This window comes from Tenrec ecaudatus, chromosome 17, assembly GCF_050624435.1.
Source record: "Tenrec ecaudatus isolate mTenEca1 chromosome 17, mTenEca1.hap1, whole genome shotgun sequence".
Taxonomy (NCBI): Eukaryota; Metazoa; Chordata; class Mammalia; order Afrosoricida; family Tenrecidae; genus Tenrec; species Tenrec ecaudatus.
The window spans coordinates 14,184,526-14,256,614 of record NC_134546.1 but is presented as its reverse complement, the minus strand read 5'-3'; the positions used below and the strand labels follow the sequence as shown (position 1 = coordinate 14,256,614).

The window sequence follows — 72,089 nt, the reverse complement described above, 5'->3', positions numbered from 1 at the left end:
CATCAAGTTCATTCTGACTCATTTTTTTGAGGTCAGGGCCAACCTCAAATTTGTAACAAATCGCAAATGGATATTTTCCTGAACCACTGAAGCTTTGCAACACGTTTATGGAAAGGCTGCCTCACAGAATGTAACAATGTTAGATAGGTCAATCATTTTAAGGGAATACGAAATGGAAAACTGTCTATTTCAACAAAACCGTGCCAGAAGTCTAGAAACTGGTGGAAGAAGACCATAGACTCACCGCTGTCGCAACAGCCAGCGAAGTGGAGATGGTACACGCTCAGCAGTTTCTCTTGTAAGTGAACATGGTGGCCTCAGCAAGCTTTCCGCATGATGGTGGCCAAAGCCGTACACAGAGTCCACCTGGCTCAAAGTTGAATTGTAAACAAAATTAAAGCTACGAGAGATGATCTGGGGGGGGGGGGGGGATAAATTGTAACTGCGGAGGGGTCTTTGCTTTACTAATATGGTTCAGAGAGCAGGGTCCAATCAAAATAGCGACTTCCCAGAGAATCAACTACTTCCTTTAGGGCCAGTTAAATTCAGTGCAGATGCTCATTTAAAAGGTTATGACAACTATTTTCTTGTAGGATCTCAAAAGGGTAATCTTGGTAGGTTTTCTCAAAAGATAGGATGAGCATGGAGGCTTATTATAAGAAAACTGAAAACAGTATTGGTAAGAAAAAAACTCAAAAAGTTGCACCAAGGAATCTTTTCCTACCACGGCACCATATCCGTTCATTTGTCAAGGGCAGAAAATACTGCTTTGTGAAAATTTCATTGGCTAGTCTTACTACTCCCAGCCCACAGTCCAGTTTCTAACCCTGCAGTTATTTTGTTGCCAAAACTTAAAAAAAATTTTAAGGGAATATAATTCGAGTCCTTTGACGATTGCTAGCACTGCGATTTTGACCTGGTAAACTGAAGAGCACTTAATTCATCATACCCCAGAGAAATGGCAACAGATGAACAGGATCTGAATTTTCTGAGATTTCAGAAAAAGAATCCAAAAGAATGATGATTGGGTACTTTCATAATATGAAAAAAAGAAAGTGTCTGAGAAAACAATAAAAAACAAAACAAAATGGGGATCTTACAATAAAAACTCCAAGCAGAAACCCAAAAGACAAATACCGAGAGAAGAAAATTGCACAGCACTATAAATTAACACGTGATGGAACTGAAGAAAGAGAAAGCCAAATTATGAGACTGAAGACACATCTTTTCACCCTAATGGATAAGCAGCCCAATCTACAAAGAGAGCAAAAGACTGAAGACTAAGAATTATGAGGGATACTATCAAAAGGAACAACCTGTGCCTCATTTTGATTCCACAACTGGGAAGAACAACAACAAAACTCACAAAGAAAATAGCACAGGTCATCCTGGGAGAAAGCTTTCCTCTCAGCACAAAACAGGAAGTGGAGAGAACCCCAAATAGGAGAGATGCCTCCCCAAAGAAAAACCACAAACACATTGTCAAATTCTCTAAGATCAAATCAAGGAGAGAATTGTAAGACCAGCCAGGAAAAATGAAAAGTCATATACGAAAGAAAACCGAGAAAATAAGCTTGGATTTCCAGTAGAACACAGGCAAGAAGACATTGGAGTGACATATATAAAATCCTGAAAGAAAAAAAAAACTGTCAATGAAAAATATTATTTCCAGCAAAATTATCACTTGAATATGAAAGAGACAAAGGACTATATTTCCACACAATATTAAACTTAAGAAATTTATTAAAATGAGATCACCATTATAAAAAAATACTAAACAGGACACTATGGACAAATAATGAACAACATCAGCAGACAAAACTGAGATGAACATACAAGATAACAGCATAAAATGAATACATGAAATCAATAACAGAATAGGACAGGAATATCAAAAAGAACAAAGAAAATAGGAACACCACAAAAATATATATACCAGATATACCTGTGTATAAGCCAAGTTTTTCAGCACATTTTAAAAAATCAATTCTTATCATAATCCATGCATACATCCATTGTGTCATGAACATATGTACATTTGTTGCCATCATCATTCTCAAAACAGTTGCCTTTGACTTAAGCCCTTAATACCTGCTGCTCATTTTCCCTCTCCCTCCACTCCCCCTACCTCATGAACACTTCATCATTTATAAATTATTATTTTGTCATATGTTATACTATCTGATGCCTCCCCCGCCTTCTTCTCTGCTGTTCATCCCCCAGGGAGGAGGCTATTATGTAGATTCTTTTAACCAGTTCCCCCTTTCTACCCCACATTCTATCCACCCTCCAGGCATCGCCACTCTCACCACTGGTCCTGAAGGAGTTATCTGTCCTGGAGTCCCTGTGTTTCCAGTTGCTCTCTGTACCAGTGTACATCCTCTAGTCTAGCCAGATTTGTAAGGTAGAATTGGGATCATGAGAGTTGGGGGGAGGACGCATTTAAGAACTAGAGGAAAGTTATATGTTTCATCATTGCTACCCTGCACCCTGACTGGCTCACCTCCTCCCCACAACCCTTCAGTAAGGGGGTGTCCAGTTGGCTACCAATGGGTTTTGAGTCTCCACTCTGCACTCACCCACATTTACAATGATGTGATTTTTTTGTTCCTTGATGCTTGATACCTGATCCCTTTCAGTCAGGTCCAATGGTACCATACTTTGTCCCCAGAGTCTGTCCTTTGTACTCCCTTGGGGGCTCCCTGCTCTGCTCCCATGGTTGCTCTGCCGCATGCTTTTAGTGGTTTACTTCGGTGTCACGGGGTCAGTCTGGGTCAGTCCAGACCCTGAGTCTCCAGTGTTGTCACCCTTAGGGCCCTGGGCCATCAAGGGGCAGCGTGTCTCGTAGTGGGATCAGCCATATTGTCCACTCTGTCCATTGGCTGTTCAGAGCAGGGATATCGTCTTCCAGGTCAGATGGGGCAGGATGTGCTCCACTCTTTCTTCCTCCCCCTTCTTTGCTCCCATTTTCTCTGATCAAACGTGCCCCTCTCCCCTAGCGGCAGCTTCAGTGCCATCCTCTCAAGTAAATTCTTCTGGGGTGGGGGGCAGTTGTCCACATAGCTGGTATGGAGGCCGAACCCTCAGGCCCCTCCATTGACTCCCCACTCCTTGCCGGAACACTGCATTCATCTGGCACTGGCTTTATATCTGGTCCCTCTTTCCCTGTGGCAACACAAACAATACCCTCCCCTTGGGTGGCTCATTCAGCACATTTTTAGTGCAGTTTTTATGATAAAATTAGGTGCCCCAGCTGATATTTGGGTTGGCTTATACTCAAATATAAGTCTATAATAATTAAAATGAGAACAAAACAACAACAAAAAATAAAATAAAAATAAAACCAGTGATTCCCAGCATGATACAATGCATAATGAAAATAAACAATCAATCTACCAAGTAAACAAACTAGCAAAACAATAAATAAAATGACAGCAGCAAACACACATATCAAAATTGTTCCTGAATAGTAATGGAGTAAATACACCAGTCAAGAAAGAGTAGCAGACCAGATTAAAAAACAAAACAAAAAAACAAGACCTATACATATGTTCCTTATATGAAACACACCTTATACACAAAGACAAAGGTTTAGACTAGAAGGATGAGGAAAGTATATAAAGTGAATGGTAATAAATATCAGGAGTGGCAATATTAATTTCTAATAAAACACATTTCCAGGCAAAGTACATTCTCAGAGACGAAGAAAGACACTGCACAATGATTAAATGGACAATAGAATTGGAAGGCATACCATAATTAGCATGCATGAACCCAAAAAGATCCTTAAAATACATTAACTATATACGTGCAGAATTGAAGAGAGAAATAGACAATTTGACAATGATAAAGGATGATTTCAATACAGCATTTTCAAGGAGGACAGATCACTGGGGAAGAAACTTAGTAAAGACAGAAAAAGTAAAGAACACAAATAGCCAACTTGGTCTCCTTGATAAATAAAGAGTACTCCACCCAAGAACAAGTATATAAATTATTTCTCAGTGAACATGTAGCATTCTCTATAATAAATTATGTGTTAGGACACAAAGAAATCCTTCATACATTAGAAAATGTTGAGACTTTACAATCCATTTTCTGAGTCCACAATGATATAAAATTAGAAATCAACAATAGGAAAAATAATGACTCAAAAAAATCCAATACAACTAAACAATGAAACTAAACAACACAGTGCTTTAAACTTCAGGCTAGAATGACATTTTTAAAACTCCAGGAAATAAATGAGAAAGAAAACACAACATACCCAAATCTTTGGAACACAACAAAAGTAGTTATCATAAGGCAATTTATAGGAAATCAATGCACACATGAAAACAGAGGAATAAAAAAAATCAACACATTAACCCATCTTCAAACACTAGAACAAGAGTGACAAAATAAGCCTTCAACCACCAGAGAGAAGAGATCGTAAAGATGAGAGCCAAAATAAATGAACTACAAAACAGAAAAATCTGCAACACAAGACATTGGTTCTTTGAAGGGATTAACAAAATTGACAAACCACTGGCAACTTTCACAAAGGAAAAGAAAGAGACAGTGTAAATATTAATAATTAGAGATGAAAGGAGTGACATCATAGCAGAACCAAATGAAATAAAAAGCACAGTAATACATTAAAATGAAAGACTATATGCCAACAAATTTGAAAGCTAGATGAAATGGACACGTTTCTAGAAACACACCATCAATCCAAATTTACACAAAGTGGAGTGGAAAACTTCAATAGACCCATCATAAGAAAGAGATCATGTCATTAAAAAACCTCTGCCACCCCACCCCTCACCACCCCCCCCCCCCAAAAAAAAAAGTCTTGGACCAGATGGCTTCACTGGGAAATTCTACCAAGTATTCGGGGCAGATCTGGCAGCAAATCTACACAGACTCTTCCAGAATATAGAAAGGGACAGAAAAGTCCTGAGTTCATTTTATAAAGTGAATGCAGCCTTGATAGCAGAACCAGGCAATAACATCACAAAAAAAGGAACTACAAACCAGAGTTGCTTAACAGCACAGACACAAAAATGTGCAACAAATCCTCTGAAAATAACCAAGTGGGACTCATACCAATTGTGTAAGGATGGTTCGACAAACTGTCGATATAATCCACCGCATACACAAAACAATAAGTAAGATCATACTGACCTATGGAGAAAGTTGCTTGACACTGTTTTACTCTTTCCTCATAAAAACATTCAACAAAATAGAAAAGGAAGGGGAAGTTCTCAAGGCAATAAAAGCCATATATGAAAAACAATGGAGAAATCCTGAAAGTACTCTCCATGTGAATGGGAACCAGACAAGAATGTACCCCGTCATAGTTCTATTCTCCATCACGCTGGAAGCCTGGGACAACAGTAAGACATCAAAGGAATCCAGAAATGCACAGGAGAAGTGCAGCTCTCACTGCTTACAAGTGATTGATTTGTACACAGAAACCTCCAACAACAACATATTTAGGGGGAAGCAATAGACATATTTGGCAAGTGGCAGCAAAAACGACTAACACACAAAAAAATCTATCGTGCTCTTTTTTAAAACTTTCATTTTATTGGGGGCTCATACAACTCTATCACAATCCATAATACATCAATTGTGTAAAGCACATTTGTACATTCGCTACCCTCGTCATTCTCAAACATTTGCTCTCTGTCCACTTAAGCCCTTGGCATCAGCTCCTCATTTCCCCCCTCGCTCCCCGCTCCATCCTTTCATGAACCCTTGATAATTTATAAATTATTATATCATATCTTACACTGTCCGACATCTCCCTTCACCCACTTTTCTGTTGGCCATTCCCCCTCTCTACCTCCCCTCCCTGGACCTTCCCAGTATCACCACTCTCACCACTGGTCCTGAAGGGATCATCTGTCCTGGATTCCCTTGAGTTTCCAGTTGCTATCTGTACCAGTGAACATCCTCTGGTCTAGCCAGATTTTTAAGGTAGAATTGGGATCATGATAGTGGGGGAGGAGGAAGCATTTAGGAACTAGAGGAACGTTGTATGTTTCATAGTTGCTAAATGCACCCTGACTGGTTCATCTCTTCCCTCTAACCCTTCTGTAAGGATCTGTCCATTTGCCTACAGATGGGTCTTGGGTCCCCACTCTGCACTCCCCCCATTTACAATGATATGATTTTTTGTTCTTTGAAGCCTGATAACTGATCCTTTGACACCTCGTGATCACACAGTCTGGTGTGTTTCCTCCATGTGGGCTTTGTTGCTTCTGAACTAGATGGCCGCTTGCTTATCTTCAAGTCTTTAAGACCCCAGACGCTATATCTTTCGATAGCCGGGCACCGTCTGTCATGTTATTACACGCTCATAATGAGAGCTCTGGTGAGGATATTAAGATCTCAAAGGAAGGTTCTCAAAAAACAATAACAAGAAAATATGTGATTTATATTCTAATTTGCTTAAGTTTTAAAGTTTTAACTTAAACTGAAAATTTATGAAGTCAATACTACTCGAAGCAATCCAAAAATACAATGAAATTCCAATCCAGATACCAACTAACTGACCTCATAAACAATTCCACTGCCACAGTAGTCAAAAGTAGTCAAAAAGCATGGTAACAGACTAGAAAATCCAGACATAAATGCACCTACCTCCAACTGATCTTCAGCAAAGAGCCAAAAATAAACCCATTCAAAGAGATGCTGATAATTTTAGCTCTCCATCTGCAGAGGAATAAACAAGACCCATACCTCACCCCATGTACAAAAACAAACTCAAGGTGTATTAAAGAGTTCCATGTAAATCCCAGGACAATAAAGATCATCAAAGAGAAAACAGGAACAAACTTCAGGGCCTGATTGCAGCCATAGGCAAAGTATCAACATAACAAAGGACACACATATAGAAGACAAAATATATGATTAGGACCTACCAGCATTTGTCAGTTTCCAGTTCTTCATTTTTGTCAGTCTGTCTGGTATAGGAGTCCTCATGTTGTTGTCAGGTAAGCATTGAACCTCTAACCTCAGGGTCGGAGGTCTAAACCGGCCAGACACTCCATGGGAGAGATGAGACAGTAATGATGTCCTGTATCCATCTCTATTAGCATCCATTCAAGGCAGTGGGTTTGGTGTTTTTGGGGATATGTATAATGGATATACCACTGCTTTAAAATTCTCATTTCCTTAATAAGAATGAATTTAAGCAGCTTAATGTGCTTGTCAAGGAAACCTGGTAGCGCTGTGGCTAGGCATTGGAATGTTAACTGGATGGTCTCAGGCTGCACTGCGGGAGGAAGATCGGGCTGTTTGCTTTCCCAAGGATTTTGTCTCAGAAACCCTACATAGGGGTCAATTGGAGCCAGATTTGACTCGTGGTAATAGGCTTGGGGGTTTGTGTGTGTGTGTGTGTGTGTGTGTGTTGGGGGGAATCACGTGAGGGGTTGTAACTATGTTCCTTAGCCTTTAGGATTTTGTTGCCTATACATTTTTGTTATTATTCTTTGTTTATTTTTATGTTGCTTTTTTATGATTTTCTTGTTGATTTGTAGACTTTCCTTTTACTTTTACAGATAATAATCCATTGCAAGATTTAGACATTTCAAATGCCATTCCCCATTCTTCCAATTGTCAACTGTGTTTTTCCATGCTGCCTGTAGTTGAAATGCAATTCTTAGTTCATGTGTTAGTCTGGGTACTTTAGAGAAACAAATCCACAGAAACTCGTCCCAGTACTGCCCAAGTCCACAAGTCCAACATTAATCATTAACCCATATGTCCAAACCAATCCACAAAATCCTCCTCCATCTCACAAAACACACACTATGACGCCGACTGCAGAAGGAAAGTCGAATCAGTGAATGTGTAAATATCTCAGTGCTGACAGGGGTCTCCACATGGCTGCCCCAGCACCCAGGGCTGCATCAGGTAGGTTCATGCGGCTTTCTCCTCAGGGATGTCTTGCAGGAAGTGAGCCTGGCCAGCAGGGAACCGGCTAAGGCAGCTGCATCCTGGTCCGACCCTCAGAAAGCAAGAGACCCAAGAACAAGAAAGGCGAGGCTCACCGACCCATTGATCCCTCTGCCCTTCAATTAACCTCACATGTGTTTATCAGCCAGGTTGGCACAATAAACTAACTCAGTTCTGATGTGATCAAATGTACCAATTTTTTTGCACTATGGAAATTTTATCCAAGAAATGATTTCCTATTGTGAGGACACAAGTGTATTTTAATAAACTCCATTCTAAGAACTATAATCTTTGAGTGCTAAAATGTTCCTGTTTGAGAGATATGACTGCTGGTGGACTTGCTTTCTCTTTTTGTGTTTAATGAGCACCTACAATGTGCCAGGTACTGGGAGAAATGTTAATTTTATTCAATTCTCTCAATATTGCCTTTGAGGATGATACAGTTAGAAACGTCATGGTACAGAGATGGAAACTGAGCCTCAGAAAGCCCATGTAAATTTCATAAGGCCATATAGCTAATTGATGTGGTCTGACATTAGAACTTAATTCATAAACCATCATATTAAATTTGCTGTTCTCTATCCAGGTAACCACCATGTGGAAATGCTCACAATCACTAGCCATCTGATAGATGGGTTGACGAGATGTCCCTCACCCGAGCATGCATAGCAAAGTTCCAAAAAGCTGCAGAGGGTCTGGAGAGACTGAAGCCTAAATACACGGCTGATGGGGCGGTGAATTGGTACAACCACTGTGGAAAGTCACATGACACATCTTCAAACAATGGGGACTTGATGTATCATGGGACTCAGCAATAGTGCTACTTGGCAGACACCCTACAGGCATCAAGAACACAGGAATCATGGATCCATGCACAGCAATGTTCATCGCAGCATTATTCACAATAGCAGGAAAATGCCAACAGCCTAAATACCCACCGGTGGGATGCATATATAAATGTTGGTACATAGGCCCAAAGGGACACTGCATATCATGAAAGAATCATGATTAAACTGCAAAGCACTGCATGGCATGGATAGACTGGGAGAACTCTATGCTGAGTGAAGTTAACCAGACATAAGGACATTTACTATATAAAACCACTGCTATAAAAAAGAGAAAAAGAAAGAATTCAAGAAAAGGCTGTCACGAGGACAACCAAATAAATAGAATCAATGGTTATGGGAGTGCAGGGGTGGAACGGGAAGTAAGAAGCTAGAGAGTCGAGGCAAGTTCACTTCGGTGCAGGGAAGACCCTTTACTACACGGGGGAGATGGTCCACAGTGGGAGCCAGGAGGAGAGCAAGCAAACAAGCCACTGGGATGTTTGAGAAGTTGCTTAAGAAGGTGACTGCAAAAAAACGATAACCTGACAGGTAACCCCCCAACTAATTCACAAAATAAAATGACAATAAATTTTAAAGTGTTCTGTCCTTGTCTTTCTGTTTTCTCAATAGCCACACTCTTTACAGCCCCTTCAGCACCCTCATGGTTTCCATGCTGGCACACTCTGCTAAATCAACATGTGAACTGAATTGCCTTTGAATTGTTACTAACGAGTGAAGTGCTTGATAATATCCTTTCTTCTCTGACCTGCAGACTTCCTTCCCAGTCTTCATTCAAACCCACTTCAAATATCATTTAGGCTGAGAACTCCTCATTATGGGCCCGACCTCCCCAAGACCAAGGAGTGATTTTGCGCGGTGCCTTAGTTCTGGTTCCACAGCTACAGAGCTCCCTCTGTGGGAAGGGTATCAACATTATTTACTAAAATTTGATTTTCCGACATCTTGCATTAAAACAAACCTATAAAAATAAACAAATTATTGTTGAATCAGTTAAATGTTTGGTTTCCCAAAATTAGGAGCACTCCATACAAGACTCCGTGTCTGATGTCACTCTTCATGGACCTAGCACACAGTGAGTTCAATGGATTGACATCTGGGAATTGAGCAGCTACAAACAAGATGTGCCCTTGGAAAGCTGTCATTTGAAATACTCTGACTGCTTAGATGGCTATTGTTTGTGGTGAGTGTTTGAATCACTTTGACAAGCATCGATTGAACATTGTGCCAGATATTACAGTAGACACCGGGATGGAGCAATGAACGGGAATGGTGAGGTCCTTGTGCCTAGAACTTAGTGGAGAAGGACAACGACTTGCTAAATAGGATGAGGAAAGAGTGCTGCTGGAGTAAATGAATGTGGGGATCAAAAATATTTCAAGAATTCTGGAATCACACTCTTCCTTAAAAATAAAAACATGCCATTTTCCTCTAGTTCTTGGATGCTTCCTCCCTCCCACTAAGATGATCCAAATTCTACCTTACAAATCAGGCTAGATCAAAGGATGTACACTGGTACAGATAGGAACTGGAAGCACAGGGAGTCCAGGACAGATGAACCCCTCAGGACCAGTGGTGTGAGTGGTGATACCAGGAGGGTGGAGGGAAGGTGAGGGAGAAAGGGGTAATAGATTACAAGGATCTACATATAACCTCCTCCCTGGGGTATGGACAGCAGAGAAGTGGGTGAAGGGCGACGTTGGATGGTGTAAGATATGACAAAATAATAATTATTTATAAATTATCAAGGGTTCATGGGGGTGGAGGGAGCAGGGAGGGAGGGGAAAATGAGGAGCTGACACCAAGGGCTCAAGTAGAAAGCAAATGTTTTGAGAGTGATGAGGGAAACAAATGTACAGTGAATGTATATGGATTGTGATAAGAGTTGTACGAGCCCCCAATAAAATGATTTTTAAAAAAGAAAATAAAAAAGACTCTATGAGTTAAAATACTTAGGTTTATAAAAGCAACCAATTTGGAGTTCAGGGGATTAAATTGAGCAAGGACTCCCTGCAAAACTGCCATTTCAATTGATACCTGAGAGGTGTGTTGACCCCAGTCAGGCAGAGCTATTGATTGGGCAAGAACAGGTGAGGAAGCAAGAAGGGTGTGATGTTAGGGAGGGAAAATGCATTTACCAGCAGATACCAACAAGGCTGTCTATGTACAGAAATGAAAAATAGATGCAGTATAGGGCTTCTGTTGATTTCGCAAAAATTCCAGTTCTTGCTCAGTACTTCCCATTTCAGGGATTAGCTTCAGGAGGTCACTTTCTTAAGAAAGGGGACTGTAAAATAGGCCTTTCTTAGAACACTCCACTGTGGGCTTATTTAATTAAAATATGTGATTAGAACTTGAGTTATTACATATTTAATTAAATTATCTTATCAAATTCCAAATCAGAGAAACCAGGGGTTCTCTAATGTTCTTCAAAGATGCAAACTCACAGGCTGACATTCATGTACTCTCACATACATTGACAGATGCTAACACGCACTCCCTCATAGAGGTACTCGCACATGCACACACACAGACATGCACACACTTGCACACATTCATATGCAATAATAAGCTCACACTCATGCATACCCTCACATAAACTCATGCACTTTTGCACATACAGTCCAGTGGGTCTGCAGGAAGATACACTCCATCCCTAGAAACAGCTCATGGATTCATTCAGTATTTTAAGCTGTGCTCATGGGTAATCTGGAAGTGCAAAGTACTGAAGATGCCAAGGTAAAGAGAAGTCGCCTTGGCCTCATGACGCTGGCATTCCAGTGGGAGACTCAAAGAGTTAATGAGAAGACCGATGAAGCTTGTAATTCCAAACTGTGATGAACGCCATGGAGAAATAAACCAGATGATGAGGGAACCAGTTACGGGTGGCAGCCACCTGAGATAGGAGGTGTAGAGAAAGTTTCTGCAGATGGCACTGTTTGTGCTGTGCCAGCCAATCAGAGAAAGGGAGAGAGAAAGAACAGTGTTGGATCAGAGAAGAGCAGGTACCTAGAAAAGAGGCTTCATGCAGCCATGAAAAAGGCCTTATGCCAGAACAAAGAGGAAATTATTATGTGAACAAGAAGGAGAGAGGAACAACAAAGTGAAGAAGGGTGCCAGTCATGGTTGAAATAAACTTTTGCCCTACAGGACAAAAAAATGCCCTGCCTATGTGACACCCAAGGCCGAAAATCTTTACAGAAGCAGATTGGCATTTCTCTCCCCTAAAGATCAGATGGTGGGTCAAACCTCTAACCATTTGGTTAGCAGCTGAGTGCTTTCAATTAATGTGTCATCTGCCCACTGCCATCAAGTCAGTTCTGATTTATAGTAACCCTGTAGGACGGAGTAGCACTGGTCTTTAGGGTTTTCAAGTGTTGGCCTTTTGTTTTCCTTTTTGCTTTTATATCAATTTTAATTCATACTTTTATGGTTGGGTTCCAGGATAGAGGCACAATTCTTGTGTCATCAGGAAAAATGCATTGAATTCTAAGGGATTCCTTATTATGGGATGGAAGAGTTTGTCTTTATGTAAGCAGAAAACTGCATCGTTCTCCGGTGGAGCGGCTGGTGAATTTGGACGACTGGCCTTGATGTTAATCACCCAAAGCTTAGTCCTCTGTGCCAGTAGGAACTGCCGCCACCTTTTGTTATTGTTGCTACTGTCACCTTCGTGTTGTGGCTAGCTGCTAATGAGCAGTTCTGACTCATCGCGACTCCACATACAACCGAGAGTCCCACTTCCCAGTACGGCGGCATCCTTACAATGACCGTTTGAGCCCGTTGCTGCAGTCACTGTGTCAGTCTGTTTTAATGAGGGTCTTCCTCGTTTTCACTGGCTATCATAAAGATAATATCTACGCCTGCTAAATTAGACACTGCCAGTGTTTCTCCCTCTTTCGGTTTAAAGTGGACACCTCCTTGACTCATGACTCTTCTTTCTCCACACTTCCTGAGATCACCTGTTTCTGTGACTTCAGTTTTCACCACCAGACCAGCCTGATAACCCTCTGCCCTTGACCTCTCCCACAGTTCTGTGCTTCATTTATTTTCCACTTAGAACCATGCAGTAGACAGAGAACGGAAACTGCGCATTTGGGAGGCAGGTGAATAGATTGGTGAGAGATTAAGAAGAAGAAGAAGAAGAAAAGGAAGATTACAATCCACGAATAAAGGCAAGTCCTACTGAAACATGTAATTAAAGTGTGCACTATCATTGGGGTACAATGAACTGATGAAGCAATTGGAGCCCTTGCTATGCCAGGAAATTTGGAAGACAACTACTTGGTCAACTGACTTGAAGAGATCCATATTCATACCCATTTTAAAGAGAGTTGACCCAACAGAATGCTCAATTTATAGAACAACATAATTGATATCACATGCAAGTTCAATTTTACAGAAGATCATCCAACAATGGTTGCAACAGTACATTGACAGGAAGCTGTGTGAGGTTCAGACCTGATTCAGAAGAGGACATGCCTGAAATAAGGAATACCATTGCTGATGTCAGATGGATCTTGGCCCAAAGCAGAGAATACCTGAAAGATGTTTACTTATGCATTATTAACTATGTCAGGGCTTTCGAGTGTGTGCATCATAACAAACGATGGATAACCTTGAGAAGAATGGAACTTCCAAACCGTTCATGGTGCTCCTGTGAAACATAACCTGTACATGGACCAGAGGCAGTTGTGCAAATAGGACAAAGGGATACTGCATGGTCTAAAATCTGGAAAGATGTGAGTCAGAGTTGTATCCTACCACCATCTGACTCAATCTGTATGCTGAGCAAATCATCTGAGAAGCAGGATTACATGAAGAAGTCTGTGGCATTAGGTTTGGAGGAAGGCTCATTAACAACCTATGATATGCAGATGACACAACCTTGCTGGATGAAAATGAGGACTTGAAACACTTGCTGATGAAAATCAAAGAGTGTAGCCTCCAGTGTGGATTACAACTCACAATCCTCACAACTGGACAATAGACAACATCATGATCAATGGAAAAAAGGTTGGCGCTGCCAAGGATTTTGTCTTGCTTGGATCCACAGTCAAGGCTCATGGAAGCAGCATTCAAGTGATCAAAAGACCAGTTACATTAGGTAAGTCTGCTGCACAAGATCTCATTAGAGTACTGAAAAGCAAGGATGCTCCTTTGAGGATAAAAGTGTGCTTCATGCAAGCCAAGGTATTTTCAACTGCTGTACTTGTTCCATGACAGATTAGTTTGTACTTTTAGCAGTTCATTTCCAGGGTAGTAGAAAGCCTCACCTTTCTCCCAAGGATCATCTGGTGGTTTTGAAAAAACAAACAAAGAATTAAAAAAATTAAAAATACCCTTCAGAGATTAAAAGGAAATTATAGGAAAGTAAGTGTCCAGAAATAGGATATTGGTTAAACAAAATATGATATATGTACTAGATGGGATGCTGTGCGGTGAATAAAATTACATTTATAATGTTAAAAGAAAATGAAAAATATATATGCTATATTACTTGAAAAAATACTTGTTGAATAAATAAATTAATGAATCCTGAATTGTTGGGGCACAGGATATGATATTGTGCATTGGAAATACTTATAGTTATGAAATACCACCCAAATATCTATAATGAGGAATAAATGACAGAAGAAATGGAAAATGCAATGGTTCCTGCATCCTACTTGGTGGAATTGCAATGTACAATTTAAAACAACTGTTTCCACTTTTGTACATTCTTTACAGTATACTAGGAGATACCACCCAAAAAACAGAATTGTGCTGGGCGGGGTGGATAATATGCATTTTTGTAATATGCATTTTTCCTGCTAGGGAAGCATCAAGCAATTCACTCTGAGTTAGTGCACCCAGTGGCATCACCTGGGAAGGTTCTCTCTGGTCATAATCATTGTTTTCGTAAAAGCAGTTTAGCTGGAAGCTCACTTTTTGTGACGGCTGATTTAAGAGAACATTGTGTGGCTGTGATATTTTGTTTCCTGTGGAAAAGAGCTGCAGAAACTGTTATGATGTTGAACACAGCTTACAACTACAGCACTATGGGAAAACTCAAGTGTACCAGTGGTTTTCTTGTTTCAAAAAAGTGAAATGTTGATTGATGACAAACCTTATCCGTCAACTTCCCAAATGGACAAAAATAGACAAAATGGACAAAAATGTCAACTCAAAGTACATTTGGAGTTCATTCTACCAGGTCAGATTGTTAATCAAGCTTTCTCTTTAGAGGTTCTGAAAAGGTTGTGTAACAACGTGCAACAAAAAAGGCATGATTGTTGGCAGACAAGGGACTGATATTGCCACCATGTCAATGCACCTGCTCACACAGGCATCTCAGTGCAACAGTTTGGGGCAAAAACAAAGCAAAACAGCATGCCTCTCTTGCCCAATGCACCTTACTCACCTGACCTTGTTCCATGTGACTTCTTTTAGTTTCCATGATTGCAGAGGGACATGAAGGGACAGTGATTTGATGACATAAAAGAGGCAAAAAAAAAAAAAAATGAAGGAGGTGCTGTCAGCCACCCAAACAGATGAGTTTAAAAAATGTTTCCCAGAATGGAATTGCAAATTTGACAAATGTATTAAATGTAATGTAGAGTACTTTGCAGGTGATAAGGTTGCTTTATAAAAAAAATTAAATGCATAGCTTTAGGAAAAATTTCCAGTTTTCTTGTAATTTGCATTGTTTTAAAATCTCACCTCTTTTGAAGCAATGTGGCCAATAGCAAATTATTTACTTGCCAGAGGCAGTTCATGCAAAGCCAGCAGAGTGGGCACAATGGCTTTGATGTTCACCTCAAGCGCAAATGTTGATTTCCAGCTTCAGGTGCAAAATAAACAGGGATCCCAAGTACAGCACTGTTCACATTGAAATGACTCTGATTCTCTAAGTGGAGATTTGCATAAGATCAAAAATCATTAGCAAATCATTCCAATAGCCAAATGAATGTTGGGAAATGTGCTTATTACACTTGATATATGGATTGATATGAGCTGTGAGAACCCTCAAAAAATGATTTATTAAATAAATAAATAAAGAGGTAAATTTTCACGCATACATTTCTTTCCTGCTCCTATTTCACAATCACTTAAAAATTTAAAAATAATGCTTTTATTTATGTGGCTCGGGGTTGGGGAGAAATGACTATGGGACCATTGTGTAAGGTCCCCATTAATATTTGTTAATATGGTAAGCTCTTGTAAATATATTTGAAGTCACTTTGAACCAATTTCGGAAATTGAGTCTTCATTTGTTTGTTTTGGTTCTCTAGCATGTCATTCATAGATGTCTTTTCCCTAAAGACCAGGCGATTGCTCTTTTCTTCAATGATGCTTTGATATGTTTGGTTTCAGTGTTAACTAGTGAGGATGGCTTTCCTCTCACACAGCAAATTTCCTGGTCTGTGCAAATCTTTTGCTCTAAGGTCAATCCATTTAAACATCTTTTTTAAGGACCATGTTTGACTTTCTTTACACAAAACAATGGTCTAACCTTTCTTGAATTTATTTATAAGCAACACAATTTTCTCTTCTGAATTTTAATTATACTTTTAGTAAGTTTCTGAAAATACAGAAGGGGCAAGTAATTAATGACTCACTATTGCTTCTAAATTAGGTATTTGCAAATTTCTCAATATTCTCAATAATCTATATCCCCTCCTATGCATAGTCTCTCACACACACACACACACACACACACACACATACTTTCTAGCAAACTAACCCTTACTTCATTGAACATATTACAACAAACCATTTCTGTACTATTTGCTCCCTTTGTCCTTTGTCTTCTCCCTAATATTGCATCTCCTATTCTTGGTCTAGATCAGTGTTTCCCATGGAGGATGACAGTGCCTTCTAGGAGAGTCTGGCCTGGAACAAATCAAGGGGCCTGCAACAGGAGATCCTTACACGCTATTCTGGATTGAGGGTTATACTACAAAAGTTTGTAATTGACAATGGTGCTGAGTAAATTTATTTTTTCCTGAAAAGAGGCCCGGCAGTAAGTCAAATAAATCTGGGGACCTATGGTCTAGGTTATTCTATTTCAATTTCTCATGAGATTGCAGTTAGGTGACCAGCAGCGGCAAAGTCACCTCAAAGCTTTGCGGAAGGTGGAAGTGTACTTATCTAAAGCCACTCACCTATTAGCAGAGCCCAACTCTGGTTGGCTGTGGACTAGGGCCTCCATTTATTTCCACATGACTCACTCTGTAAGCTGCCCTAGTGTTCTAACAACATGGTGCCTGGAGTCCCCTAATCAGAGAGAGAGAGCAAATGGCCAAAGTGTAAGGCACAAGATGTGTGTAATAAGACCTGTCTCACTGAATCCAAGATGACTCTTATAGTCATATCTTCTCATGAAAACTTTCTTTAATCTTTTTTGCTTTAGGTTGAGTTCCCTGGAGAAGAAAAACCAGTGACAGTTGTATGTATGTGACGAAATAAGTTTATATCAAGAAAATGGTTTATACAGCTGTACAAGGGAGCAAATCTAGTACGATTTCAATTTCATTGGTCAGATGTTAAGCTGGAGGCTTCCTCTGACTGGCATGTCTTTGGGAGCTGATAAATCCAGGATTGTCAGGAATACCATAGACTACAAAACCAAGTGAATCCAAGGTCAGCGTTCTAGGCTTGTGACTGGAAAAATGAATTAATCGAAGGTTGACAAGTCAGATGACAGGCCACTGCTAGCTCCCAGGATTGGCAGGCAATATGGCAGGTCACTGGTTCAAGTCCAGAAAATCTGAGGTTGAAGAGGCAGGTGTAGGATCCAGATCCAGCAAAATGCAAGCAAACCTTTCAGTGTCTACTCTTAAGGGATCGCCCCACCCCCACCCCCCGAGGAAACCTCCTTTCAATTACATCAGGACTGTGGCTTCAGTAAGTGCTACATCCACTTTAATCTTCGTACAGCTTCTTGGCTGCTCGTAGCAGATCCCATCAGGGAGTTTCTTATATTATGTTAGGCTGCAACCTGGGGAAGCAACTGAGATTTAACTCTGGCGAAGTAAAATTACCGTCCTTAAACCTGGCTTGTCTCTAACTCCACCAAATGATTGGATCAGAATCTAAGCAAGCTCATTGCCATAGAGTCCAGGCTAAGTCATAGCGACCCCTTGGAACAGAATGGAAGCATCCTTGTGGGTTTCAGAGACTGCCATTCTTTACGGGAGTAGGAAGCCACATCTTTCTCCAGTGGAGCACCTCGTGGTTTTGAACTCCTGACTTTGTATTTAGCAGCCCAATGCATAATCACTATCCCACATCAGAGCTCCTTGTAAAAGATTAGGTAGGGCCTTGAAGACAAGCTGCATTGGATACATACTCAAGGAGTGGTCAGTGTCATCCTTCTTCTGTGTATGAAAAGAAAGCCATCTCTGAAGCAAGAATACCGAGAATCCTGGGACCAACAAGGAAGATTAGCCTCGAGAGGAGCAAGTAGGCAGCCCATGTCTGAAGTGGCAAAGGCAGCGGAGCCTGCAGCATGATGAGATCGTGAGTCAGAACAAAAGAGCTATCAGAGACAGAGGCAGCAAGGAGCTGTAGCAAGACCCTGAGGCAGTGAGACAGGACCCTGAGGCAGTGAGACAGACAGCAGGTAGCTTCTTGGCCCACGGAGCCAGAGGCCAAGGCACCAAGCCATCGCGAGACTGAGAACCAGAGAAAGGTGTAGCTGCTGAGTGTGGACCAATAGCTACATCCTTAATGCTTTCTCATCCTTGGTTTGGTAAGCTGTTAACTTCCCTACTAGACCCTCATAATTGTGAGTATTGTCTATGGGTTTTGTGTTGCCATTGGAACGCATTATTAAACCTAGCAGAGAATTAGCGTGCCATGGGAAGAAGAGTTGTGTCACAATAAAGTCAGGAACAATAGAGGGCGGAGGCATGCCCAGCCTCTGTGTCAGTCGGCCTTGGACTGGTAATGGCGGCTGCTTCTCCTTCTCCCTGCTACAGCAAAAGGAGGTCAGGTGCGGCCCCATACTGTTTCCTCCCCACCTGAGGAGACTTTAAGAAATACTGAAGCCCAGGTTCTACTCGCTATATTCCCAGGCGGACATTGGTGTTTATTTAAGTGCTTTCCACATGATCATAATGGGCAGCTAGTTGTCCGCAATGCTTCCTACCTTGGCCATAAAATTAAAATGAGCCTATTTTGAATAATGGTTTATTGCTCCTCATCCTAATGGTTCACTAGACAATACATTTGCTTTGTTATGTAGTTCTTTTAATTTATAGAATTGGGACACTGATTAAGTATCCATATTCCTATTAGTGAATCTTCCTTTATTATACATTCAGGGTTTTTTTCCTGTGTACTGCACTATATAGGTGTAAAAATACTTTTCCAAAATGTATAATTATTATATCATCTAATAAAAAATAAGTCACTTCATACAACTAATAAATAATTACTCAAGAAGCATGGTTGAATAACTACAGTCCATAAACTCCATTCTAATAAAAAAAATAGAAGTTCACAATGTGATCCTATATTTAATCCAGTCATTTAGGATGCCAAGAGAAAAGCAAATTTCAACGGAAGTTGTTAATCTCTTCCTTACTAACTGCATCCTCCACATCTTGTCTGTCACTTTGCTCCATGTGGTGGGTTGTGTGCTGCTGTGATGCTCGAAGCTCTGCCAGCAGGATGTGAAATAGCCTCAGGGTCACCATGGCAGACAAGGTTTCCCGTGGTGGACTGCCCAAATGGAGACTAATACAAACAGAAGAAGGAGCTGCTACTGAACAAACCAGCTTGGGAAAGCCTTATGGATGACAGTGGAATACTGGCTGACACATTGTGAGATCATTCATTAATTGATTTAAGATTAAATAAGGAAATATGAGAATTGTCAAAACTGAAATGTAACACTTGAAGATCAATAACAGCATCAATTAGTTTTAAGGACTTTTTAAAGTTTGAATCATAAGAGCAAGCTTATTGAATGGGAATGTTTTGGAAATGAAACCCTAAAGGCTCTCAGCTAGGAAAAGATCTAGTTGACATGAATCTGTATTGGCCATTTTGAATCAGAAAATCAAACTATGGCCAAATGCTGCATTAATGAGGAACAGCATCACATTTGTTGTCCAACATTTCAAGATCTATTGTTATGCAAAATCCTATCAATGATAGACTAACATTCATAATACTATAAGACATACAGACTAATGTACATAACTGCCTTTCAAATTTACACATCAACTAATACCAACGATGAAAGGATTGAATATTTTTGCCAACTTCTGCAGTCTCAAATAGACTAAACTTTCCATTAAACTGCATTGATAACCACCAGTGATTGGAATGTGGAAGTTGGTAAAAAGAATAATCAGTAGCTGGAAAATTACTTTCATGATAGAAATCACATGGGAGATCACACGGTAGAATTTCTCAAGATCAACAGCTTCACCAATGAAAATGTATTTTTCAACAGCACAAATGGTGATGCTACACGTGGACTTTGATGAATGAAATATGTAGGAATCAAATCAACTACAATTGTGGAGAGATAATGGAAAAGTTCATTACCATTACTTGAAAGAAGGCCAGGGTTCAACTATAGTTGAGACCTCAAATGCTCATAGAGAGGCAAGTTCAAATTAGAACAGGAAAATTAGATCAGTTTCATGAGTAAAATAATGCAACTTCATATCTGTGGTAGTTACATAATCTGGTGTCCATTTGAGAGTATTAACAGTGAAGGGTGGAGTTTAGCATGTCAATCAGGTCGCAGCTTAATGACCTCATTTGGAGGTGCCACGGAAATAAATAGCTCACCGGAGGCCACTGGAGCCACGCTGATGGCAGCCAGAGCCCTGGAGCTGGAGGAGCCACATGGAGACCCATGCCAACACTGAGATGCTTCCACCACCACTGGATTCATAAGACTTTCCACCCACTGGCCTATAATCTTCCTGAATTTGGTATCATTGCATGGATGTATGAGTCTAAGGAGGAATTTATGCACTAAAATCAAGATATGGGGAAATATTGGACTTATGGACTTGATCTGGACTGAGATGTTTTCTTAATATACAATTACATTTTTATATAAAGTTCTTTCTTATATACTTATGAGTGTCTCTGTATTTGTTTCTCTAGTCTATGGGACTAACACAAGATCCCACTTGAATTTAGAGACCATTACCAAAATAGATTTGATACACTGAACACTCACGACTGAAGAGCAGATGAATTATGGGACTACGTCCTACATAAAGTAAGCAAAAGGATATTTTAAAGATGTGAGGAAAAAACAAAGTAGATAGTTGCTGTAGTTACTTAATCTGGTGTCACTCTGATGATTGAGAATGTGGGGGTGGAGTCTAGCCTGTCAATCAGGTCATAGCCAATGAGGCCTCTGTATGTGCATGGCCTTCTCCTGAGGATTCTGGGAACTCTTGCATTTCCTCCTTGGAGGCAGGAGACACACACTCTCTCTGCTCACTCCCTGGGAGACATTACAGCTGACAAGACACATAGAGGTATGATAGTGCCCTGAGCTGGAGAAGCCACGTAGATTCCCCTGCCAGAGCTGAGATGCTTATATCACCACTAGCTCCACAAGACTTCCCACTCACTGGCCTGTGATCTTCCTGAATTCAGCATCATTGCATGTGTTTCGTGAGCCTGAAGAGGGTTTTATAGATTGGTATCAAACATATGGGCTAATATCAGATTTATGGTCTTGATCTGGACTAGGCTGGGATGTTTTCTCAATATTCAATTTCTCTTGTATATAAAGCTCTTTCCTATACCCATATTAGTGTCTATGAGTTTGTTTCTCTAGTCTACCCAGACTAACATATCAGAAATGATTTGCTTTTGAATATAAAGTAGGTGAAACAAATGGAAGAAATGATGAAGTCAAATAATTAAATAGGAAACTTCACAGGGTGGTTCTAGGAGATAAAGTTATGTGCAAAGACCAAATGAAAAAGCCATGCATGGAATCTCTCAAGATAAAAGACCTGGTTTGGGAGAGGGGAAGGGAATGAGTCTACAGTTGAAATATTGAAAGATCCTGTGGGGGGAGGAGGGAATTGATCATGGCATAAAACATTAATAGAAGATGGCAGGAAGCAAAGCATAATTGTACCAAAAAGAATTGGTCAATGCCCAACCTTATCAGCAGGTAGTACATGATTAACAGTCAATGACACTGAAGGAAGTCCAAGCTGCTTGAAGGCACTGACCAAAAACAAGGCCCTAGAGAACTCACAGGGCAGTTCCACCCTGTCCTTCCTTCCTACAGGGTTGTTATGAGTCAGTAATTCCATCACAGTGAGTATGGTTTTCTTCTTCTTTTTTTGAGGAACTGACAGAATAGCAATTGAGATGCTTAAACAAAACAAAGCACTCACTCATTTATGCCAAGAAATTTCAAAAGCAGCTCCAGGTCAACTGACCCGACTAGATCTATAGCACAATGTTTCCAAAGAAAGCCGATTCAAAGGAATGTGGAAATCTTCCAAACAATAGCATTAATATCATGTGCAGGTAAAATTATGCTGAAGATAAATTAAAAATGGTTAGGGTAGCACATCACCTGACGACTGATGGAAATTCAAGCCAGATTCAGAAGAGGACATGGAATGAGCAACATCATCGATTGTATCTGATGGATTTGGGCTGCAAAGAGAGAATACCAGAAAAAATGTTTGTTGTGTTATTCTTAAGTGCCACTGAGTGAACTTCGTCTCACATACTTTGGACATGTTATCAGAGGAACTAACTTGGTTCCTTGAGAAAGACATCAGGCTTTGTAAAGCAGGTCCTCAAGAAAGAGAAGACCCTCTCAGTGGCTGCAACCTGGGCTCAGACAGAACAGTTGTGCAGATGGCCCAGGACGGAAGGGGGGGTCCTTGGTAAGATGGACTGATACCATGGCTGCATAGCAAGGGCTGTGACAGTGCTGGGGCAGCGTTTTGTTCTGTCTATAGGATCTCTGGGTCAGAACTGATTTGACAGTATGGGTCACACATTGGGCTGTGAATCGCAAATTCAGCAGCTTGAAACCATCCCCTGTGCCCTGGGGTAAGATGAGGCTTTCAATTCCTGTAAAGAATTGTTCTGGTGTCGTTAGGTGCCAGTGTGTGCTGATTCATAGCGACCCTAAGTACAATTACAACTCGCCTTGGTCTGTTTCTGTGTCGGAACCTATTGTTGCCATCACCTGTGGGTACTTCTTGTTCTTGCCCATCTACTTTACCAGGTACCATCATGTCCTTCTCCAGGGACTGGCCTTGTGTAACAGCTGTCCGAAGCATGTAAGACCAAGTCTCGCTATCCTTGCCTCTATGGATCATTTGCTTATTCTTTAGACAATAAATACATGGTAGATTCCATATTCTTCACCAGCACCATAATTCAAATGCACTGATTCTTTTTAGGTCTGTTTCATTCAATGTCCAACATTCATATGAGGCAATTGAAAATATCACGCTTGAGTCGGGCGGACCTTACCAGTCTTCCAAGTCACCTCCTTGCTTTTCAGAACAGACCAGGAACCTCAAAGAGGTCTTGGGCAGTAGATTCACCCAATGCAATGTGCTGTTTGGTCTTTTCACTGCTGCTTTGATGAGCACTGATTGTGGATCCCAGCAAGACAATATCTTGGGCAACTTCAATCTTTTCTCCATTTATTATGGTGTTAGCAATTGGTCCCCTTGTGAGGATTATGGTCTTATTTACATTGAGTTGTGAAGCATTTATATTGAGTATAAAGATTTACAGTTTCAGAGGACTGCCCCCGTGGGTTTCCAACATTGATTTGTAAAGAGTTTATATTGACTGTCATGATTTACAGTTTTAGAAATCCACAACAGCAATTCTACCCTGTCCCATCGGGTTACTATATAAATCAGAGTTCATTTGACAGCAATGAGTTTGGTTTTGATTTGAACAAGTTCACTTACAACCCCGAAAAGGATGGAATAAACACAATACAAAAGAACAAGCGAATAGTACACGGTTTAAAATCAGGAAAGGTGTACACCATGGTTGTATCCTATCACCAAACTTGTTCAAACGTTATGCTGAGCAAATCAGCATAAGAGTCAAATTATATGAAGAAGAATGTGGCATCAAACTTGAAGGAAGGCTTATTAACAACTTAAACTATTCAGATGATACAACGTTGACTGCTGAAAGTGAGGAGGACTTGAAGCACTTGCTGATGAACCTCAAGGACTGCAGCCTTCAGTATGGATTACGATGAAATGTTCAGAAGACCAAAATCCATACCAATGGACCAATAGATAACATTTGTTAAGAGAAGAAAAGATTGACACTATAAAGGATTTCATTTTGTTTGAGTCCACAATCAATGAGCTCCAGGAACAACTAAGAGATTGAAGGACACATGGCATTGGGTAAATGTGCTGCACAAGACCTCTTTAATGTGTTGAAAAGCAAAGAGGTTTCTTTGAGGACTAAGATGGACCTGGTGGTTTCAATTGCTTCAGATGCATGTGAAAGTGGGACACTGATTAAGGAATTGAAGAATAAGAAGAAACACATTTGACTTGTGGTGCTGGAAGACAATATTGGAATTATTGAATTGTACAATATTGAAAGTACCAAGGACGCTGAAAGGCCAAACAAATCTATCTTGGAAGCAGTCCAGTCAGCGTACTCCTGAGAGGTAAGAATGGAAAGGCTTCATCTCACATACGTCGGATGTGTTGTCAGGAGAGGACGTCCTTGGGGAAGGACATCATGCTCCATAAAGTGGAGGGGTGGTGACAAAGAGGAAGGCCTTCAAAAGGATGGATGGACATAGTGACTGCCCTGATAGGATCAAGCACAGCGGCAATTTTGAGGATGAGGCAAGGCCATGCAGTGTTGACTTCCGTTGTGCACAGGGTTGGTATGAGTCAGAACTTACTAGATAGTACCTAACAAAATCAATAAAATCCCCCCCCTAAAAAAAACCATGGGTTCTATAGCTTGAGATATATAAAAGGAAGTGAAATTCTATGATAGGTCATAAGAAAAATCAGCTGTTTCAATTGCCAATTTAGTGAGATTAGAAAGTCTTAGGTATTTCATCTCTCTAATTCCTGTCCCCCTCATTTCAACAAATATGCTATGCATGCATTTGTTGAGATGAAAGTGCTGTTGGGTGGAAGCGACTTTTAACAAAACATTACCAAATTCAAGTCAGAGCCTAAAGTTTAGGGCAATGATTCTCAATTGCTGTTTTGTTCCGTTCCATTTTTTTTTTTTTTACATCAAGTACTTATCTAAGGTCTACACCAGAAACAATCAGCATCTTAAAGCATAAGACTTCCCCTATGGGGCCTGAATGAGATTCAGACGGAACTAAGCTTTTCTCCACATCTCCGCACTCTAAAGTATTCCTGAGAGGTTCCAATCCAGCATATATAGATCAAACCAACAGCAATAACAAAATTACAGGGCTGTTATAGTCTACTGGAGAAAGCTAAATTTTTCATACTTGAAGACAATCTGGTAATTTACGTTCTTATTGATGTTCTTCATGAATAGATAACAGAATGCAGACTTATCAAGCCCTGAGAGTAGTACTTAATAGTAAACCAAATACAAAGCAGACCAAGAAGTTTCCTTACGTACCATATAAACAAGGCAACTAAAAATTTCCCCCAAATCATAAAGTGTATAACACCATTTCTGCTTTGCAACTGAAAATAAACAGTGCTCAATGACATCTAATTTGTTTCCTACCTTGACCTCCAACTTCATGTCCGACTCTAGTTTCTTTTGATGTTGGACCAGATTCCTTTGATTACAAGTTGCAGAAAGCTTAATTAAAAAAAAAGTTTCTATGATATATTCCTCTAAGATGATTTATAGCATTTTCATTCTGATTCTCATTAATTTTACAACATAAAACACAGGCTGTAGATAATTGTACAAACATTGCTGCACATATAGGTAAAGATAAGGATGTACGAGAGAAAGCAACAGTCACAAATAAAACTACTACAAGCAAGTGCAGAGAGCAGGTGTTGTCATTCAACTGTCCAGTTAATTGTCCACTTATTCATTGAATTGTTTAGAAATCTTATGATCACTGTAGAGTTCCAGGAATGTTGATGTGTGAATATCAATGGAAAAGTGGGTTCTGAATGCGTACCCCGCAGAGCAGGGGTAAGCAGTCCTGATGGCCCAGTGGTTAGGCTTTGGGCTGTGGTCCACAAGGTCAGCAGTTGCAACCTGGAGTAAGCTGCTCCGTGGGAGGAAGACGGGGCTCTGTGCTCCCACAGTTTCTGTCTCAGAGCCTCACGGGAGCTGCCCTGTCCTATGGAGTTTCTGAGTTGCCATTGACTAGATGGCAGTGAGCTTGGAGCTGAAAGCAGGGCTGGGAAAACTGGGAAATATCTGGTCCTTGGGTCATAGATGGCCCACAAAATCATCAATACCAGCTAACATCACGCTTCTCACCAAACGAGAAGCAAATCTAGTCATCACTTTAGGATTAATAATCTTCACAGAGTTAATTAAATGCTTGACCAATAAGGCTCACAGATAATATTATAAATATTCAAATGGCCCTTGGCAGAAAAAAGGTTCCCCGTCCGTGCCATGGAGATTTTACCTACGATATCTTGCAATTAAACTTAATTACCATATCACCTATAAGCAGGGGTCCTCAAACTATGGCCTGCAGGCCACATGTGGCCCCCCGAAGACATTTATCCAGCCCGCCGGGTGTTTTTCCCCCTTTTGTTTTCTTACTTCAAAATAAGACATGTGCAGTGTGCATAGGAATTTGTCCATAGTTTTTTTTTTTTAACTATAGTCCGACCCTTCAACTGGTCTGAGGGACAGTGAACTGGCTCCCCGTTTAAAAAGCTTGAGGACCCCTGTAGGGTTGTGAGCCAGAAATGACTCAATGGTAGGGAGCTTGTTGTTTTTGAACCGTATTACCTAGGGTGCCCTGGTGATGCTGTTGGAGAAGTGTTGGAGAATTAGCATTAAAGTCAGAGTTTCAAACCCACCAGCCACTCCACAAGTGAAAGAGGAGGCTGTATGCTTCCATAAAGATTTCCAGCATCAGAAACACTAATAGGCTAGTTATGAGCTGGAATTGACTCGCTGGCAGTGCATTTGGACCATCTTTCCTAAGAATAAACAATTCTGACTCAAAAGGGAGAAATCAAAGATCTAATCAAGAGTGTCTTAAGTGAGCAAAAACAAATGGAAATGCAAATGGAGTTGTTATAAAAGTGTACTTTTGAATTATGTTATAAAAATCTCTGTAACTTAAAACACCCCAATGGAGTCAGCCTTATAACACTGGAGATACTGCTGAAAAATGACAAATTTTGCTGGCATCAGAAAGGAAGTTGATGTTGTAAAGTCAATTTTTTTTTCTATTTCCTTGTTAGAAATTGCCCAAAGCAACAGAGAGGAGGAGATGCAATAACACAAATGCTTTCTTTGACAAAAGTCAGCACCAAACTATCAGCTACAAAGTAGCATCTAGGGTTCCCACGATCATGAAGATCAAGCAGGGTCCATCTGGAGGAAAGGGGAAAGAACATTCCAGCTTCAGATGTTAGAAAGTTAGTCAAGAGCATTTCTGAAAGTATTCTCTGAGGTGAAAAAAAGTTTGCAACAGCAGAAATTGGACTTGTGTGGACCATGCAGGAATTCTCTAGGACCTGGTTTGCTTTCGAGAACCAGAAAGGGAAAATGAAACAAAGATTATCATACTAATTTGCTATATGAAGGGGCTTTAAAATTTCATTATCTTTTAAATCTATTTTTTCCCACAAACCTTTTGATGTCTCCTATTTGCAGGAAGTTTTTTCTTTGTTGTTTTGTTTTTTCAGAAAGAACAGAGTTGCTATTGTAAAACAACAAAAAACCCCTCCTTATGCATGATTACCTCAGAAAAATTAAACTATACGAATCTATACATGACTATATGTTATACATAAGGTTGACATGGCACACATCAGGTGGAAATGAATTGGCATCAGCTCAATGATTATCACCTATCTACCTACTTATTTATCATCAATCTGTGTATCATCTGTGATCAGCTGCTGTACTATCAGGTCTATATGCTTAACAGCACTTTTCATGCTCAGCCACATGCATATTAAACATAAGGTCACTAGGAGGAGTTAGAACGAAATCAGCAGCATGCAAATATATGTTCATATTTAGGCTTTTGTCAATGAAGCTAAGGTAAGTGTATTTCTGAGAGAACTTGTATGCAGCCACCCACTGATAAGACATGTTTAGACATATTGGCCCCCACATGCATGGGTTGGAACCCTGGTAGCATGCTATTTGTCTTACCCTCACAGAGGGACAGTTGAATGTGTCTGGGAAAAGCTTTAACATGGACTACTGAAGGATAAAACCCCAACATTAATCAATTCAAATGGTGTCATGAGGCAGCTAGAACATATTTAAATGTGCCCAGAAATGTCCTAGAGAAGTTCACTTACGTGATATAGCTATAGCTATAGATAGTGGATTTAGATATAGTTTTTTTAAAGATCAATTTATTGGGGCTCTTACAGCTCATATAACATTCCATCCATCTATTGCACCAAGCATATTTGTACATATGATGCCATCATTTTAAAAACATTTTCTTTCTACTTGAGCCCGTGGTACTAGTCATTTTTCCCCCTCCCCACCTCCTTCCCTTATGAACACTTGATAATTTATTATTTTTTTCATGTCTTACACCAACCACTGTCTCTATCCACTTTTCTGTTGTTCATATCCCTGGGAGGGGGCTGTATGTCAATTGCTGTGATCAGTTCCTCCTTTCTCTCCCCTCTTGGTACCAATACTCTCATTATTGGTCCTGAGGGGTTTATCTGCCCTGGATTCCCTGTTTCAAGCTCTTGTCTGTATCAGTGTACTTGTACTTGTCTAGCTGCATTTGTAAGGTAGAATTGGGGTCATGATAGTGGGGGCGGGGACATTAGAGAACTAGAGGAATGTTTGTTTCATCTGTGCTATACTGCACCCTGGCTGGCTTATCTCTTCCTTGTGACCCTTCTGTGAGGGTATGTCCAATTGTCTACAGATGGGCTTTGGGTCTCCACTCTACACCCTGCCTCATTCACTTCAATATGATTTTTGTTCTGGGACTTTGATGCCTGATATTGATCCCATCGACACCTCATGATCACATGGGCTGGTGTGCTTCTTCCCTGTGGGCTTTGTTGCTTCTCAGCTAGATGACCACTTATTTATTTTTCAGTCTTTAAGACCCCAGATGCTATACCTTTTGATAGCTGGACACCATCAGCTTTCTTCACCACATTTGCTTATGCACCTATTTGGTCTTCAGAGATCGTGTTGGAAAGGTGAGCATCACAGAATGCAAGGTTATTAGAAAAAAATGTTCTTGCATTGAGGGAATACTTAGGTAGAGACCCAATGTCCGTCTGCTACCTTAATACTTAACATATATCTACATAGCTCTATTTCCCTATCATTATATATAAATACATATACATATGTACATGCCTGTTTTAGACCTCTATAAATGTCCTTTGCCTCCTACTCTTTTACTATTTTTTTACTTTCCTCTTGTCTCACAATCATGTTCCATCTTCATTCGGCTTTTAGTAATTCCTCTAGGTTACATTGTACTTGATCAGATCACACCAGGGATCTTACACCCTCCTTGCCATCAATTTTGGATCACTTGTTCCAGGATACACAGTTTTTAAATGTGGCACAAAACCTCTTCTTTTATTTTACCGCTTTATTTTTAGTCCAATGTTCACACATACTTCCTAGGTGTTTGATGAGGCAAAGTATAAGAATAACTTTAGTGTTGATATAGTAAATATAAAAAATAAATATAGCAAACAAATTATAAAATAAACTACTAAAATCACTTGCATAGCTACAATACCTTCTTGAAATAACATCAAAAGGAATTTTGCTTGTGGATTTAACAAAATAAACTAATTTTGAGGACTGATTAGAGTAACTGGTAGCTGTAAGAGTGAAAACCAAAGCTTCCACTTCAAGATAAATCAAAATCTATATATTGAAATGGTCTCAATGTATGTGGAGTTATATTTACATGGAAGCAAATCAGTGATTGCTCTGCTCACATCAAGCATTGTATCAGCAGAGAATTGAAAATGAGGGCTTAAGCAAATAATAATAAATTAAGAAATAATGAAACACGACAAGTCATAATTGAATTTAGAATTTACTGTAAATGATTGGTAATTTCTGCATAATCTTGTTTTAGCTGGATGAAATACTGGATATGTTAGATTTTGCAATTCTAAGATTTTTATATATGTATTAATTGATTAAAATTACATAGGCATTTTATCTAATGAAAATTGTAAAATCTAATAATTCTAGATGATATGGCTTATTACTAGACCTTAAATTACAGCATAAATTATGTGATTTCTAATATTTTTAATACTTAAAGACTATTATCTTTGTTCATATTGAGAAGAAATACTTACCGTCTTTATGCCCCAAAGGAAAATATCTTTCAGTGTTCCAGTTAGCAGTTGAGAGTGTGAACCAGGGACTCTCAAATAGAAGGTGCTACCTGGCATCATAACTGGGTTCTTCTAAGAAACAAAACCAGAGAGCCTATAGGACTATCTATGACTTTCCCTATATAAACTGTCGCCAGAAAATGGCTCACATGGGTGTAGAAGCGGCAAGTCCAAATTCTGTCAACTTCTAAGTCTATGGAGGTGTCTCCTGACAATTTGTGTTGGAGTTGATGAAGATGAAGCTGGCAGGATTGCGCCAGGCTGGTGGATGCAAAGAAAAATGGATACAAGGTGGGCAGGTCTATATGGCAATCTGTTAGCTCAAGTCCACAGACCCAGTGGTCAGTGAGTCATTAGAAGTATCAGTCTGTGGTTCTCAATTCTTGTGGGATCCTTGCCCACGTTATGTATCAGTGTTATCCTAGCTTCATAGAATTTATTCATTCAGAGGACATGCACAGAAAACTTCAAATTAGCTGTTAGAAGACACCAGGATCTCCGTATGTCCCTTGTCTTTTAAACTGACGGTATAAAAACAAGAACTACCCATATTCCCACCAACAATTGGTCTGAGTCTGAGCTATGGTATCAAGTAGGGCTCCAGGGTTCTCCCACTCAGGTTCCCACTTGGTGACTGAGAATGCCAGACAGTTCAGAATAAGCTGAGATCAGGAAGCTCTTTCCCCAGAAAGGATGTTCAGGAGGGTGCTATAATGCTATAGCAGCTGGGCTGCACACAAAAAGAAAAAAGAGAAAAACCCCATAAATTAAGTTTTAAAGGTGTTCCGGATTTCAAACCAACCCACCCTTCTTGCCCCCTCCCCACCAGATCTATAAACGATTCCACTGAACCACCAGAATAAGGGTAGTGCTGGAGATTTCACAATTTGGACTCCTATTTTCCAGGCTAGTTTCCTATCTTCCAATTTTGCTGTTGCTAATCTTAAATGTTCTTTTCCATTACTAGATGTTCACTAGTATTGGAGTCTCTAGTACTCTTTTAATGCTCCTTAAACAGCACTATAAAACACAGAATTTTCATGATCATTAGAAAGTATGAAAATTTAGCTAGCAATTCCCTCCCTTGAAAAGAAGGAATGCTTCCATAGGAATACAGTAATGTGCTCTTTAGGCATCCTTTAATAGTTCTGTTAAATAATCCATTTTGTGCAGGTACTTGGGACATGTTCTTAGGAGGAAAGACTCCCTTGGCCAAGGGTCACAGAGAGAGGAAGGCTCCCAAGGAGATGGATGGACACAGTGGCTGCAACAATGGGCTCAACGTAAGAGGATGGCTGAGGACGAGGCAGTGTTTTATTCTGTTGTGCACAGGGCTGCTGAGTCTGAACTGACTCCAGGACACCTAACGAGGACAACATACAGTACCTGGAGACCCCTGGGTAGTGCAAAAGGTGAACGCTGTTAGTTGCTAACTCAAAGGTTCAAGGTTACAGCCCACCCAAAGCCTTGTTCTCTACTACTGAAAAAACAGTCAACGACAACCCTACCGAGCGCAGTGCTCCTCTGATACACACGGGATGACCGGGGATCGAGTGAACGCTAGGATAACTGGTTACACACCATCCTATTACATACCTCTTTCTAAGCGCCTTTCCTTGCTGTCCCCATGTCCAAACACTGCTCTGCAGACCTATTCAAACTGCCCAATAGCATGCTGACATGCTAGTCGCTATTGCCTTTCATTTGTTCTAACAGTGACTCAAGTCTGCAGTCCCCTGCGGGTTCCCAAAACACCCTCTCAGGTCAGGTCTGCCAAGTCAAAAAGGGGTTTCTTCATCATCATCATCAGAATCATCATCATCAGATAGTATTTGCCTTTTCTCATCATGTTGACGTTTACACTGTGATTCAAAAGAAATGCCCATGGAGGGGGGCTAGTGACCCAGCGATACACATAAAAGTGGACACAAAATATACCACAGTCATGGCACTCTTCACTGTCGTTACGCTGGCAGTTTGAAAGGAAGGAAGAAGGAAGAAGGAAAGCACAGAGATGAAGAGGGGAAGGTGGGAGGGAGAGAGAAAAAGTACCTCACTTACTGCCTTTAAAGAAACCATAATACTTGGTGACCAAGGTGGTCTTTTGAATACTTGGTAAAACCACCTAAGTACCAAGCCAAACCAGACCAAATTCACTGCTATCGAGTCAATGCCTTCTCACTGTGACCCCACAGGACAGGCACAACTGCCCCTGTGAGTTTCTGAGGCTGGAACTATATATGGGACTAGAAAACAAAGCAAAACAAAAAAAGCCCTCGCCACGGAGTCAATCCTGACTCACAGCGACCCACAGTGTGTTTCCGAGACTGTAACTGTTTAGTGGAGTAGAAAGCCCAGTCTTTCTCCCACACAGCACCTGGCGGTTTTGAACTGCTTGCCTTCCACATTGCAGTCCCATGCATAACCTCTGCGGGTATAATTATAGTAGTACACTTCAATCTCTTCTGCTGCATAGCTACGTACATCATGTTTATTCCAAGGAAAACCACTATTGCATTAAGTACACATCGAATTAAGCACTCTTTTCATAGAAAGCCAATGTTACGTTAAAGAATGATTAATAAAGTATGATTATTCAAACTTACCTATGTGGCAGGTATTTTCTCAAAATTTAACAAAGTTAGCTCGTCACTTCAAAGAAAGCAACGGAAGTTCTTTTTTGGTCAATGATAAAGTTCAAGCTTTCAAGCAAAAGTAGTTCTTGAAAACTGGCAGAAGTCACCATGAATTTGACCGCTTCACAACATCTGAATTTAAAATAGCAAAGAAAACTGATTGTACAATAAAATGTGCCAAATATAGAAGTTCTGCACAACTCGAGTTACTTCCAACTCATTGCCAGCTTGTGGGACAGAGGAGAATTGCTCTAAGGGGTTTCAAGACTATAACCTTTACAGAAGTAGACTGACTGCCACATCTTTCGCACACATAGCTGTCTGAGCCACTGACTTTAACCACTGCACAACCAGAGCTCAGTGAATCAGTGTTTGCCAAATGACCATGTTACGACACTTCACACATGGGTAAAAATATTAATGGATAGTTATTAAAGCTGTAAGATTTCTCAATACAGTGAAATTTTAAAAGATATAGAACTGATTTTAATATGCCAAAATATGAGAATTCATTGATTTCAAATTCTACACTGCAATCAGCTGTTTTTAAAACAGCTTTGAGATATAATTGGCCGATAATGAGAAAGGTGGAAATCCTCTTGTTCCCCAGTCTTTTGGTGACCAGAGGAGTGGCCAGCCTCTAGTCTCACCCAGCATGCAGTTACATTTGTCGTCCACACCACAGGCACTGTCCGAGGTCAGAGATATACATGGGGACTGGCTACTGGCCCTTCACAACCACTCCTGGGGACTTGCGCTCTACCTCAGCAGAGTGGCGGAAAGCAGTCCTGGGCAAGCAGCCTGGCACAGGCCACCCTGGCTAGGAAGGTGCTCGTTCCTTAACCACCCAGAATTGCCCTCGGGGCTAGAGAAAAGTTCCTCTCTGGTGGTCAGCAGGCTTAGCTGAGCACGTACCTGAATCTGCACAATTTCTGGTTCAGGCTTCTAGACTCAGTTAACAGCCAGGCTGATTAACTGCATCCAATGGTCCTCCTCCTCACTCATTCCCTCCAACCCATGGGAAAAAATATGAGGCTTTCCACTCTTGTGAAGAGTTAGTCTCAGAAACCCACAAGAGCAGTTGAGTTTCAGACGTCCTGTATAGGGTTGCTATCAAGCAGAATCAACTTAGTGACAGTGGGTTTTGGGTTTATGGACAAAGTATTGGAAGACAAAAGCATCAAGAGCAGCAACAAAAAGTCACAAAACCAAATTGATGGCATTCAACTGCTTCAGGAGGTAGCAAATAATCAAGAGCCAATGGAACAGAAGTTCAACCTGTACTGAAGGCATTGGCAAAAGACAAGGTGTGATAGTCAGATGCTCTGTCACCTTGGCTGGACCAGAATTCTCAATTAAGGCAGCTTTCTAGTAAGGATTACTAGGCAGTTAAATCCTAGTAAGCTCCCATAATGTGACCTAGCATGGGGTAATTGACTCCATAATGGCATCTGCAGTGACCTGCCAATCAGTTTTAAGATTAGGATGGAAAACAAGCCCCCTTACTCAGGTCACAGCCCTGGTGCAATTAAAAGGAAGTTTCAACAGGGTGTAGCCTATTTCCTATATACGTAGACCTCGTGGAAAAAACTTTTTTCTTTGGATCTGCGTCATGTATGCCTGACTGACCTCTGGACTCGAGCCAATGGCCTGCCATACCCAGGAGCCATCGGCGCTCTGCCAACCTTGGGCTCTTTCTCTTTTGTAGGCACAAGCCTGTGCTTCGCCTGAACATCTTGAGTTCCCGTGTCCCCGAGCATATCTGAGTCAGGAAAATCTTCCCATTAACATCTTACTCGAGGACTCGTCACCTGCCTTGACTTGGGACTGAACTTACGCACTTTGGAAGCTGAGTGAGACATTTCCGTGCTGTTAATTTCTAGTTATGTGTGTGTATATTCAACGGGTGTATGGATGTGTGCATGTGACTGGTTTTGCTTTGAATCCAGCCTATGACACAAACCTCCAGGTATTGGTGCAACATCAACTGAAATGTTTCCAGTTTGTGGAAACAGGAGTGCGGAAGGCACTCATAGCCACACCAAGAAAACTGGAAGACAGCTTCACCTGACTTCACGAGGGCTGTATTTCTGTCCATCCCATAGAAATCATATAGGAATTAAAAGAACATGGGAATTATCAGATATCATTATCACCTGCACTCAAAAATTGTGCTGAAAATAAAAATGTTTGCAGGAGTACATCAACCGTGAGCTGCCAGGAATTGAAGCTGGATTTAGAAGACGGTGTCACTACGCCACTGCTGGTCAGATGGGTCTGGATGAGAACAGCAAACACCAGGAAGGTGTCTACTTCTGGACTGTGTAGAACATAACAAATTATGTACAACACACCGTAAAGAATGGGGATTTAAGAATCTTTAATTGTGCTTTCGTGGAACCTGTACATAGACTAAGAGGTCCAGTCTTTAAGACAGCAAGAGGGTACTACACAGTTTAAATCAGGAAATGTATGGGGCAGAGTGGTATCCTGTCATCTTACTTATTCAATCTGTATGCTGAACAAATCATCCAAGAAGTTGTACCATAAGAACTTGGCATCAGGATTAGAAGACAACTCATTGTAAGCTGGTATGAAGATGATATTTACTGAAAATGAATAGGAATAAAAGCACTTGTTTATGAAAATCAAAGACTACAGCTTTCAGTATGGATTATACTTCATGTGAAACAAAAACCACTACACCACCAGGACTCCACCACTCACTATGTAACAGTCAAGATAATCAAGTTTCCTTTTAAAGAAAAAAGTGATCACTGCTAAGAAAACTATTGCATAATTAACAGTATAGGCTGTAGGAAAGCACAGCAAAATAATCAGATACCATGTGACAACTTTTAGAAACACTATAAGACAATTATAACTAAACAACAAATAACCATGCATCATAGATTGCCCCATGAATAACACAACGTTTCAAAATGTTCATGGAATAACTCTCTTTTCCCTCAAATATTTTGAAGGTACCTTCATATAAAGAATAAATACCATCAAAATTACAGATAAGAAATCCAGACAGATGTTGAGGTAACAGTTTCAAAGAAATGGAAACTTATGAGGCTCGGTATTAATGAACGGACAAAACAGGAAAGATGAATTTTAGGAAAAGATAAAAGGGCTGCAGTTCATTTTCTTACATAACATATTTCCTCTATTTATTGAAGTCATTATATATTCTTAGAAAAATAATAAAGATTACCTAGAATCCACTATGTATCTGAAAATACAATTTAGAGAATTATATATGCCTACATAAAAATAACTTAAAATGGGATTATTATGACAGATCTAAGGTACCCGAATAGTGGTAAGCACCATGATAGAATAAGTTTTCCCATTGATAATTTTTTCAAAAGTCATTTGGGAGTAATAAAATTTTTCTGCTTATGCTCCATGATTAAATTTTAAAATATTGATCAAACAATTCAAAATAGGAAAATGAGCAACAGGAAGAGGGGAAATAGAGAAAAAATATTTAGTAAAGTCAGTAAACTAAAGAGAAAGTTCAAAGTTCTGAATGTTAATGACGTCATAATACTTATAAAGGCAATCTATTTCCTCTTCTCTAAACTAGTTGTCTTAAATGAGTATTTTCCCAAAAAACCTTGGAAGATTATCAAAATATACCACACAAATATTAAAATACTAAATAATTTTGTTATCAGTGATTAAGTTCTTATTTTCCACCAACCATGGTAGCATTAAACTTCAGAAACACATAAATGCACAAACCTAAAACAAGAACCATTCTGGAAAGCAGTCTCCATTAGTAAGCAGAAGCTTGCTATTAGGAAGACACTGTTACAATAAAGAAGTATGTAAACTGCATACCTTCCGTGGCCCCTCTGCAAGCGTAGTATTGAAAAATAAAATCACTGCCATCTGTAAATTCCAGTACATAGTGGCTGATTTTCAAAAACTTACATGTAATTCTTTTCACTTCTTTCTGACTTTATTGACTATTATAAACATTGATTTATTAAATAACTTGTAAGTAGAATTCTAAGCTTTACAATTCAGCACTAACTTTCTCACAGAGAAATTGAGAAAACCATTCTGTCCTATCACAGATAGTTATTAACAGTCTTTGTTATTATGTCTTCCAAGCAGTATTTCATTAGAAATCAAGTGGAAGCGGCATTTACGGAAGTTGCTCGCGCTCTGGCCATTCTTCGCACCAAGGCCTCTTGTCTCTTTCTCTGAATTTCTTCGGGAGAATACTTTCTATTTTTCTCTTCTTCCTCTAAAAATTAAAAATAGAAACATGAGTTATACACACACGAGGTTTACTTGGCGTGGAGTCAAGCTGTGCATGGTATCGTTGCTGCGAGCCATGGAGTTGGCTCCGACCCACAGTGACCCAATGTGCAACAGGACACACTGCACAGCCCTGTGGCAGCCTCGCAATTGTTCTTAGTCTTCGGTGTCAGCCATCTCCTCGAGGGCCTTCCTCCCCGCCTTTGCTGGCCCTGCTTTATCAAACATGATGGTTTCTTCAGTATCTAGATTTCCCATAATACTTTAGTTATTAGATCACACAACTTACCAAAAGTAAGATTTCCAGAAAAAAAAAAAAGATGTGTGTGTGTATGTGGAGAGAGCTGTAGGTCATAAAAACAAAAGCAAAAACAGATTGATCTGTTCCTACTGATGTTTTCTTTTCCTCTGAGATAAAATTCATTTGATTAAAATCTATCTTTATGTTGATTACCCACCTACTAAAAAATTCTTGTGGAACTAGAGTCTAATTTATATAAGCTATGAATGAATACATTCACAAAACAAACTATGGTTTTTGAAATTATGGATCGTTTATGCTAAAAGTGGTAACAATATAACATATCAAAGTACACTGGATAGCAATACCTCCAATAGTGTTGTTTTTTTATTATAGTTGCATCTTTATTAGAAAGTCTCTGCTGTCATTTAGCGTTTTCCACCACCCCGGGAGCAGACACTTTCACAGGCTGCACCGTCATTTGCTTAGGTACTGTCTTTGTGGGGCTTTAGGAGCGGCCATTGCTGTCTTTTGAGAAGCCTGCTTTGCCTGTTTTGCTTCCTTGGCCGCCCTGATGGCCTGTTCTCATCGGGCCTGTCTAACCTCAGGTTTCTGGTTCCTCTTGGCCATCGTATCAGCAAGAGCTGCACCAGGGATGGCCCTCTGGAATTTGACTGCATGGCGGGTTCTTTTCTTTTGAATTTCTTCCGACTGCCCCTTCTGGTGCTTCCTCCGGTAGAGGACAGTCCAGTTTCTCTGCCGAGGGTTCCTCTGGGAAAGGAACGCCGATTCCATTTTGCATTAAGGAACTGGAAAACCTTTCCATCGGCCCTGGAGTAGCGCCGCCCGTGCCCGGGGTAAATCTCGTACCCGCTGAAGCTGCACAGCTGGACCTGCATGGCTGCAGCAGCAGATGGCCGGGGAAGATGGCGAAGAGGCTAATGGGAAGGGGAGTGTGCTTTTATTAAAGAAAAATCCACTAACATTGAGTCTATTCCAACTCACTGACATCTGATGAAGTCTATCTGGGGCGAACCATCTTTATTGGTGAAGAGAGCAGCTGATGGATATGAATCACCAATTTTGCTGTTAGCACCCCAGAGCCTAACCCTGAGCCAGCGCTCCTATGGTTCTTTACTAGAAGTTACTTTAACTTTCTATCTACTTTTGAATCTACTTTTTGCTCTATAGAGTGTTGAGGCTTTCGATTTAGTCATTAAGGAAGTCTGCTAGAGTAAAATTTCTCACGCCATTAAGTTTAAATTCTACTACTTGTGTTGCAATGATGCAATTCTACTGGGTATGAAAGAGCCCATCGACATTAGAAAAGCAATTAATGTAATCCACCATAGAAAGCAAAGAAAAATTCAGACAGTCATGTCAATGTAAACAGAAAAAGAAGTTGTCAAAACCCCAACTCATTTCTGCTAAAAATAGTCAACAAAATAGTAACAGAAGGGAAATTGGTAAACGTAATTCTGGGCATAGACACCAAATCAATGGTCAGTGTTCATCTTAGAAAAACTAAAAGCATTCTCTTTGTGAATGGCACCACTTTATTCTGTAATGTATTGAATGCCCTATACAGATTAATAAAGCAAAAAAGGAAAGTAAAAGGCAACCAAATTGGCATAGAAAAAGTAACACTCTATCTCTGGATATGATCCTATTTGTTTACAATCCCCAAAACTCAACATCAAAATTACAGGAACTAATTTCAAGAGTCACCAACGTGACAAGGTAGTAAAGGCTCAATGTACAAAGAGAAGTATGCAAAGGAAATGCAGAACATCCCTACAGAAGTCGTCCAAAAGATCCAATACTTACATATAGCCAGCGACACAAAACACCGATACAAGGAAAACGAAAAAACATTACTACAAGCAATCAAGAGAACCTCACACAAATGGAAGACTAGATATATCATGCTTATGGATAAGCCAAACACTACCCAAAGCAATCTACAGATAAATTGCAATCCTGATTCAATGCCAATATCATTTTTTTAAGAGATGAAAACACCAATTACCAACTTTCTATGGAAATAAAAGAGACCATAGATACAACAAGCAAGTTAATTAGCCTCATATTTTTAATCTCAAAATCTATATGAAGCAAGATGACAGTAAATTGGCATTTGAGGAATATTCGAATACTCCAGAGCAATTTTGTCTGGACTGAAATGGGAGCAGGTTCAATTAACTAAAATATACTCTTTTCAATATGTACAACACAACTCTTACTAGGTTGGCAAGTTTTAAAGCTTCAAAGTATCTAATATGGGCTATGATGTAAATAAATATTTTTCTGTGTTTGTTACGATATAACTTTTTTTTAAATTGCAACTATTTGGGAAGGCAATTTCTTGATTGCCTTTAAAATTAGGAACATTCTCTGATATTAACTACAAATTAGCAAATACAACTGCAGAAGTAACCTATGCAGAAGGATACTTATAGTATTATTTGTGATTGCTAAAATCCACAAATAACCGAAACATGCATCAGTGGGAAACAGTTAAATTATGGCGCCTCCATCTAACGACCTACAAGTAACAACATCAGTAAGATGACTGAAGAAAGTAATTTATATACACCAACATGAAACAGTCATATTACGTAAAAGCAAGGGAAAATTGTCAAAGAATCAGCATACAGTATATAATTCCATGTATTTAAATAAATGAGACACATTTTTACAGACATGCAAAGTACTAAAACGCTACATGAAACTTTTCATTGTAACTTCCCTTGAAAAATTATTCTAGATGAGAAATAGAAGATTTACCTTTTTTCTTCCAATTATTCTATGCTGCTATTTGTTTAAAACAACTAGCATATGGATTTTGTAAAAGTTCAATTAACTAAGAAAGTGGCAGCAGTAATGTCAACAAAAATATCACCTCGACTCTAAATAAAAAAAATAATAATCTAATGTTAAAACCGAACACCCCATGCTATGATGGTATTGATCTACATCTAGGGGTCCTGAAGCTTTTTAAACAGGGGGCCAGTTCACTGTCCCTCAGACCAGTTGGAGGGCCGGACTATAGTTTAAAAAAAACTATGAACAAATTCCTATGCACATTGCACATATCTTATTTTGAAATAAAAAAACAAAAGGGGGAAAAACACCCAGTCGCATGTGGCCCATAGGTCGTAGTAATAGAGTTCAATCCTTAGCCTCAACTGGAAATTTGATTTTTTAAAATCTACCATTACACACTTGTATAGTAAATGCTGTAACAAATATAAACATGTGATACTGGAGAAAGAGCCTGGATCGTAAAGGGCAAATGGGGTATGCATGTTGGGGAACCAAGTTTCTGGCGAAGAAGGCAGTAGCATCGACGAAGACATCAGATTATGAAAAAGCATTGGGCTAGAAGTATACAAGTCTTTATACTTGCTTTTTTATTTCCTTAAACAAAAAAAAGTCATAGTACCTGTGAGTGAATAACCCTCTTTGCATATTACATGAGGCTCATTTAAATATTTATTCAGCACCATTTAAGTGCCAGATGCTGCAGTAGGCCTAGTTATGCAATGACATATAGCAAAATTATTAAATAGATATTTAATCACATCTGCTTTAAGAAAAAAACTGAAGTTATGTATCTGAAAATGACAAGGACTTCTACACTGGTCAAGGAAGGTGTTGGTGAGATGGAAATACAGAAACTGAGACTAAAGCGCAAGAGAAGACCGCCAAACCAAACAAATGGTGGGGGAAGAATCCGGGCGGGGGAAGAATAGTGTGGTCCAAGTTCTTTTGGAAGAGTTGAAAGACAGTTGATGTAGGTGAGGTTTAGTAGGTAAAGGAAAAATTGGAATGAAATACGACAGGCAGGTCAAGAAGCAGAACCATGAATGTCCATACTTTAGTTGAAATGTAAGAAAGGCGACCTCTCACGGCTATTGTAAGCAGAGGAATGCCAGGTTTGCCTGCCTGTTTTAAAAGTTTACCCTGCAGTGAGGAGAACAGAATTGAAAGGGACAAGTTAAAGAACCACCGTTTAGTGCAGAAATGCTGGCTTACACAAGGGAGGCGACAATCGACAGTGAAGCGGATGTAAAGATAGCTGTTGAGTTAGACATTGGAATGCATGGCCTAATGAAGAACTGCGGAGGGCGAGTGGAATGAGAAGACATAAGGGCCGGTAGATTAAAAACTCAAACTCACTGCCATCGACACAATGCTGACTCATAACCTCTGTGGGTTTCTGAGACTGTAACTGTCGATGGGAGTAGAAAGCCCAGTCTTTCTCCCGTGGAGCTGCTGGTGGTTTCAAACCGCATACCATGAGGATCGCAGCCCAAACATAACCCCTACACCACCAGGTCTACTATGGTAGATTATATCAGGTTAGTAAATCAAAACGCTTATCTCAATAACACTGAATTTTTATATCCTATGTTAAGCCTGCAAATACTGTTCATTTTGATTCTACTAAAAGTTAAAGTAGGTATTAGAAAAGTAAAGTCTTAAAGCAATGAGGTGCTTAATAAACAAAGTATTAAAAATACAACAGCAATAAACACACCTACAAGTAAAACCCTCAGGAAGTAATTCTAAGCTAATCAACAGAATTTATCGAGTGTCTACAACTTACCACTCATTGCATGAAATGCAGGAAATGATTGAAACTGTTTGTTATCCTTTACTTTACTCAAACTCAAAATAACCAGTAACTATTTCAAAAATGATTCTTTTAAAACAAAACAATCTCACATACCTTTTGAAGGCTGTTTTCCAGATTCAGAAAATTTTGTGAAAGACTGCTGCTGAATAACTTCATGTAATGGGTTGATGGATGGAGATTTATTTTCCTCTAAACTCTGTATAATTTTGGTATCAGGCAAACTTCCGACTGTACAATTTTTATTAAATTGAGAATGAGTCTCAGAACTTTTCAACTTAGTGAATGTATAGTTTGAAAATTTAGTTGTTTTGTTATGCTGAGTCTGCACTTCATTTTTTACTGTCCTGTGAGGAATCAATTTATTAGCAGTAGGAATTCCTGTACTTATATGACCTGGACTCACACTCAAATGTGAACTTCCTGCAAGAGCGAATGTAGAGCGATTCACTTTCATTGGAATATCGGTGTTATTCCAATGGACATGCAGGCTCTTGATCTCCTCACTGGAGTTCTTAGAGTACACAGCCAGCTGTGGTGCGGCACGTAAAATACTTGGCGAACTTCTACAAGTTTCTCCTTTCTCCGTCTTCACTGGTTTATCCATTTGTGAGCTATTTCCCGAGGATGATGCTTGCACTGTGACACTGTCCAGAGTCAGACGCTTTGATTGCACACAATGACTTCCCTTAGATGGAGTAAATGTGTTCTTAGCTCCATATTTGGAACTTTCATTCATCTCAGTTGTATTTTCTGATTTCTTACTTTCATTCCCAATGTCTTGTTGCTGAGATAGTCTTTCAATATCATCACATGCTTGATATAACAAATCATCATCGACATCATCTGTTTCCCAGGTATTCTCTAATACATGGCATGATTTAATAATTTCATTGGCAAATAATGGGTCATTCCAATCATCCAGGAAAGAAGTTACATTTGGTGCATTTGCCTGATTTAGCTTACTGTCGGATTTGGTTTCGCTGGCTGAAGTTGCAGGTCCATAGAGATCTGTATTAGGAGATGTCTTCAAAGACTGATTGGAAATTGGCTTACTTTTTTGTTCATTAAAATATCCTGTGTTCAAAGCAGACTTTCTTCCAGAAGCATTTACAGGAGTAAGTTTAGTATAAATATCTTCCTTTATTTTTGTAACACTCGACGAGGCAAGTGCACAATCTTGAATTCTATCTCTAATAGTCATTTTATTGCGTGATCTCTCCAATTTCATTTTATTCCCAGTAGATGATAATGGCTTTGGTTTCTCATGCAGAGTTGGCATTTTTTTTGCTTTTTCATCATCTACGAATTCTCGGCTGCTTATCTTTGAAGGAAGACCTTGCAAACTTCTTGAATTACTTGGCCTGACATCTACATGTGTATCTGATCTTGAGTTACTGCTATCATTTTTAGAGTTAAAAGTAGAAATATCCTTATGAGCAGCACCATGAGCAGTATTAGGCACAGGGATTGGTTCTGGCGTGTCCACAGTTGGCAGCACAAAGGGTTCGTTTCGGAGGAAGTTTTCCCAGTCCTCCGCCATACCACTGGTAGCAAATGGATCAAGGTGCTCACTGGAAGCTTCCATTTCCTTAGTGCAGGGAGTCACACATGGTTTGGTCATGATGGGAGTGTCTGCTCCCAAAGACAGTGACCCACAAGTCGTGCCCACAGTTTGACTCGTAATGACTGTTTCCTTTTTAAGAGCACTTTTCTTTCCAAAAGTTGTGTTGGTGGTGCTCAAAACAGTACATGACCGATCCTGGCTGAATTGTCCGCTACATTTCTGAGTGGAACCATCAAAAATGGCATTCAAGGCTGCTTCAATCTTTTGGTCGAATAACTTATAACTGCTATTTTGATCGTATTCCTTTGATTTCTTGGCGATTTCCTTCATAGGCGTCTCTGTTACAGCAGAATCTCTTTCAGGAAGTATAGGACATAATGATTGTATAAGTACATTATCTTCATAATCATTTGAAGTCTCTGAAATCATCTGGGTAAAATCACAATTCCTTTCATCTTGCTCTTGAATCACATCTAGTTCTTCCATATTTTTATCAAATTCTTTTGCCAACTTCATAAGTTCTTCTTCGTGATTTTGTGTTTTTGACCTATTAAATGTTTAAAAAAGATGCAACAGAAATGTTTTAAGAATCATTACAAATATTCGATTTCTACTTAACATATTTTGATATACTAAAACATGTCAGAATGAAAGAGAATTTATCATTTTAATAAATTTATAAAAATAGACTACTAATTAAAAATATTTGCTTCATTGAATCTCAGAAAAGCTTGAACTCACTTAGTGCAGCTGTATCTTGCTTTTGATTTCCCTTTTGCTACACTTGGGGTACAAGGAATAGCAGTTTCACCAATCCACACACCCAGCATAGAGTCTATTATAGGTTTTTCATCCTGTAGCAAATCGGAAAAAAGGAGGTGCAAAAAGCACCCCCCCAAAAAAGAAATTTTAACCACTTTCAAATTTTCCTACAGCAATAAATTCTGATAAAGAGTTTGTCACCAAATAAACTACAAAGGAAAGAAAACGGAGACAGGGAGAAATTGGGATATGGCAATAAGAAGTTGCATGAAGTGAATCATTTATGCTTAAAGTATAAAAAACCTTCAGTTAAGCATTCCTTATTTTAAGAGACTTGAACTTTATGCAATACATATTTAATAGAAGCATATGCGTTATCAAAAAAACCCACCCAGATTAACTTATTTCAATTTTTATAATATTTTCATGCAAATAAACAGTATAATAAATAAACTGTCTCATAACTCATCCACACTGAGAATAAAAAGGAGATACATATAGACCATTATCTGTATCATCTGACCCGCCACGTTTTTTCTTTCCCCATTATAATCTCAATCTAAAGTAAGCAATCCTTGTTGACCAGAACTGAGAACTCTTACATGGAATTAAAGTCAGGAATGAGGAGTTAGAATTGATGCTAAGGATGGTGCCCGGCTATCAAAAAATATAGCATCTGGAGTCTTAAAGGCTTGACGTTAAACAAGTAACCATATAACAGAGAAGCAACAAGCCCACGTGGAAGCAGCACACCAGCCTGTGCAATCATGAGGTGTCAATGGGATCTGGTAACAGGTATCAAAAGACCCAAAACAAACAAACAAGCAAAACCCCATATTGTTGAGAAAAAAGTGGGTCCGAGAAAAGACCCCAAACCCACCTGTAGACAATGGGACATCCCCCTCACAGAAGGGTCACTGGGAGGGATGACTCAACCAAGGAGAAGTAGAGTGATCAAGCCACACACAATATTGCTCTGGTTCCTTGAGGCTTCCCTCCCTACCACTATCATGACCACAGTCCTGCCTTGCTCTTTGGGCTAGACCAGAGCAGGAGCATGTGCATAGGTACAAGTAAGAGGTAAAATAAAAGTGGGTGAAGGGAGATATCACACAGTGTAAGACATGAAAAATAATAATTTATGAATTATCAAGGATTCATGAGGGAGGGAGGGGAAAACAATGAGGAAGTGATACCCAAAGCTCAAGTAGAAAGAAAATGCTTTGAGAATAATGATGGCAACAAATGTACAAATGTGCTTGACATTGGATTGTGATAAGAGTTTACAAACCCCCAATAAAGTGCTTAAAAAAAGAGGTAAGAGCTCAAGACACATGGAAACCGGGAACAGAAATGGGAGTAGCTATACCAGGAGGGTAGGGGGAAGATGAGAAAAGGAGGGGAAGGAGAGGGAACTGTTTGCAGTGATGGACACATAACCACCCAGACCCCGACTCCCAGGGGAATGAACAAGAGAAACCATGGGGAAAAGGAGACAGCGGTCAGGGTAAGGTATGAAAATAATAATAGTCTATAACTTATCAAGGGGTCAAGAGGGTGAAGGAAAAAAGAGGAGCTGATATTAAGGGCTCAATAGAAAGTAAATGTTTAGAAAATAATGATGGCAACATATCTACAAATATGGTTGATACAATTGATGTATAGATTGTCATAAAAGCTGTAGAAGCCCCCAATAAAATGATCTGAAACAAACAAACATTCTAGAGAATAGGTAAAAACCAGAAAAGTGGAACTGCTTTTTAGAAAACCTGTTGACAACATTTGAATCTAATGTTAATAATAATAATACTAAAACTGTAACACGAGAAAAAAAAGAACTGATGCTAAGAATTAAATAAGGATAAGAACAAAAATAAGGGGAGAAAGCAGAAGTTCAATGGGGAGAGGCTCAAGCAAAGCAAGGGCCACCTTAATGTTAGGAGGGTTTGCTTTGCTCGGCTGCTACTTGCCCATGTTAGAAACCAGTGAACGACCTTGATAACAACCAGCCTCACAAATCAAACAGAAGACACTCTTTCTTAGTTACCCAGACTGAAGAGACTATACCAAACATGCATAACCTAATCCCTACACTATAGCTTACCTGAATGCAAAAGTCAGACACCACCACAACCCAAAATAAACTACAAACAAAACCCAACCTCACTGCCATTGAGTTTAGTCCAAGTTATAGAAGCTTAAGAAAAAAAACAACTGTGCCCTAAAGCTTCAGAGGCTGTAAATCTTTACAGCAGGTTCCCCATCTTTCTCCTGTCAGTCAGCAGCCTGACCCTTAACCCATTGTACCACAAAACTGCTTATATGAAGGCTCTGAAACTCACTGCCATCTAGTCAATTCTGACCTACTGACCCATAAGGCAAATAACAGACCCTGTGGGCGGCTGAGACTAAATCTTTAGAGGAGTAGACGGCCTCATCTTTCTCCCACAGAGGCACTGGTGATTTCAAACTGCTGACCTTGTGGTTAGGGGCCCAATGTCTAAGCGACTACAAGGGAGTCAATTCCAATGCATAGTTCCCATATAGGACAGAGTAGAACTGCTTCCTAGGGTTTCTGAGGCTGGAAATCTTTATGGGAGCCGACAACCTCAACTTTCTCCTACACAGCAGCTGGTGGATTTGAATCCTTGATCTTGCAGTTAGCAGCCCAACATGTAAGCCACTTACCCAAAGGGCTCCATTACTTGAAGGCAAGGATTCCTAAATTACCTCAGCATTTAGTACAATAAGACAATAAGAAAAATATCAGTTTACTTAGGTGAAAAGAGCCCTACAACTCGGTACCTTCAAATCTTCAGCTAATTCAACAAAGTGTATGCGATGCCAACTTGTCCCTAGTTAGCTTGGTCAATACTTGAACCCACTGTCACCGCGCTGATTCTGACTCAGGCCGAGCCTGTATCCCCTAGTGGGACCACTCCTAAGGGTTTCTGAGAAGATGAAACTTCATCTTCTTTCTGCAGAGTGGCTGCTGGGTTTAGACGGACAACTCCTGGCTAGCAGTCCAATGCTTAGCCCCAAGCAGTTCCGGCGCTCCTTGTACAATACTCATGTAGAGTCAATTTCCTCTCGGATTCTATGTAAAATTTTCCCCTTTCTGTTTCAACACAATTTTGAAATTAAGGAAAATGACATATTTAGTGATTAATTATAAACTCTTGGCCATTTAGCAAGGAATTTTTAATTTACTTACTTTTCTGGGAACAGAGTATGGTTTGTAAAGTCCAATTGTACACATACGTGCACTGCATGTACACATTACTGTTTATTTACAAGTGCTCCTGTTTCTTAAATGCCATTATTAAAAATTATAGAACTTTACTTGCCACTATCTTCCAGGTGCTGCGTCATTTATTCGTAAATCTATACTGCACAAAGTCATAGACATGTGCTACAAAGATATCACACTGAAGCAACACTGAGTAAGCAATTACTGAGAAAAGTGAAGTGGCTATCAATTAAAATGGAAGTGTAGATTTTAAAAAGATATACCACCTCTGAAAATATTAAATAATAATCCAAAGAAAATAGTCCACCTAAAAATAAACAGAATAACTATTTCATGTTGAGAACAAGTTTGAGAATATCACAAGCTTTTAAACAAACTTTGACACTGCCAAGTATTTCAGCTCTTTTAAAAGCGTTTAGCTGAAGAGGGCAACATTGAAAAGCAAACTAATTTCACTTTATTTCTTGTCTTGTACAAGCTACCACTCGCATACTGTTCCTATTTGTTATGAGTTATTTCCAGGCTATATATGTACAGGATCCAATAATTTACTCAATTATCTTTCTATCAGTATTTAGGATGGCCAGCCCAAACACATTTTATTTGCTTCTTTCAAGTGAAACCCACAATTAATGAAGATCTATTGTTAAGTTATAACGTAAGTCGTTTTATGGCATAAATGCTATTTAACTAATGAACCCTATGTAAAATGAGTGTCTATGACATGGTGAACATGGAATGTAGAGCTAGTAGCAACAGATTTGTTTTGACTGTACGAGTTGCTTGATTTTAACATCGACTACAGCTTTAATCCTCATAATACACTGGAAAGCAAGACAGGTAATAATTTTAATATATGACCGAGGGAACTGAGATTCTGAACATTCATGTGACTTGAAAAAGGTTATCCAATATAGGAGAAAATTCAGAAATAACTCTATATCGTGTTCTTTCCATGTTTACAAGTGTTTCCTGACGATCTTATAAATCCATGAGTATTAGTAAAAGCCACTTAAATATGGAAAAGGTAAAATAGATAGTAAGAAAATTTTACCAAAACATATCTATTTAAAAAAACGGTCTTTTTCTATTGTTTTAGTAATCTAAAAAGTTATGCCATATGTTATTAATTACAATATTAACAAAAAACACAAACCAAAGTCAAATGCACTCAAAAAATTAAACCAACAAATATATTTAGGAAAATGTATTTTACTAATTTTATGCTCTATGTTATGCTCTTTCTAAAACATGCATTTCAGAAGTAGCAAAGGTAAAAGTAATCTTTACTGCCTAATTTTTGGAAAAGAAAATGAGAAACAGTAAAATGTTATTTTTCATTTAGATGAGCAACACAAGGCCTTGTAGCATACTTTAAACTGTTTTTCAGAAACAATAAATCTAATTATATTTACCTGAGGAGCTATACAATTCACAATATGTGAAATCTCATCACTATCTGTGGTGTAAATCTGTTTTTTTCTTCCTTTACCTAAAGAAACAAAGACATGTCTATACACTGTAAACAAAAGCTTTAATTTAAAAACACTAGTGTCATGATTTTAATTAGCAATGGTTAGTTAGATCACTACATACTTGTGACATCATAGGAATATCATAAACCAGAACCCACTGCCAGTCAATTTTAATTCAGATTCAAAAGAACAGAGAACTGCTCCTTAGGGCTTCCAAGACCGTAAATTTTTATAGGAGCAAATTGCCCAATCTTTCTCCTGCAGGGCAGCAGGTTGATTTGAACTATCGACCTTGTAGTTAGCAACCCAACACATAACCCACTAGATCACCTGGGTTCCTTACAAGTATCATATTGATAAAAAACTAAAATTCTCAAAACATATCTGCGATATCAAAGTTCCAGATGTTTTCAGCCAACTGAAAATTTAGTTAATTCCTAATCCTGTCATATAGTTACCCTTATAAAAACCTCAATAGCAAATTACCTAACTGCTTTGTCATTGGAGAATTCTGATCCCAAAAGATATCACTCAGCCCCTCAGGATCATTAGGAGAACTGAAGGTGGATGGCAATAAATCCATTTTCTGCATTCTCTTTGGTGTTTCATACTTCTCTATGCAAAAAACAAAACAAAAAAAAGTGATTCAAGTAACAATTACTGCATTTGAAATAATTGTTTCAGTTCATAGAGCTCCCAAGTCAAATAACAATAGCTTAGACTGGACTACTTTGTATAGTCCAGTATCAAATTTTCTTGCATATTTTTGTTAAGAAAATTTTTCGCATAAAAATGTGTACAGCATTTGGTTTTAAAGGACGAATACCTCCAGTATTTTCAGGAAATATCTATGAATAAATAATACTGTATAACCCAGCTACTATATTCACTATCACTATGTCTGGGAGTCTTTGGAGAGTCATTTGTAAGGCACTACTATGCAAGTCAAATGTCTACCAATGAAAACCAGGTAGAACGTCTGTTTAGCCCTTTTCCCGACTGAACTTACACTAATCGCTTCAAAACTTATTAGTGATTCATTGGTTGGGAAGCTTTTTCTACTGTCCCTTTTGCATCTCCACCTAAAATTGTTTGGAGCTGCACTAAAGACACGTGGTAGCCAAAGTCACATTTTAGGAAAGTCGGCCCAGAAAACAACTTGTGTGTTTCGGTTCCGGGCAGGGCTAACTGCAAGCTTAATAAACGTGGAACGTGGACCAGAACGAAATTGGTGGGGCCTTAGGGTCCTAAGAGGGGAGAGTCAACACAGGTATTTCCGGTTTAGAAAGAGGCGTGACTCGACCAAGACGTAGAGAAGAAGGATCTTTTTTTTTTTTTCCCCGGGCGGCCCGGGTTCTAAGAGGAAGGCAAGTCGGGAAACCCAGCTTGGAGAGAGGGAATTCCCTCCGGGGAGTGGGAATTCCCTCCGGGAAGTGGGAAGGCGAGGGCCACGGGCCGCTCACAGACCCCTGCGGACGATCAGCAGGAGCACCTACAAAGTCGCGGTGCTCCCGACACAGGTAGACCCGGTGCCGGGGGAGGGGACATGAGCCCTGAAGCGACAGCGGGCCGACTCGGGGGAAAGGCGTGGGCAGTGGCCGTGGGTGATGTTGGGCCTTCCGGGGGGGAGGGGCGGGCACTTCTGGGAAAAGAAGACAGTGGAGGCTCCACTCCCACCCGCACCCCGCGTCTCCCCGGAGCGAGCTGGGCCGCGGGGCCGACGTCTCACCCTCAGGGTTACTTTTACGGCGGGAGGCGGTAGCCGGAGGCCGCTGCCCGGGCGGCGCGGGCCCTTCTTCCCCCCGGCAGAGCCTGGAGCGGCGGGCCGACCCCGGCCGCCTCTTCCCTGACTCGGACCCCGCCGAGCCGTACTCTTCCGCCGCGCCCGGCGTGCGCGGCGACTCCTTCGGGCCGAGGCCGTCCCCACGTTTCCTTCGCCGACTCATCGCCTACGGCCCCCCTCCGCCGGCCGCTTCTCCTCTCATCGTTGGCCACACGCGAAGGACCGCGGCAACACCGCGAGGGGAATTACGCGCCAACGGCCGCCGCCATCTTGGCCGGCCACGCCCCGCGCTCGAGGGGCCTGCTGATTGGCTGCGCTGAGGCGAGGGCGGAGCGTGCCGGGTTCCGGAGCTGCGCGCTTCCGCTGCCGGCGGACGGAGCCCGGGCTGCAAGGATTTGTAGGAATTGGGAGGCTGGCCTGAGAAATCCTGGTGGCTCAGGGATTAAAGCGCGCTGTTTGGGGGTGGAAAGGTGTGGCAATCTGCTTTCCCTACACATTTACAGTCTTAGAAACTATGGGACAGTTCTACTCCTATAGATTCGCAATGAAAATGTGTAGAAGACATTAAGTTTGAGTTAGTGCTGTTGGCTTTGGGAGTGGGAGGAGGGCCTTAAGATCTTGCAAGGAAGCATCTTTGATGGTGAGCCTACCGAGGTGGAAAGAAGATTGACTTCACCGCTCTCTCTGCCATCCAGTGGATTCTAATTCTTGGGGAACCCATGGTAGATGTGCCCCTGTGAGTTTCCTAGGCTGTAAACCCTTACAGAAGCTCAAAGCCCCTCTTTTCTCCCGTGGAGCTGCAGGTGGATTCGAACTACAGACCTTACAGTTATTTGCTCAACTCATAGACCAATATGCCACCAGGTCTTCCCGAATTGAATTGGAAATCGGATTTAGTGGCATGTCATTTACAACTGGAAGTACACAATGTTCCAAGATGTGCGTTATTGTTGGAGTTAGTGTTTGTCAAGAAAAGAAATCAAGAGATACAAATTAAGAAGGAAGACAATGCTTGTTTCATAGATAGTCTGTTATGTATATATTTCTTTTACAAATTAAGGATATGCTATTAATAAAAGAATTCAAGGAGATACAAATTAGGAAGGAAGACAATGCTTGTTTTATAGATAGTATGTTATGTATATATTTCTTTTAAAATTAAGGATATGCTATTAATAAAATAATTTAACAGAGCATGAGAAGCAAGTCCCTGGAGAAGGACATCATGCTTGGTGAAATGGAGGAACAGTGGCACATGAGGAAGGCCCTGGAGAAGATGGGTTGACACAGTGGCTGCAAAATCGAACTCAAACAGAACAATTGTGAGGCTGTCACGGTACCAAACCATTTTTCTTCTGTTGCCTGCGGGGTTGCTCCAAGTCCGAATGTACTCATGGGCACCTACAGCAAGCTGGAATCATTTCGTGTTCCAGGCTCTTAATCTTTACAGAAACCTCTACTTCTTCCCACTGAGCGACTGATAGGTTGGAACCTCTGGTAGTCCTGCATCAAATAACTAGGAATAAATTAGAACAAAGATTGTTATGAAATGAAAGAAAAATCTAATGACATGGAATTTTATATCATCTTCATGAATTGGAAGATTCAGTATCAATAGAATGTGAGTTTTCTCCCAATCGCTAGAGTCAAAGTATGTATATTCATTAGAAATCTCGAGATCTTTTGTTTTTTGGCTTAGTTTTAGGACCGTGGTAAGTTCATTTTAAAATTGATATGGAAATGCAAAGGACCAAAAATATCCAGGATAGGTTTGAAGATCTCATGAAGAATAATGAAGTGGGATTTAGCAAGTATGGAGACTCATAAAAGTATACTGCTTAAGATCAAACTAAGCAGGAGGGCCCCTGCCATGCTACATTCCCGTCGCTTGTCTTGTGCAATAAGAAAGGCTGACAAAAGAAGCAGAAAGAATTCAAGAACTCGACCTCTGCTGTAGTGGGCATTTAATTTGCACTGAAAATGACCCTCTTGAGCAGAGGACAATACATAATACTTAGTGAATGTGAGGTGCAAATTCCATGCTGTACAGGCAATTCTGACTCCAAGCAACTTTATATAGGCCCCCCAAAGCTATAAATCTTTATGGGAGCAGGTAGCCTCATCTTTCTCCTTTGAAGTAGCTGAGGTGGGGGGTGGGGGAGTGGCGTATTGATTGGAACTACTGAAAACCCCAACATGCACTGACAGTGCCAAAAATACAAATAAAACAAACAAACCCAAAACTTGATCTTGACCTCAAACTATATCTTCCAAACAGATCCCAAGGAGAAATCATTGAGTTAATTGTGAAACATTTAATTAACTTAATAGAATATATAAATGATGCCATATTTAACCAGACAAAAAAGTAAAACAAAACAAATTTAACTAAATTAAAATTTATGAGAAAACTTATATCCTTCCAAAGATAGCATTAAAGAGAATGAAAGGTAACCCAAAGAATGAAAGACATTATTGGGCATAGGGTTCAGGTAGAAATATAGAATATGTAAAAGACTGACCACTCACAAGAAAGATGGATGAGCTTTCATACACGTCAGTGTTGGGCTACTAACCTGCCTGGGGGCTCCTGGGAAGACAGACTTGATGAACTGCTTCTGAAAGGTCATAGACACAAAAAGCCTGTAGAGCAATTCAGCTCTGAAACACATGAGGTTGCCATGAGTGGGAATCCAACAGCAGCTGATACATGGCCAAAAAATTTGAATAAAATTGTTGAACCTCCTTTGTTTCCTGGAAAATGAATTCAAGCCACCATTTCTACACACTTAGAAATTAAGACTCACTACAAGTATCAAGGAAGCAAACCAATAGTCCTCATTTCCTGCTAGCAAGAGTATAAGGGGACTTCAATGGGTTCATGGAAAACTGAACTTTAAAGAACATAGAATCATGTATTTTTAACTTTTGTAAGTCCCTGGTATACGGTGATAGTACCATATTTGAAAATATACAATTGATTTTTTTGATCCAGCCACCTTTCAGAAATATACCAAGTGGGAATGCAGGGACTTGTGTATGAAGAAAATATTTACAAAAACATTGATAGCAGTAAAATTCAAAATTACCTGAAAACAGTTGCAAACAAAATAACCCTCAATAGTAAATTGGTTAAGTATAGTGAGGTGTATTCACGCAATGAACATGAAAGACGACACAGCCGCATGCACCCACATAGATAAATATCTTAAACAGAAAACTGAACAAAAGCCAGTCCTCCCCAAGCAGACGCCCCATTTGGCAACTGGAAAAATTAAGTTATAGCATATAGAGATGTCAGCTTAAGTAATAACATTTAAATAATCAAGGAAGTCGTCTTAAAAGTCAGTCTAATGTTTACTTTGGGAGTTTAGAAAACGGTAGAGGAAAGTAGAGGAATGTTTAAAGTGTTGACTTTGTCTGTTTTTGTATTAATTGCTTATAGGAATGTTCACATTGGGATGATTCATTGGACTACACATTTTCTTCTTGCACATTTCTGTGTACACGCTTATCAATAAAAGCATTTTACAATTTTAATGTAAGGCAAAAAGCTTAATTTTTACCCCAAACTATTATTTTTATAACTTATTCTGCCTTCCCTTTTACATTTGGTTGACAAACCGCCTAGAATGAACGATGAGGCTTTGCTCTAGCAATTCTGCGACCTGTGATCGTCAACTACTAGCCCGTCTGTCCTATGGAAGTAGTGTGCGTATTTCTCTAATGCTGGAAGCTATGTCACTGGTAGGTCAAATATCAGCTAGGCTATCCCCCGGTAAACCACTTTCAGTGGCACTTCCAGACTACAAAGAAGAAATGGGCTTCCCACTTTGAGGGATTAGCTATTGAAACATACATTATAGTAAACATTGTGAGATACAATGCCAGCAGATTAGCCCCTCAGATTGGAAGGCGCTCAAAATAGCACTGGGCAAGAGCTACCTACTCAAAGTACAGGCTGACGTAATGACATAGGTGGAATAAAGCTTTGGGGCTCTTCATTTGCTGATGGGGCATTACTTACCATGAGGAAGTAACAGCTGCAAAGATCTATTAATTTGAATATGTAATGTATGAAATGTGGACTAGGAAATGGGAAAGTGTCACAAACGAAATGGAATTAATCAAGATTGATATCTTAGGCATGAGGAAGCTCAGTTTGATTTAGTGGGACTTTTGATTATGATAATCATGCTTAACTATACCAGACAAATAATATTCAAGAGGAATGGCATCACACTCATCATAAAAAAAAGAACATTTCAAGATCTATTATGAAGTCATAGGATAAAACCTATAGGCCGACAAGGAAGAACAGTCATTACACCTATTACTCAAATTGAGCACCAATCACTAAAGCTAGTTATGAAGAAATGGAAGAGTTCTACCAATTACTTCAGTTTGAATTTGATCAAATATGCAATCTACATGTATTGATAATTACTGGTGTGGAAGTGCTAAAGTTGGAAACAGAGGAAGGATCAATAATGAGAAAAACATGGCCTTGGCGATAAAAACAAAACCGGATACTGGAAGATAGAATTTTTCAAGACCGGCGACTTCTTCATTGTAAATACCTTTGTTAACCACATAAACAGGGACTATACATGCAGACTTTGCAAGATGGAATAAACAGAAATCAAATTGACTATCTGTGGGAAGAGATGATGGGGAGGCTTAATGTCAACAGCTCAAACCAGTCCAGCAACTGACTGGGGAATAGACTATCAATTGCTCATATACAGATTGAGGTGAAAGCTGAAGAAAGTTCAGACCATTCCACAAGAGCCCAAATACAGCCTTGGTAGTATATTCCACCTGGATTTCGAGAACATCTAAAGAACATTTCATGCATTGAAAACAGAATCTCCTGAACTGTGGAATGATAACTAGGACACCATACATGAAAAAACCCTAAAGGCCATTAAAAGACAGGAAAGAAAGAAAACACCAAAGTGGATATCAGAAACAACTCTGAAACTTGCTCCTGAAGGTAGAATTAATCAAATCAAATGGAAAAATGATGTAGTAAAAGAACTGAATGGAAACTTTCAAAGGGCAGCTTACGAAGACAAGGTAGACTATTATAATGAAATATGGGAATACTTGGAGTTATGATGGCAAAAAGGAAGAATAGATGGGGTTACACCCCCCCCCCCAAAAGCCAGAATTTTTTTCAAAGCTATGTATTTAAGTTGTTGTTGTTTACAAAACAACCTTGACAGAAACCTCCATTACACTTAATATATTTGCCAAAACTGAGGTTCCATTCTTGGAAACATTTTTCAAACTCAAATGTTTAGATAGCTGAGCACCTCCCTCATTATTTTCTTCACCTCTTTTGTCTTCAAATTGCTATCCTTTCATGTTCCTTTTCATTCTTGGAAACAAAAATAATTTTCACAGGGTGAGGTCAGGTGTGTGGGGGGCAAGGAGGCATGCTGGGGGTTTTTTTTGTTTGTTTGTTTGTTGCCAAAAACTGGTGCACTGAGATGGCTGCAGGAGCAGGTGCATTGTAGTGGTGTATCTCGTCTGCCACTAGTCGGGCTGTTTGAGTCACACACTGCTTCGCAATCTTTTCAAAACCTCTAAATAGAAAGTTTGATTAACAGTCTGACCTGGTGGAATGAACTCCAGATGCACTATCCCCCTCACATCAGAAAAACAAATGATCATCGATTTTTTATTTTATGAGGTGATAAGTAAAATATAATTTTACTTGTTGAACTTTTCTGGGGCAAGATGATAATAGAGTCTTCCACTGGCTTGATTGACGTTTGCTTTCCAGGTCGTAAGAATAGCACCATGTCTCTTCCCAGTAATGACCTTGGAAAAGAAAGTCTGGGTCACTTCAGAGCTGTTCTTTCAAAGCACATGTTTCCAGTGGATGTTCTTTCCGCTGGTCAGTCAAAACCTGAGGCACACATTTGACAGCGACTCTCTTCATTCCAAAATCTTCTGTTAAAATACGGGACAGAGCTCCAAGCTAGTCCAGATAACATCTCCATATCTTCAATGGTCCATTATCAGTCTTTGAGCACAAGTACACAAATTTTGTGGACTTTTAAAAAATCTGTTAGGGAAGTTGAGAGACATCCAAAACAAGGTTTGTCATCAATCAACATTTCACCTATTTTGAAACGAGAAAACCACCCATACACTTGTTTTTCCCGTAGTGATGCCCTTGTAAACTGTGTTCAACATCCACAACAGTTTCTGTGACATTTTTTCCAAGCAGGCAACAAAATTTTACAGCCACATACTGTTCTCTTAAATCAGCCATCATAAAAAATGAGGTTTGAGTGAAACTGCTTTTATGAAAAAATTCCCTGTGACCAGAGACCCTTCCCAGGTGATGTCACTAGGTGCATAACAGAGCTAGTTGCTCAGTGCTCTGCTAGTGGGAGAAATGCATACTGCGAAAGCTATGCCCAGTGGAGCTTTTACAGGTTTTGCGGGGGTACCCCCTTATATGCTCAGGATGTCTCAAGTGAAAGAATTGAAACACATATTTGTGCCCTTTCAAAGAAAGGTTTTCCAACAGAAGCCAGAAGTGATTAAATTAATTCATTAATATCCCATGCATGTGAAGTTTAACTGAAGCTAAATTTTAAATGTTTGTTGCAGGATATTGATGGGAGCTACCAGAAATCCAAGATGGAGTCAGAAGAGGACTTAGCACAAGGCCAATCATTGCTGACACTGGATGGACCTTGGTTGAAAACCAAGAATAACCAAAAGCTGGTTACTTGTATTATATTAGCTATACAACGGCATGTCACAGTATGGATCATAACAAACTATAGGAATCCAAGAACGCATCATTGTGCTCATGCATGTCCTGCCCATGGACCAGGAGGCAGTCCCTCAAAGAGAACAAGGAATTTCTCCACAGTGAAAAATCATTAAAGGTGCATCTCAGTGTTGCATCGTTTCACTACACTTATTTAAACTGCATGCTGAGCAAATAATCTGAGAAGCTGAGCTATAGGAATGAAAATACAGCATCAGGAGTTGAAGGTTCATTAACAACTGAGATATGTAGATAACACACTTTGCTTGCTGAAAGTGAGGAGGACTCAAACCATTTGCTGAGAAAGATCAAAGACCAGCCTTCAGTGTGAATTGCAACTTAATGTAAAGAAAACCCAAACCTATCAATTCTACAAATAGCATGACAATGAACAGAAAAGATTGACATTGTCAAGGAAGTAGCCTTCATGACATCAAATGACACAGTGCATCAGGCATATCTGCTGCGCAAAACCTCTTTGAAGAGTTAAAGAACAAGATGGCACTTTGGGGAAGAAGATTTATCTTCCGCAACTTACGGCCTTTTCAGTGGCCTCTTACGCATGTGATTGTTGGATAATGACCAAGGAAGACCGAATGAAAATGGATGCACGTGAATCATGGTGTTGTCAAAGCATATTGAAAGTGCCACGGACTGGCAAAAGCACAAAAATGCCGTGTTGTGAAAAGGAGAGCTAGAATGCTACTTTGAAGCAGGGACTGCAAGACTTCATCTCACATGCTTCAGGCAAGAGACAGCGAAAGAGAGGAAGCCTCTCAACTAGATGGGTTTACGCAGTGGCTGCCACAGTGGGCTCGGATGTAATGATTGCGAAGATGACTCCTGACAGTGGTGTTTCATTCTGTTGTGCATTGGCTGGTAGGAGTCAGAACCCAGTGGGCAGCGCCTCACAGCAACATTCGAAACAAACAAGTCTGGTCCTTATCTGCAGTTCTTCACTTGTACCAGCCTTTACTAGGATGGCTTTTAACCTACATGTGTGTGTGTTTTAAGCCATCAGTTGCATAGTTTTATATATTTATAACTGATTATGGATCCTTAGAACACAAATAAGTCTACTTATCTCAAAGTTCTTATCAATTGCTTGAATATACCCTGGTCTAAAATAACAAGAAGACTATGTAGCTGAACAGTGTATATCAGGGTTACAGAGCTCACCAAGTATCTCAGAAGGAAAAAGAAATAGATGCCCCCTTGCTGTCTAACACGCACTCTTTCTCCCCCAAGAAATACTCATCTCACATTTATAAAATATTAAAAGGAGTTTGCCAAAGTTAATGGTGTCTTTAGTCAGTATTGACTCAATGGTAATGAGTGTGCTTTTTAGTGATAACAGGAAGTGAGTCTTTAAGACAGATTAATGCTACAAATAAAGTAACAGTATTTCTCAAAGCTGTCCACATCTCATAGAACCAAGTTGTTTTAGGTGTCACTGAGTTGGTTCTGCCCAATAGGGACCCTGTGCACAACAGAACGAAACACTGCCCAGTCCTGCGTCTCCTCACAGTTGCTCCTAGGCCTGTTGAGCCCATTGATGCAGCCACTGTGTCAATCCATCTCCTCAAAGGCCTTACTCTTGCGCTGCCCCTCCACTTTACCAAACATGATGCCCTTCTCCAGTGACCAGTCTCTCCTGACAATATGTCCAAAGTATGTAAGACAAAGTCTTGCCATCCTTGACTTTAAGGAGACCTCTGGCCGTACTTCCAATACAGATATGTCTGTCCTTTTAGCAATTCATGGTACTTTCAATATTCTTCTCCAGCACTACAATTCAAAAATATCTATTCCTATACAGTCTTCCTTATTCAATGTCCAAGTTTCACATGCATGTAATTACAATGGAGAATACCATGACTTGGGTCAAGCACACCTTAGTCCTCAAAGTAACATCCTTCCTCTTGAGTACGATGAAGAGGTCCTTGTGCAGTAGATTTACCTAATGCAGCTTGTCCTTTGGTCTCTTGACTGCTGCTTCCATGAGTCTTGATAGTGGATCCAAGTAAGACAAAATCCTTGACAACTTCAACCTTTTTTCCCTATTATGTTGCCTACTGATCCAATTGTGAGGATCTTGGTATTTCTTATATTGAGTTAAAATCCATCCAGAAGCTAAAACCCTTGCTCTTCATAACGAAGTGCTTCAAGTCCTCCTTCCCTTCAGCAAGCAAGGTTGGGCCATCAGAATACTACAGATTGTTAATAAGCCTTCCTCCAGTCCTGATGCCGCACTCTAGCTTCTCTGATGGCTTCCTCAGAATACAGATTAAAGAAAGGATACATCCCTAATGCCCACTTTTCCTGATTTTAAACCATGCAGTAGTCCCATGTTCTGTTCCCACAACTGCCTCTTGATCCATGTCCAAGTTCCAAAGGAGCACCATGACGTGTTCTGGAATTCTCATTCTTCTCAAGGTTATCCACAGTTTAATAGTGTTTACCCACTATTCAAAGCAACAACAAATGCTCAGAGAACAGACTTGTTAGCTTGCCACACCCGGGATGGCTCTAGCATGAAAGCTACTGTACATTGGCACATGTGCTTGACACAATGGATGGGTGTTTGGATCGTGATGAGAGTTGTACGAGCCCCCAATAAACTGATTTAATATAAAAATCATAGTTACTTTATGTATTTTGTGACAATTCTGAAAGTGGTTCAGATTCAGTGTACCTTCCTGACACTTAACTACTAAAATAATTCCAGCAAATTAACTCATTGATTAAATGGTTTTCGTGTGAAACAAAGGAGAATAATACCTTGTAAATATTAGAATGCAAAGTGAATCAAAACTCCAAAATATAGACTATTACATCGAAGTAACATTTAATAGCAGTAAAATGTTGTAATGAGCTGGAGTTAAACTCTTACCTGGTGGATTTGCAAAGCTTGTCCGTCAACTTCACAGTGCGTTAGGCTGAAACTGACCCGGGGTTTCTGCTTTCCAAGGCGTTACTCTCCAGTGGGATCCATCATTAATATTACGATGCTGCTAGGTGCTGGGCCCATGGCTAACTGTGAGAAGTCCTTCTAAGAAAAAAAATCATAAAATGTGTTGGCTAAATTGTGTATAGTTTCATCCCTGATATTATCAGTGTACAATGAACAGGAAACAGCATGTAGAGATTCTTGTGCGGCTTTGCGATGATCTTCCTTAACTATAACCCAACATGTAGCCAGGTTAGTGCTGCAGCCACCTCCGATGGCCATCCCCCTTCCAAGGTGGCTGCTCCCAGAGCCTTTACTGGCTAGCTGACCAGGTGTCTCTAGTCAGGTAAACTGATTTGACTAGATGTGGGCACCTAATTTGAGGCACCCGTCCATAGGCTGACAATGTATGAGCCATTGAGCTAATCAGATTCCCTCATGGATATTTTAATGAAGAATTTCCTAGAGGGCCGTGTGCAAACCAGGGAAAGCCTGGAACTATGAGCATGTCTCTTGAATGTGGGACAGAAAGAAACAGCACACTAGGCTGTGATGCTGACACAGGACCACTGTAACGAGCATCTGTTGTTCCCTATACCTTTAAACCAGCAGCTCTCAACCTGTGGGTCGCGGCCCCTTTGGTAGTTGAACGACCCTTTCACAGGGGTCGCCTGATTCGTCACAGTAGCAAAATTACAGTGAAGAAGTAGCAACACAAATAATTTTATGGTTGGGGGGGCCAACACAACATGAGGAACTGTATGAAAGGGTTGTGGCATTTGGAAGGTTGAGACCCACTGCTTTAAACCATTCCGTTCTTCAGGAAACTATTAGCCCAGTCCTATCGTGCATGAATTCTCAGTCTGTGGGTTTCTGTGAGATCTGTATTATTTCTCAATATGTTCTCTTTTAGTACATTGCTTATACTAATGTCAGGCATTCTGGTGGTTTGGGGGTTTAAACTCGGGGCTGCTAGCCACATTGTGCGCAGTTCAGGCTCACCCGCCTTTCTCGGGTGAAAACACGAGACTGTGTGATCCCATAAACATTTATAGTCTCAGAACCCCTAAGCAGTGCCTCTACTCTGTCCTCCAGGGCCGCTATGAGTCAGAACATGCACAATGGCAGTGGGTTTGGCTTGATTTTATGATAATATCAGTATGTTTCTGCCTCATATCCAAGACATGCTGAACTAAAGCAAAGAAAAGTTACCAGGCTTGAGACTAAAGGTTTACATTTTAATTGTTATCCCTCAATTCTTATTGGGAGGCATGAATTGAGAACAAAGATATAGTTTCTCCTTCACTTTCCTAAGTCTAGAGTCTAGACCATCAAGGAAACAACTAACCAAGTCTTGATTTGAAGTCGCTGCTACTTTGCATACTATAAATAATCCCTCTATGCCTGGTTTAAGATAGCAAGGTGACATTGTGGAATGTGAGACTGGGGAGAGTTACCACTATACACCATGATACAGCATCTCCACGGTCCAATAACAATAGATGTATACAACCTCAAAAGCATAGGAAATAATATGATGCAATACAATCAGAAGAATAGGTTTTGAGTATTTTTATCATTTTAGGAACAATTTTACAAAGACATAATCTGTATTTGCTTTAAGGTTGATGGTTCAAACTTACCCAGAGGTATCTTTTAAAATAGGTCTGGAGGTCTACTTACCAGAGATATCACATATACATACACACATGCCCATGCACATGCATGGCTAGGAGGGCAGTTAATGGATCTGAGTAGAAGTCAAAGAGATCACCTGGTTCTGGAGTTGGGTATATTTTTGCACACCATACTTTCCTTTTTGCCAGCAGCATTGTGTTAGGCTGGGTTGACTAGAGAAACAAATCCAGGGAGACTCGTGTGTATAAGAAAGAGCTTTATATCAAAGAGCAGCTGAATATTGAGAAGACATCCCAGTCCAGTCTAGATCAAGTCCATAAAGTCAATACTAGCCCATATGCCTGATATCGGTCTATAAATTCCTTTTCAGACTCACACAGTACATGTAATGACTGCGAATGCAGGAAGATCACATGCCAGTGGGTGGAAGGTCTTGTGGATCCAGTGGTGGTGGATGCATTTCAGCACTGGCAGGGTGGCTCCTCCAGCTCTAGGGCAATGGCTCCATCAGCATAGCTCCATGTGGCTTGTCAACAGGAATGTCAAGCAGAGAGAGTGTGCTTCCCACCTTCAGGGAGGAAGATAGGAATTCCCAGAATCCTTAGGAGAAGGTCATGCCCAAACAGAAGTCTCAATGACGATGACCTGATTAACAGGCTAGACTCCACTCCTTTGCAAGTTGACAGGAGATTATGTAACTGCCAGCACCATTTAGCAGCAGCATTAACTAAATTCAAGGTCACAGATTACTTTCAGACACCAAACGTCCATCTGGCCTCTATCTGCCAGGAATAATCTTTGCGTGTGTCACATAGAGGTAACTGAAAGGACATTACCCTCTACTTCTTTATAGAGAAAAACAAAAATTTGAACAGCCCCCAAATGTCTTATTCAGGGCTAATAACCTTTGTTGTCGCCCCTCACCCCCCGACCTGGCCATAACAGAATTTAGTCAGCTATGTGTTTTAGCTCAACAAGAGTCAGGGCGAGGGCCCGATTTTAAAGCTTATCCCCCTCGCTTCTTACAGCTCTAAATTCCATTTTACTCACTCTGTCACCACAGTTTTTAACTTACTTTGCTCCAAAAATGTGCCTGAATTGTTCACCCATTTCTTTTATTTTAACAGTAAAAAAAATCAAGACTTTTTGAAAGTTTTACACCTCCTGTTAGCATTGTGATTCACACTGCCACATGCACGACTCCAAGCCAGCAGATGACAACCGATCGAGCCTATAGGACAGAGCAAAATGTAGAACTGCTCCTGTGGGTTTCTGAGATTGTGGACCTTTACGGGAGCAGAAACCCTCATCTTTCTCACTGTGGAGTGTCTGGTCACTTTGAACAGCTGGCCTGTTGATTGGCAGCCCAAAGTGTAGCTCACTGTGCCCCCAACTCAACACCTACACTCACTGCCATCGAGTGATTCTGACCCCTAGTGACACTAGAGGACTGGGTAGAACAGGACCCGTGGGCTTTCCAGATGGGAGTTCCTTATGGGAGATTTCTTAGCTTTCACCTATGAAGCAGCTGATGGCTTCAAACACCTAGCTTGATCTCTGAGGACAAAGTGGGCGCATAAGCAAAAGTTTTGAAGAAAGCTGATGGTGCCAGGCTATCAAATGATACAGCATCTGGGGTCTTAAAGGCTTGAAGACAATCAGGAGGCCATCTAGCTAAGAAACAACAAAGCCCACATGGAAGAAGCACACCAGCCTACCCCGACACGAACACTGAAGACAAAGTGGGTACATAGGCAAAAGCGGTGACGAAAGCTGATGACGCCCAGTTGTCAAAATATATAGAATCTGGGGTCCCACAGGCTGGAAGATAAACAAGGAGCCATCTAACTGAGAAACAACAAAGCCTACATGGAAAATGCACACCAGTCTGTGGAGATGACAAGGCATCGAAGGGATCAGTTATCAGGCATCAAAGACAAAAAAAAAAAAAAAATCAGCATTGTGAATGAGGGGAAGTGCAGAGTGGGACCCAGGGCCTATCTGGGGGAAATTGGACATCCCCTTGCAGAAGGGCTGTGGGGAGGTAACAAGCCAGCCAGAGTGCAGTGTAGCAACCATGAAACATACAATTTTCCTCTAGTTCTTGAATGCTTCCCCCACCCCCACTATCATGATCCCAATTCTACCTTACATATCCGGCTGGACCGGAGGATGTACACTGCCACAGATAAGAACTGGAAATACAGGGAATCCAGGACAGATGAGCCCTTCAGGAACAGTGGTGAGAGTGGCGATATCAGGAAGGTGGAGGGAGGGTGAGGGAGAAAGGGGGAACAGATAACAAGGTGTATTGGACAGGGTTCTTTAGAGAGACAAAAAAGATTGCTAGTAATTATATATAAATATTTTTATAAAGATAGATATATAATTCAAGAAATGAACCGTTAAATTATATCCAGATAGATAATACAAGAAATTAACACTTAAATTATAAAGTAGTGAGACACTAGCAGTTCTTTAAGGCTTGAGAGCTGCCAGTTGCCAGTCCCCTTCTGTAGAGAGAGAGCTGCGCTATATATATCCAGGCAGCAAACAGCAAGGCAAGTCCCCAACTGTCATCAACTGTTGGTCCCCAGCTCCAGAGATGAACATTCCAATCGTGTGGGCTTGAAGGGACTTCACCTTTCAGCGACACAGTCCACAGGCTAGGCATCCCACAGGTAGTGTACCCCTTTAAACTGAGGCACAGAACAAAAAAGGTGAGGCTCACCTAGCCATTTATCCCTCTGCCCTTCAGTTAATCTTACTTGTGTTTATCGGCCAGGCTGGCACAATAAACTATAGCACAAGTTCTACATATAACCTCCTCCCTGGAGGACCGGCAGTGGAGAACTGGGTGAGGGAGACATCGGATGGTGTAAGGTATGATAAAATAATATTTATAAATTATCAAGGGTTCAGGGGAAGGGGGGAGAGGGGAGGGATGGGAACATGAACTGATATCAAGGGCTCAAGTAGAAAGCAGGTGTTTTGAGAATGATGATGGCAACATATGTACGAATGTGCTGGACACAGATGATGTATGTACGGATTGTGAAAAGAGTTGTATGAGCCCCTAATAAAATGATTTTTTTAAACTGTCACATAGAAATAAACAGAACGTTGTCCAGTTTTATGATGTTATGTGTTATGGATTGAATCGTGTCCCACACAGATAAATGTGGACATCCTAGTCTCTGTGCCTCCGGATGTGGGTGTCTTAATGTGGTCTGACTGGAGGAGGGTGGCTCTTCATCACTTCTAATGGTGTCACCAAAAGTGCAGAATTTACATAAAGGCGAACATACAGGGGAGGACAAATGCCATGTGAGGAGCCATCCACAAAGTGATGCCCAAGTCATTGACTTTGGAAGGCAGAAGAGCCCCAGAAGGAACTGGGAAGGCTGAGACCCTGAATCTTATTCTCCAGGAATGTGAAACAATGAGTTTCTGTTCCATAAAGTTGAAAAAAAAAGAAATAGTGCTATTTATTCCTGCCCAATATGAGTATATCAGAAGCATAAATATCTAAAACAATGTGCCATCATTATCCGGTTAAATTTTTAATGCAGTATCCATTTTGGTGACATATGTATCGCATATTATTATTTAGTCTCAAAGTCAGTGGTTCTCAACCTGTGGTTTGCGTCCCCTTGGGGGTCGAATGACCCTTTGACAGGGGTTACTTGATTCATAATAGTTGCAAAATTACAGCTATGAAATAGCAACAAAAATAATTTTATGGTTGGGGGTCACCACAACATGAGGAACTGTATTAAAGGGTCACGGCATTATGGAGGTTGAGAATCACTGCTCTGTTAACAAAAAAGGAAAAACACTCAGCATATCTTAAACTCAAAGGACTCAAGAAATAATTCAAGCTTCGAGTTGCAATATTGGAAGATTATAGGAGCAAAATGTTGAATGATGTAGGGAACATTGAAAGAAGATGGACAAAGTCAATCTACAAAAAAGGAACTCAGACATTCAATCACTTCAAGAGGTAGCAGGTAAGAAAGAACAAAAGTATGGAAGGAAGCTGCACTGAAAGCATCAGCTAAACACAAGGCTCTAGGAATTGATGGAATATCAATGGAAAAGTTTCAACAAGCTGATGAAGCACTAGAAGCACCCACTTATCTGCCAAGAAATTTAGAAGACAGCTCCCCTCCCAGCTGACTCTGAAAGTCCCATATTTGTCCCCATTCCAATGAAAGGTGACCCAACAGAATGTGTAGATTATAGAACCATATCACTGATCGCACACACAAAATTCTGCTGAAAATCATCCCACGACAGTTGCAGTTGCACATTATCAGGGAACTGCCCAAAGTTCAGCCCAGATTCAGGAGGGAACAAGGAATAAAGGACAGCATGGCTGATGTCCGTTGGATCTTGGCTGAAAACAGAGAATGCCAGAAAGATGTTTATTTGTCGTTTGTTGATTCTGCTAAGGAATTTGACCGTGTGGAACACAATAAGCTATGGATAGCTTTGAGAAGAATGGGAATTCTAGGACTCTTAATTGTGCTCATTCTGAACCTGTACATGGATCAAAAAGGCAGTTACACAATCAGAACAAGGGGATGTTGCATGGTTTAAAATCAGGGAAGGTGTGAGTCAGGGATGTATCCTCTCCCCACACTTCTTCAATGTGTGTGCTGGGCAAACAATCAGAGAGGTGGGGCTATATAAAGAAGAAGGAAGCATCTGGTTTTGAGGATGGCTTATTCATAACCTGTGATCTGCAGATGACACAATCTTGCTTGCTGATAATGAGAACTGGAAGCACTTGCTAATGAAGATCAAGGTTTGCAGCCTTCAATGTGAATGGCAACTTAATGTAAAGAAAAACCCCAATCCTCATAAATGGACTAATAGGTAATGTCATGATTAGCAGAGAAAAGATTGAAGTTGTCAATGATTTAATTTTGCTTGAATCCATAATCAATATTCATGGAGTCAGCACCCAAGCGATCACATGAGCCATTGCATTAGGTAAATCTACTACAAAAGCCTCTATTAAAATATTGAAAAGAAAGAACGTTACTTTGAGGACTAGTGTACATTTTACCCAATCCGTGAGATTTTCAATCGCCTCATATGCATGTGAAGACCAGAGAAGAATCAATGCATTTGAAATATGATGCTGGCTAAGAGTGTTGAAAGCATCCTGGACTGTCAAAAGAACAAACATCCGTCTCGGAAGAATTGCAACCAGAATGCTCCTTAAAGCAAGGATGGTGAGACTTTGTCTCTCGTACATTGGACATGTTATTAGGAGAGACCCGAAGGACATCATGTTTGGGGGAGTAGAGGAACAGAACAAAATAGAAAGCCCTGGACAAGATGGATTGACACCATGCTGCACAATGGGCTCAAACTTAACAACCACTGGGAGTGGACAGGGAGGTGTTCTGTTCTGCTGTATACAGGGCTACTATGAGTTGGACCCAACTTGGTGGCATCTAACAACAATCACAAAAAATCTAGACAAAGAAGCATCTGAGTAAGGATAGACATATCGATCCATTAAATAGAATTAAGAGTCCAGAAATAAGCCCTTATATTTACACTTAATTGATTTTCAGCAAAGGTACTAAAGCAGTTCAATGGAAGAAAAGAGAGTTTTTCAATGAATGATACTGAGAAAATTTGATCTTCACATATTAAAGAAATTAACTTAAATTTCTATTTCCTTCCATAAATTAACTCAAAAATCGATGATAGACCTAAATATAAGAACTGTGAAAGTTATAAAAATTTCTAGAAGAAGACACAGGAAAAACATTTGTTATTTTGACTCCGGCAAAGATTTGTTTGTTATGTTGCCAAAGAAAAAAGAAAAAAATGGATATAAATAAAACCTATGAACTTTGTTTTAATTTTACATGTCATGTAACAAATTACCAGAAAAAATCAGTGACTTAAAGCAATGCACATTTATTCTATCACAATTTTAGTGAGTCTGAAATCAGGACAGATCTTGCCCACTGCTGAGTGTTGGATCTTTCAAGGCTACAGTTTAGATATTGGCCAGGGAGGAGATACCATGCAAGATTCCAGTAGGGAAGGGCCCAGATACCCACTTAATTAGTCATTGGCAGCACTCAGTTTCCTCTGGTGGAAGGAATCGTTTTAACTTTCTTCTTCAAATCCAAGAAGTGGGGAAAGAGATTCTAGCGGAAGAGAGAGCCTCTAACAAAATCAGGGATGGACTCTTTTATCACCATGTACTCATAATCAACATTGCTGCAATTCATTAGTTAGAAGCAAGTCTCAGGCCCTACCACACTGAAGAAATAATACAAAACACAACTTACTGCTATTGAATAGATTGCCACTTCCCAGGAACTTAGGTAGGGTTTTCTATACTGTATATCTTTATAACACCAGACAACTTCACCTTTTCCCCAGAGATGTTGGTTTTTTTGAACTGCTGTCCTTGAGGTTAGCAGTCCAACACTTAGCCCACATTCAAGGGGTAAGATTACATACAAGGGACAGTATTTGGAAGTAGGGATCACGAGGGCCACTTTAAATCTTGTCCTTACACTTTTCAAAAGATATCAGTAAGAAAATAAAAAAGACAAACCACAAATTTGAAGAACACATTTGCAAATCACATATAACTGGGATCAACAAACAATGGGCTACAAGCCAAATATACCTGGTGGCCTTTGTGGGGGGTGGGTGGTGGTGGTGATGATAGTTAAGTGTATTAGCTAGGAATTATTTTTAAATTTCAAAAGTTTGTTGCAAAATGAATCTGTAACATAAAGATCTTATGTAACCACCAAATTTTTAAGCATTTACTGTCTGTTTCCTTACAGAAAAATTTGAAACCCTCTGGTATAGCTGATAAAGGGCAGATCCAGAATATCAAAGTAATTCCTGAAATTCATTCATGAAACAACTTGTCATAATAATTGATGGATAACATTGTGAAAAATGGAAATTGTGCACAAGAAGAACATGTATCTAGATCAATAGGCAGAAGTTTGAACTGAACAAGGAGATAATGTGTGGTTCAGAATTAGGAAAGAAGTATGTCAAAGGTGTGTATTTTCCCAAGATTTACTCAATCTGTATGCTGAGAAAATAATCTGAGAAGCTGAGCTACATAAAGAAGAATATAACATAAAGATTGGAGGAAGACTCATTAACAACCTCTGACGTGTAGATGACTCAACCTTGCTTACTGAAAGTGAAGAAGAATTGAAGCACTTACTGATATAGATCAAAGAATACAGCCTTCAGTGTGAATTACAACTCAATGTAAAGAAAGCCAAACTCTTCACAACTGGACTAAGAGAAAACATCACGATAAACAAAGAAAACACTGAAGATGTGAAGGGTTACATTGTACTTGGATTCACAATGGTCATTCATGGACGCAACAGTCACATGGAATTATGTATTGCACATGGGCACATGTGCATAATATCCATTCACAGGGCTAAAGAGCAAAGACGTCACTTTGGGGACTGAGGTGTGCTATGTCCACACCACAATATTGCCTCATCGACTCATGAGAACTCAACAAGGAATACAGAAGACTGAAAATGACTTGATGCCTTTGGATTATGGTGTCGTTGAAAGTATCTTGAGCTGCTAGAATAAACAAGTCTGTCTTGGGGAAAAAAAATCAACAGAATGCTTCGTAGAAGCAAGGATGATGAGCCTTTTGTCTCATGTATTTGCCTGTGTTATCAGGAGACACGTCTCTGGAGGAGGGCATCTTGCTCAGTAAAACAGAGGCTCGGGGGGAAAGAGGAATACACTCAACAAGATGGGTTGACACAGGTGGTGCAAGAGTGTGCAGACAGCACACAGCCAGTGTTTCGTTCTGTTGTACAGAGAGTCACTATGACTGGGTCACTTAACAACAACAAGATGGTCCAAGGGAAAATTTAACTTGGTAGGCAGAACTACCTCCAATGAAACTCATGCCTCAATCCCGGAACTCTGAGCATGTCAGGTCACAATGCAGAAGGACCTTGTCTGACATGATTAAGGATATAAACCTTCTCGTAAGGAGATTATCCCGGTGGTGTATTGCTTAAGCATTCCATTTCTAATTGAAAAGAAGCCATTAGCTTTATTTGGAAGAAACTGTGACCATCTGCTTTTATAAAGAGTACAGTCTTGGACACCCTGTGGGGCAGTTCTACTCTGTCCTGTCTCTAGAGTCGCTACGAGTGGGAATCCACTTGTTGGCAATGGACCTGGGCTATCTGGACGGTCTCAACCGAATCATGCTAGCTCTTCAAAGCTAGGGTCAGAGATGTCTGAAAGATCTGCAGTATGAAAGGGACTCGACACCTGTTGCTGGAGGGGACCATGTAGAAAGTACAAGAAGGAAGCAGGTAGCCTTTAGAAGCCGAGTGTGACCCGGGAGAGCCAGTGGCGCTGACTCCTAAATTCACAATAAACTAAATGTAACCAGTAACTTTGAATGTGCATGAAAGCAGAGTCTTCTCTAGCATTCACTGTAGGGAACATGACTTCTCTAAAACCTTGAGTTCACTCCTAAAGTCTAAGAAGGAGACCCAGCTGAGCTCACACAGACTTTTGAACTACAGAACCTGTGAGATAGTGTGTATGTTTTAAGATATTAAAGGTGTGGTAACTTGTCATAGCAGCAGTAAAAAGCTGATGCAGTGGCAACAGATTTGCACAGCTATTTATTCAAAGATTATACTCATCTCTAATGAGCTCACTGAAAGATGTTCAAAATCATTAGTCATTGTTGTTGTTAGTTGTCATTAAGTTGATTCTGACTCATGGACGGCAACTCCACAATTAATCATTAGGGAGATGTAAATTCAAATGAGATACTGTTATAAACCCATTGGACTTGCTTTGAACAAAAAAACTGGCATTATCAAGTAGAAGCAAGTTTGCGGAGTAACTAGAACTCCTGTGTGTGCCTATGGAGATGAAAATGACCCAACTCCTTTGGAAAGGGGTTAGCCATTTCTGAAAAGGAAATTTACTGTCCAATGCCATGCGTAGGTACCTAGCCAAGATACACACAAACATAAGTCCATATGGATTTGTATTCACACGGCGATAGTAGAAGTATTCATAAAGCTATAATATGGAAACTATAAATATGTCATCTGGTAAATGGATTAACAAAGTATTGTGTATCCAAAAATTAGAATATTATTCATCAATAAAAGGAACAAAGTACAGATACACTTACAACATAGATGAGTCTTAAAATGGGACAAGTGAAAGACGCCAGGCACCACAGATTGTGTATCACCTGATTCCACTTGCCATATATAATGTTTCCAGAAAGCACAAATTTATAGAGAATAAACACAATGGGCGATTGTCTGCAACTTGGAGTGAGAACAGAGATTGTCTGCGCTCTCGCTCCTTAACAGGCACAAGGGGATTTGTAGGCAATGAAAATGTTCCCAAACTAGATTACCGTGATGACCACCCAACTCCATGAAATGAGTGAACTTCACTGAAGCAGACACTTAGCTGGCTGCCCGCTGGCCAGTAAGTTCCAATTCATGGCAACTTTATACAAAAGAGAAAGACATGTGTCCAGTCCTGTGTCATCCTCATAATCGCCAGTATGTTCAAGTCTATCACTGAAGCTGCACGGAGCTACTGCGTCCATCCGTCCCACCAACCAAGGGCCTTCCATTCACTGGCCCTCTACCTCGCTGAGCAGTTTCTCCTCCAGAAATGTACAGCTTTCGATGCAAGAGCATGAAGCAAGCTTCCGTTGGGATCCACGGGGC

General features: G+C 40.2%; 1 protein-coding gene across 2 annotated transcripts; it reads right to left on the bottom strand.

Moving 5' to 3' along the window:
• Positions 1-35,283: 35,283 nt before the first annotated feature.
• On the bottom strand, positions 35,284-51,224 carry ETAA1 (ETAA1 activator of ATR kinase). Of its 2 annotated transcripts, XM_075535205.1 has the most exons (6): positions 50,885-51,224; positions 49,642-49,770; positions 49,096-49,172; positions 44,410-44,522; positions 42,198-44,215; positions 35,284-37,207 (listed from the first exon to the last, which is right to left on the bottom strand). In XM_075535205.1, exons 1-6 carry the CDS (start codon positions 51,099-51,101, stop codon positions 37,089-37,091), a joined length of 2,673 nt encoding a protein of 890 aa, XP_075391320.1. In that variant the 5' UTR covers positions 51,102-51,224; the 3' UTR covers positions 35,284-37,088. The 2 variants fall into 2 exon arrangements, with proteins under 2 accessions (XP_075391320.1, XP_075391321.1); XM_075535206.1 differs by lacking the exon at positions 50,885-51,224 and having other exon boundaries at positions 49,647-49,687.
• Between the last annotated feature and the right edge of the window lie 20,865 nt (positions 51,225-72,089).

Excerpts from the sequence above, each read along its gene's own strand:
- ETAA1 (XM_075535205.1), bottom strand. The coding sequence starts at position 51,101 with ATGAGTCGGCGAAGGAAACGTGGGGACGGCCTCGGCCCGAAGGAGTCG. Across the intron at positions 49,771-50,884 it reads CCGTAAAAGTAACCCTGAGG|AGAAGTATGAAACACCAAAG; the intron begins GTGAGACGTCGG and ends TTTTTTGCATAG. Across the intron at positions 44,523-49,095 it reads TGAATTGTATAGCTCCTCAG|GATGAAAAACCTATAATAGA; the intron begins GTAAATATAATT and ends GATTTGCTACAG.